This window comes from Lolium perenne, chromosome 4, assembly GCF_019359855.2.
Source record: "Lolium perenne isolate Kyuss_39 chromosome 4, Kyuss_2.0, whole genome shotgun sequence".
Lineage (NCBI taxonomy): Eukaryota > Viridiplantae > Streptophyta > Magnoliopsida > Poales > Poaceae > Lolium > Lolium perenne.
This window is the reverse complement of record NC_067247.2, coordinates 33,251,997-33,324,085: the sequence shown is the minus strand read 5'-3', so window position 1 is coordinate 33,324,085 and position 72,089 is coordinate 33,251,997. Positions and strand designations below refer to the sequence as shown.

General features: G+C 45.0%; 3 protein-coding genes across 4 annotated transcripts; 1 reads left to right on the top strand and 2 right to left on the bottom strand.

The window, feature by feature from the left end:
- Positions 1 to 20,660: 20,660 nt before the first annotated feature.
- LOC127292142 (uncharacterized) lies at positions 20,661 to 24,095 on the bottom strand. The gene is made up of 5 exons (XM_051321493.2): positions 23,789 to 24,095; positions 22,854 to 22,933; positions 22,164 to 22,715; positions 21,797 to 21,944; positions 20,661 to 21,723 (listed from the first exon to the last, which is right to left on the bottom strand). Exons 1-5 carry the CDS (start codon positions 23,934 to 23,936, stop codon positions 21,065 to 21,067), a joined length of 1,587 nt encoding a protein of 528 aa, XP_051177453.1. The 5' UTR covers positions 23,937 to 24,095; the 3' UTR covers positions 20,661 to 21,064.
- Positions 24,096 to 48,046: 23,951 nt separating this feature from the next.
- LOC127292141 (ras-related protein RABE1c) lies at positions 48,047 to 51,274 on the top strand. 2 transcript variants are annotated; one of them, XM_051321492.2, is made up of 9 exons: positions 48,047 to 48,219; positions 48,311 to 48,399; positions 49,575 to 49,647; positions 49,745 to 49,845; positions 49,940 to 50,005; positions 50,083 to 50,180; positions 50,503 to 50,565; positions 50,721 to 50,813; positions 50,893 to 51,274. In XM_051321492.2, the coding sequence occupies exons 2-9, from the start codon at positions 48,327 to 48,329 to the stop codon at positions 50,968 to 50,970; spliced, it is 645 nt and encodes a 214-aa protein (XP_051177452.1). In that variant the 5' UTR covers positions 48,047 to 48,219; positions 48,311 to 48,326; the 3' UTR covers positions 50,971 to 51,274. The 2 variants fall into 2 exon arrangements, with proteins under 2 accessions (XP_051177452.1, XP_051177451.1); XM_051321491.2 differs by having other exon boundaries at positions 48,048 to 48,219; positions 48,300 to 48,399.
- Positions 51,275 to 52,211: 937 nt separating this feature from the next.
- Positions 52,212 to 52,856, bottom strand: LOC127348302 (uncharacterized). The gene has a single exon (XM_051374372.2). It carries the CDS (start codon positions 52,822 to 52,824, stop codon positions 52,330 to 52,332), a length of 495 nt encoding a protein of 164 aa, XP_051230332.1. The 5' UTR covers positions 52,825 to 52,856; the 3' UTR covers positions 52,212 to 52,329.
- Between the last annotated feature and the right edge of the window lie 19,233 nt (positions 52,857 to 72,089).

Below are 72,089 nucleotides of genomic sequence, written 5' to 3'. Positions count from 1 at the left end.
TTACCCTAAGGAAACTATAGGGTACACTTTCTATCACAGATCCGAAGGCAAAATCTTTGTTGCTAAGAACGGAACCTTTCTTGAGAAAGAATTTCTCACTAAAGAAGTGACTGGAAGAAAAGTAGAACTCGATGAGATTGATGAATCTATACTCGTTGATCGCAGTAGCGCGATCTGGAAGTTGTACTGTACCGCCTACATCGGCAACAGAGGAAGCTAATGATAATGATCATGAAACTTCGAACGAGGAAACTATCGAACCTCGCAGATCGACAAGGGAACGTGCCACTCCTGATTGGTATGATCCTTGTCTAAATGTCATGATTGTGGATAACAATGATGAGGACCCTGCGACGTATGAAGAAGCAATGATGAGCCCAGATTCCAACAAATGGCAAGAAGCCATGAAATCCGAAATGGGATCCATGTATGATAACAAAGTATGGACTTTGGTAGACTTACCTGATAGCCGAAAGGCTGTCGAGAATAAATGGATCTTCAAGAGAAAAACAGATCTTGATGGTAATATTATCGTCTATAAAGCTCGACTTGTCGCAAAGGGTTTCCGACAAATTCAAGGAGTTGACTACGATGAGACTTTCTCACCGTAGCGAAGCTAAAATCTGTGAGGATTTTGTTAGCAATAGCTGCATTTTTCGATTATGAGATTTGGCGTATGGATGTCAAAACAGCGTTCCTTAATGGAGACATTGAGGAAGAGTTGTATATGGTACAACCCAAAGGTTTTGTCGATCCTAAAAATGCTGACAAAGTATGCAAACTTCAGCGTTCAATCTATGGACCGAAGCAAGCATCAAGAAGTTGGAACCGACGCTTTGATAAGGTGATCAAAGACTTCGGGTTTATACAAGGTCATGGAGAGGCCTGTATTTACAAGAAAGTGAGTGGGAGCTCTGTAGCATTCCTGATATTATATGTAGATGACATATTATTGATCGGGAATGATATAGAACTATTAAGCAGTGTTAAGGGTTATTTGAATAATAGTTTTTCAATGAAAGACCTTGGTGAAGCATCATATATATTAGGCATCAAGATTTATAGAGATAGATCAAGACGCCTAATAGGGCTATCACAGAGTACATATCTGGACAAGATTCTAAAAAAGTTTAGAATGGACGAAAGTAAGAAAGGGTTCTTACCTATGTTACCAGGCAAGGTATTGAGTAAAACTCAAGGACCGGCTACGGCAGAAGAAAGAGAAAGGATGAGTAACATCCCCTATGCTTCGGCAGTAGGCTCTATTATGTATGCCATGCTATGTACAAGACCGGATATAGCACATGCTGTTAGTTTGACTAGCAGATATCAAAGTGATCCAGGAATGGAACACTGGACAGCGGTCAAGAATATCCTGAAGTACTTGAAAAGAACTAAGGATATGTTTCTTTGTTATGGAGGTGACCAAGAGCTCGTTGTAACAAGTTACACCGATGCAAGTTGGAACACTGATCCTGATGACTCTAAGTCACAATCTGGGTACGTGTTTATATTGAATGGTGCTGCAGTAAGCTGGGCAAGCTCGAAGCAGTGCACGGTGGCGAAGTCTTCAACAGAATCAGAGTACATAGCGGCTTCAGAGGCTTCATCAGAAGCGGTATGGATGAAGAGGTTCATTGTAGAGCTCGGTGTGGTTCCTAGTGCATTGGACCCATTAATCATTTACTGTGATAACATGGGTGCCATCACCAATGCACAAGAGCCAAGGTCACACAAGAGGCTGAAGCATATCAAGCTGTGTTACCACTCGATTCGCGAGTACATCGAAGATGGAGAAGTAAAGATTTGCAAAGTACACACTGATCTCCCTCTCCACCCTAAGGGGAAGCCCAACTGATTCGACCGTAAGGGGGAAGGAGGCAAACAAAAAAGATGGCTCTCTCCCTCTCCACCCTAGCGACCACGGCGAGTCCCTGCTCCGGTGAAGATGGCCGGCGCGCCGCCCTCTAAACCCTCCAAAGGTCCCTCTGCCTCCAATGGACGCCATCCTCCATTGGGATTTCACGCCAGGTCTCAACTTGGCTGCCCTGGTACGTCGTCGCTTTCGCAGCCATGTCCACTTTTGTCCCTCCTCCCCCAGCGACAAGGCTTTCTTCCTGGTCGCCGTCTTCCCGTTTGCCTCCTTCCCCCTTACGGTCGAATCAGTTGGGCTTGCCCTTCAATGTTGCCTTGGCGGTGTCGCCGCGGGCTTTGGTGTCGTCCAGCTTAGTGATCGTAAGTTCCGTTTCTCGGTCGCCTCCAACTCCGTCGGTCACTTCATCCATCGCCTAGAATCTAGGCTCTGGCCTGAATTCCACTGTTTCTTTCGTCTGTTTCGTGGGGATGGCTACTCCAAAGTCTTTCTTGATCCAGTTTACCCCCCGTCACCCTCCATTCAGGAGGACCCTAGCTGGTCACGTCCCTCTAGTAGAGCTAAGCGTGCATGTCCTCGAGACCATTTCTCGGAAACAAGGATCAAACCTCCGTCCACTGATAGCTCGCGGTACTGTTTCAAACCAAACATGGAGGTTCTCCGGCGATCATCGGAGTTGGAGAAGGAGCGGTGCAAAATTCAAATTCCCAGCTCCTTCCTTAACGGTTTGGCCGCTGATCAGATCCCAGTTACCCAGGAAAGCCCGGTTTGTCAGCAGCTTAAACTTGGAAGTTTTGAGAGTATTACCGTTTGCCCGTCTAAATCCTTTCGGACTTCCTTTGGAAAGATTTCCACCGGCATCACGGACCTGCCTACTATAGACACTTCCAAAAAAGATTTCATGGATGAATCTGCCCCCACGCTAGAGATGCTCCGTGATCTTAGGCTTGCTGGTTACGATGACGAGGGAATTATCTGGGCCACTAAATTATCAAAGCTGCCTGACATTGGTCCTAATCAGACTGCATGCCCGCTTTGCTTGGGCCCTGGCAAGATTTGTCATCATGGGTTGGGTCGCTGCTGTATCGGCCTCAGGTGTAAACTCTGTTTCAAGGTAGGCCATAAGAGGGTTGAATGCCCAAAAAGCGAGATTCTAGCCCAAGAATTGGCCCAGGAATTAGCAAAATTCAGCCGTACAGGAAATCTTCATACACATGGCGGCCCTCCAGAGAAAGGTGTCAGTTCTCCAGAACACTTGTGCACCAAGAATTCCCCTGAATCCTCTTCCAAAGGAAAGTATCAAAGATCCCAACAACAGAGGCAGGAGATACACGCAAATAAGCAAGGCATTTGTTGCCCTAGATGTCTTTTGGAAGGACACAGTCGTCGTGATTGCAGGAATCAGATTTGCTGCCGCAAATGCAAGGTCTTTGGTCATGTTATGGCAAGATGCCCTGGCCGTCTTGTTTGGAGAAGGAAACCAGATCAGCCGGATGGCAGTTTGATAGTTTTTGATCAACTTCCCGCCTCAGAGCCAGTAGCCCTACAAAACCCTGCGGAAACCCCTGACTGCGCTCATCCTATCACGACCCTCGCCACCTTGACTCCAATGGCAAACTTCGTGGTGAACCCCTTCCGCTTCCTCCCTGATGGCATGATCGTCGACGAAGGCCCCGTCAACAGGATCGTGCGCAGCCACCTTGCGCTGCCCGCGGATGCACCTGGCTACCATGGAGAGTACGCCATCGCTATAGCTGATCGCATGGTGGCTGACCTGGAGCGTCCCATGATCCTGACTAGCCTGATAAACCTGATGAGGTATGACCACAACATTGATGTTCGCAGTGCTCGTAGCTCCCCCTTTGGGATTGGCCTGTTCAGATTTAGGTCGGTCATCATCCGTGATGCCATCGTGGAAGGGCATGGATTCCAGCTAGATGAAGATACTTTGATCAACTTTGTCAGGCATGACGAGGCCCTTAACCGTCGAGCTGCTGTTTTGGGCCAGGAGCGCTGGATCCTCCTCCTTGGCTTCCCACTTGACTACCAGACCGATTTCTACATTGCTCAAGCGTGTGCCAGTTTTGGTCGCCTCCTGATGTGGCATGACCCCAGTGGCAACCCAGGCAGGGTGCTTGTTAGAGTGCTGCTAATGGATGATGCTTTGGTTCCGCGTAGCCTGGTTCTGAGACAGTTGGGAGGCAACAATTTCTCTTGGACAGTACCTGTCTATCTCCTGCGTGGTTTCGGGGCCCATGCTGTGGCCGCTATGGTTCCACCTATCCAGGTTAACCAGGAAGACCCAATCCCGCCAAATGGAGATCCTCACCCTATCGTGGAAGCCAACGCTAACGCTGAGGAGCAAGGAAACGTCAACATACAGCAATGGTGGCAGTACAATGGGGCAGAACAGATGGAGGATCAGATCCCACAACCTCCTGTTGACAGCCTAGTTCAGTTACATGGTATCCCAGCCGAACAAGGTGTCAATGCCCAAGATGGAAGTGTGTCAGCCAACAATGTGTATGATGATCTGGAGGACGCAGGCTTTGACCAAGTGGGATACAATTCCTCAGACTCCGAGGGTACAGAGGTGAAACAGTTCGTGCTCATGAATGTCAGCTTCGCTCGTAACCTCTCTGAAGATCTGGTGGCGGCAATGGAGAACATTCAGTTAGGCCCTCTCTCTGGTCACGAGCACATCCAGAACCCCTTGTACACTGAGACCACCCAGCCGAGCGACTCATCGTCGGATGGCTGGGCCATCATCCCATTCCTGCCGCAGGACCACATCTCAAGTGAAGTACCAAGTGCTGAACCTCAACCTGCAGATGGCGAGCTTGAGGATGTGCAGTCTGAGCCTGAAAACTCCAATGCCCCTCGCAAACGCCGCAGACCGACTCCAGCCAGTGTCTCAGGACTCCGACGCAGCTCTCGCAACACTCGCTTCCAGGGTTTTAGGCAGAACATCACATCGGATCGCCCTGCACGCAAGAGCCACGTCAGGCCCCGTCAGACTCCTATGGTGGAAGAAGTGATACAAGCTGCATCTGCAAATGTGCCAGTGAATGACAGGATGATAGCTGATCTGCAGCCAGTTGAGGACCCAGAAGATCAGATCCCCCCGACGCCAGTGGAAGTGCTCCAGAATATTGCAGTCAATCTCTGTGGAGTACCAGCAGAAGAAGTTTCAGAGGCCCGCCTGCTCGCCCCAGAAGAGGAGGCTGAAGAGGACGTTGCACCTTAGCTCTACCCTGTTCTCTCCTCGCGATGGGTTCTAGTGTGTCTTTGTGTCGTGTGTCATGGCCGTTCAAGCGCCTGTGCTTGGACGCGCCAATGTTATCTTTTCCCCTGTGTTTTTATCGAGTCTGTCCGCGAGTCTGTCCTCGCGTTGATCGTTACGTAGCCTCCCCCTCCACCCCATGAATTTGCTTTCGTTTTGGTCTATCCTGTGTTGGAACATCAGAGGTGTAAACTCTGAAGATAAATGTCTAGCCCTTCGCAATAAAATCGAGGAGTGTGGTTGTGCTATCATTTGTCTGCAAGAAACCAAAAAAGAACACTTTGATAACTCGTTCATTAGAAAATGCTGCCCTAGACGCTTTGATAAGTTTGAATTCATCCCTTCTGTTGGAGCGTCTGGTGGTATCATTATAATTTGGTGCAGCTCGATGTTCACGGGTACGGTTTTACACAGAGAAAGATTTGCTCTCACAATCAGACTTTCCTCAACTCAATCCAACCACACTTGGAACTTAACAAACATTTATGGTCCTTGCTCGGGTGAGCCCAGGGATGAGTTTGTTGAATGGTTAGACAATCTGCTGATATGCCCTGATGAATTATGGTTGTTACTGGGTGACTTCAACTTCATCAGGTCCACAGAAAATAGAAACCGCCCTGGTGGCAATGTGGATGACATGAACAAGTTTAATAACTTCATCAGCAGCCACGCGTTAGTTGAATTACCTCTGAAAGGGATGAGGTTTACGTGGAGTAACATGCAAGAACAGCCACTGCTTGAGCAACTAGACTGGTTCTTCACAACCGTGGAATGGACATCGGTTTTCCCCAATACCCTTGTGAAACCACTCGCCAAACCTGTCTCGGATCACACGCCATGTGTAGTATCAATTGAAACTGCCATTCCCAAGTGTCGTCTCTTCCGTTTTGAAAATTATTGGCCACTGCACCCTGGATTCACTGAAACTGTCAAGAACAGCTGGAATCTCCCAGTCAGAGCAAAAAACAGCGCTCTTATCATGTCAGCAAAACTGAAGAGGCTTCGTCATGACTTAAAATCCTGGAGTAAATCCATTTCCAAGCTTAGCACAGCAATAGAAAATTGCAACAGGGCACTGTCTGAAGTAGACCTACTGGAAAACAAGCGTACTTTGGCGAGACAAGAATGGAACTTCAGAGTCATTTTAAAGAAACACCTCTTGCGCCTGCTTGATTACAAAAATAAATACTGGAAAAAACGCTGCACTTACCGTTGGGCTAAGCTTGGTGACGAGAACACAAAATTCTTCCATGCAAGAGCTACAGAGAGATACAGAAGAAATAATGTGGCTTCCCTCACGAGCCATGATGGCAGAGTGCTAGAAACTCATGTGGAAAAAGCAGCTGCATTCCATGAAGCGTTCAAGCTCAGAATGGGTGTCTCAAGCAGGCCTGACATTTGCCTCAACCTGCAAGACCTTGTGCACCCAGTTCAAGGGCTTGAGGCCCTCTCGGTTCCCTTTACGCATGAGGAGATTGACAACATCATTAAGCGAATTCCCCCGGATAAGGCGCCTGGCCCAGACGGCTTCAATGGATTATTTCTCAAAAGCTGCTGGGATATCATCAAAAATGACTTTTACCAGCTCTGCGAGGATTTCTGGGAAGGCAAGGTCTCTTTGCAATGTCTCAACAGTTCGCTAATTACCCTTATTCCGAAAATCTTGGTACCTGAAACAGTGAACGATTATCGGCCAATCTCCCTTCTTAACTGTGTACTTAAGGTGATCACAAAGCTGCTAGCTGACAGGCTCCAAACTTGGATCTTACGCCTTGTCCATCGTAACCAGTATGGTTTCATCAAGACTCGCACCATCCAAGACTGCCTCGCATGGGCCTTTGAGTTTCTTCATCAGTGTCATGCCTCGGGTGCAGAATGTGTCGTCCTCAAGATCGATTTCGAAAAAGCTTTCGACACAGTGGAGCATCACTCGATCTTGGAAATACTCAAATGCATGGGGTTTGATGATCGTTGGATGGACATGGTCAGGAAAATCTTGGATTCGGGCAGCTCGGCAGTTCTCCTCAATGGCGTGCCAGGTACAGAATTCAAATGCAAACGAGGGGTGCGTCAGGGCGACCCTCTGTCCCCACTGTTATTTGTTGCAATGGGAGATGTGCTTCAGTCGGTCGTCAACGCTGCATGTGATGAAGGAATTCTCCGTCTGCCTATCCCACAACCTGCATCCGAGGACTACCCGATAATTCAGTACGCAGACGACACCATTGTAGTGCTCCCAGCCTGCCCCGATCAACTCCACATTATGCAGAATATCCTCCAAGCTTTTGCACAGAGTACGGGTCTTCATATCAATTTCAACAAGACGCAGCTTTATCCGATCAATATCTCTACCGAGAAAGCATTAGAGCTTGCTGACACCATTGGCTGCCGGGTTGGTTCAATGCCCTTCACATACCTTGGGCTACCAATGGGTACCACTCGCCCAACTGTGGAGGATCTGATGCCCCTTGTGTGTGGAGTCGAAAGGAGACTTTCTAGCTCGGCACATTGGCTCACGTATGGTGGGAGACTCACATATGTTAACTCGGCAATCACACCCCTTATCACATACGCCATGTGCACGCTAAAAGTTCCGCTGAAAATATTTGAATTCTGTGACAGAGCACGTCGTCACTGTATCTGGAGGAAATTTGTGGATGGAGAGGAAAAATGCCAATCCTTGGCATCTTGGGATAGGGTTTGCCAGCCGAAAGACAAGGGCGGCCTGGGTGTGATCAATCTCAAAATGCAGAACCAGGCGCTGCTCCTAAAATTTCTTGACAAATTCTACAACAAACAAGACCTGCCTTGGGTTCAGCTGGTCTGGTCTGCTCACTATGAAATTGGGGTGCCCCATGCCATTCCCAAATGCGGATCGTTCTGGTGGAAAGATGTGACAAGCCTTATGCCAATTTTCAGAGGCGTGACTAGATGCACCATTGGAACAGGAGACACCATTCTTTTATGGAAAGATGCATGGTGCAGTCCGCAGCTATGTGACACTGCCCCCAGGTTGTACTCCTTCTCTCTCAATGAGGATATCTCGGTTGCCGACTTTGTGGAGGAACAAGACCTGGGTGTATATTTCCAACTGCCGCTTTCGATTGAGGCACACACAGAACTGCTCCAACTTCAGCACATTATCAATGATGACACATTAGACAGACGTACCTCGGATAAATGGGAATTTGCTTGGGGGAAATCCATATATAAATCTAAGGACTACTACAACTTCTGCTTCAAGGATGCGGTTGTGCCTGATTACTTGCAATGGATATGGAAATCCAAGTGCATAATGAAGCATAAAGTCTTTGCATGGCTGATGTTAGTGGATCGTATCAACACCAGGGACATGTTGCGGAGGAGGAATATGGACATTGGATCGGTGTTCTCATGCATGCTGTGTGACACAGGGCTAGATGAAACCAGAAACCATCTTTTCTTCTGCTGCCCGTTTAGTTCTAGCTGCTGGTCAGAGATTGGAATGAACTTGTGCACTGATATGCATCTCGGGCCTATGTTAGCTGATGGAAAACAGAGATGGGCGCGACCCCTCTTCACAGAGATCCTAATCCTTGGGTCTTGGAACATTTGGAAAATTCGTAACCGGGTGTACTTCGACCAAGCCATTCCTGAGGTGGAGATTTGGAAGAGACAGCTCTCCCAAGATTTAGAAATCCTACAGTGCAGGGTGAAGGAACAGCTACGGGCAGAGATACAAACTCTTATCACCCTTCTTTCTTAAAAAAAAAAAAAAAAAAAAAAGGGAGCTTTGTAAGTTAGTTGCTAGTTTTAGTAGTTTTAGTGTCTTTTCTCCTTTGGGCTCCTATTTGGGAGAGTGTTTCTTCTTTTTTTTTTTTTTCTTCCTTTTTCCTTCCTTAGAACATGTAATTTCCCTTTCTCTTCTGGAGTCTTGTAAGTACTACTTGGCACTCCTGGTGCCCTTTTTGGTTATTTATATATATATCAAGCAGTAGGAGATTCTCCTGCTGTAATTCCTCAAAAAAAAAAAAAAGTACACACTGATCTGAATGTAGCAGATCCGTTGACTAAAGCTCTCCCTAGGGCAAAGCATGACCAACACCAAAATGCCATGGGTGTTAGGTATATTACAATGTAATCTAGATTATTGACTCTAGTGCAAGTGGGAGACTGAAGGAGATATGCCCTAGAGGCAGTAATAAAGTGGTTATTATTTATATCTTTATGTTTATGATAAATGTTTATATATCATGCTAGAATTGTATTAACCGAAACATTAGTACATGTGTGATATGTAGACAAACAAGAAGTCCCTAGTATGCCTCTTAAACTAGCTTGTTGATTAATGGATGATTAGTTTCATAATCATGAACATTGGATGTTATTAATAACAAGGTTATGTCATTGTGTGAATGATGTAATGGACACACCCAAATTAAGCGTAGCATAAGATCTCGTCATTAAGTTATTTGCTATAAGCTTTCGATACATAGTTACCTAGTCCTTATGACCATGAGATCATGTAAATCACTTATACCGGAAAGGTACTTTGATTACACCAAACACCACTGCGTAAATGGGTGGCTATAAAGGTGGGATTAAGTATCCGGAAAGTATGAGTTGAGGCATATGGATCAACAGTGGGATTTGTCCATCCCGATGACGGATAGATATACTCTGGGCCCTCTCGGTGGAATGTCGTCTAATGTCTTGCAAGCATATGAATGAGTTCATAAGAGACCACATACCACGGTACGAGTAAAGAGTACTTGTCAGGAGACGAGGTTGAACAAGGTATAGAGTGATACCGAAGATCAAACCTCGGACAAGTAAAATATCGCGAGACAAAGGGAATTGGTAATGTATGTGAATGGTTCATTCGATCACTAAAGTCATCGTTGAATATGTGGGAGCCATTATGGATCTCCGTATCCCGCTATTGGTTATTGGTCGAGTGAGTACTCAACCATGTCCGCATAGTTCTCGAACCGTAGGGTGACACACTTAAAGTTGGATGTTGAAATGGTAGCACTTGAATTATGGAATGGCGTTCGAATATTTGTTCGGAGTCCCGGATGAGATCCCGGACATCACGAGGAGTTCCGGAATGGTCCGGAGAATAAGATTCATATATAGGATGTCATTTTATGTAAAATAAAATGTCGCGGAAGGTTCTATGGAAGGTTCTAGAAGGTTCTAGAAAAGTCCGGAAGAAACCACCAAGGAAGGTGGAGTCCACAAGGGACTCCACCTCCATGGCCGGCCAGCCCTAGTGGGGGTGGAGTCCCAAGTGGACTCCACCATAGGGGGCCGGCCACCCCCCACATGGGAGGTGGGAATCCCACCTTTGGGTGGGAGTCCTAGTTGGGCTAGGTTTCCCCCCTCCTATGGAAGGTTTTGGTTTCGGGTCTTATTCGAAGACTTGGACACCAACACTTGGGATCCACCTATATAATGAGGGGCCAAGGGAGGGGGCCGGCCACCCCAAGACCATAGCTTGGCCGCCCCCCTTGAGTGGCCGGCCACCCCCTCCCAAACCCTAGCTTTGCTCCTCCACTTCATATTGCCCGCGTAGCTTAGCGAAGCTCTGCCGGACTTCTACACCGCCACCGACACCACGCCGTCGTGCTGTCGGATTCAAGAGGAGCTACTACTTCCGCTGCCCGCTGGAACGGGGAGGTGGACGTCGTCTTCATCAACAACTGAACGTGTGACCGAGTACGGAGGTGCTGCCCGTTCGTGGCGCCGGAACCGATCGTGATCAAGATCTTCTACGCGCTTTTGCAAGCGGCAAGTGATCGTCTACCGCAGCAACAAGAGCCTCATCTTGTAGGCTTTGGAATCTCTTCAAGGGTGAGACTCGATACTCCCTCGTTGCTACCGTCTTCTAGATTGCATCTTGGCTTGGATTGCGTGTTTGCCGTAGGAACATTTTTGTTTTCTATGCAACGTTATCCTACAGAAAACAGCAATGCTTTGTCTAAGGATAATTGTATTGTTTACTTTACACACTTTGCTTAATGCGATAATCTGTTGCTTGCAATTTAATACTAAAATGGGTGCGGACGCTAACCGGAAGGTGGATTATTAGTCATAGACGCAGTTGGATTGCGGTCTATGTATTATGTTGTAATGCCCAAATAAATCTCATAGTAAGCATCGTGTCATGTATGGTATTTATTCTGTCAATTGCCCAGTTGTAATTTGTTCACCCAACATGTTATTTATCTTTATGGAGAGACACCTCTAGTGAACTGTGGACCCCGGTCCTTTCTTTTTAAGTGATAAAATCATCTACTGCGAACACTTGTTCTGTTTACTTACTGCAAACACTGTTCTCTTTAATTCCACTTCAAACAAATATCTCTTTCCACACTATACGATTAATCCTTTGTTTTGAGCATAACCGGTGAGATTGACAAGCTCACTGTAAGTTAGGGCAAAGTATTTTGGTTGTGTTGTGTGCAGGTTCCACGTTGTTGCTAACGCCGGTAGTGCGCCCTGATGGCGTGTAACTCACACGTTCGTTGGGAACCCCAAGAGGAAGGTATGATGCGCACAGCAGCAAGTTTTCCCTCAGAAAGAAACCAAGGTTTATCGAACCAGGAGGAGCCAAGAAGCACGTTGAAGGTTGATGGCGGCGGGATGTAGTGCGGCGCAACACCAGGGATTCCGGCGCCAACGTGGAACCTGCACAACACAACCAAAGTACTTTGCCCCAACGAAACAGTGAGGTTGTCAATCTCACCGGCTTGCTGTAACAAAGGATTAAATGTATAGTGTGGAAGATGATTGTTTGCAGTAAAAAAACAGAGAACAAAGATTGCAAGAGATTGTATTTCAAAGATAGAGAATTGGACCGGGGTCCACAGTTCATTAGAGCTGTCTCTCCCATAAGATAAACAACATGTTGGGTGAACAAATTACAGTTGGGCAATTGACAAATAAAGAGGGCATGACCATGCACATACATATTATGATGAGTATAGTGAGATTTAATTGGGCATTACGACAAAGTACATAGACCGCCATCCAAAGATGCATCTATGCCTAAAAAGTCCACCTTCAAAGTTATCATCCGAACCCCCTCCAAACATTAAGTTGCTAACAATGCACAATTGCATTAAGTATTGCGCGTAATGTAACCAGTGACTATATCCTCGAACATAGCACTAATGTTTTATCCCTAGTGGCAACAGCACATCCACAACCTTAGAACTTTCTGTCACTGTCCCAGATATCAATGGAGGCATGAACCCACTATCGAGCATAAATACTCCCTCTTGGAGTTACAAGCATCTACTTGGCCAGAGCATCTACTAGTAACGGAGAGCATGCAAGATCATAAACAACACATAGACATAACTTTGATAATCAACATAACAAGTATTCTCTATTCATCGGATCCCAACAAACGCAACATATAGAATTACAGATAGATGATCTTGATCATGTTAGGCAGCTCACAAGATCCGACAATTAAGCACAATGGGGAGAAGACAACCATCTAGCTACTGCTATGGACCCATAGTCCAGGGGTAGACTACTCACTCATCACTCCGGAGGCGACCATGGCGGCGTAGAGTCCTCCGGGAGATGATTCCCCTCTCCGGCAGGGTGCCGGAGGCGATCTCCTGGATCCCCCGAGATGGGATCGGCGGCGGCGGCGTCTCTGGAAGGTTTTCCGTATCGTGGCTCTCGAGATCGGGGGGTTCGCAACGGAGGCTTTAAGTAGGCGGAAGGGCAGGTCAGAGGCGGCACGAGGCCCACACCACAGACCGCGCGGCCAAGGGGGGCCGCGCCGCCCTAGGGTGTGGCCACCTCGTGGCCCCACTTCGTCTCCTCTTCGGTCTTCTGGAAGCTTCGTGGCAAAATAGGACCCTGGGCGTTGATTTCATCCAATTCCGAGAATATTTCCTTACTAGGATTTCTGAAACCAAAAACAGCAGAAAACAAGAATCGGCACTTCGGCATCTTGTTAATAGGTTAGTTCCGTAAAATGCACGAATATGACATAAAGTGTGCATAAAACATGTAGATAACATCAATAATGTGGCATGGAACATAAGAAATTATCGATACGTCGGAGACGTATCAGCATCCCCAAGCTTAGTTCTGCTCGTCCCGAGCAGGTAAAACGATAACAAAGATAATTTCTGGAGTGACATGCCATCATAACCTTGATCATACTATTTGTAAAGCATATGTAGTGAATGCAGCGATCAAAACAATGTATATGACATGAGTAAACAAGTGAATCATATAGCAAAGACTTTTCATGAATAGTACTTCAAGACAAGCATCAATAAGTCTTGCATAAGAGTTAACTCATAAAGCAATAATTCAAAGTAAAGGCATTGAAGCAACACAAAGGAAGATTAAGTTTCAGCGGTTGCTTTCAACTTGTAACATGTATATCTCATGGATATTGTCATCATAGAGTAATATAATAAGTGCAATATGCAAGTATGTAGGAATCAATGCACAGTTCACACAAGTGTTTGCTTCTTGAGGTGGAGAGAAATAGGTGAACTGACTCAACAATGAAAGTAAAAGAATGGTCCTCCATAGAGGAAAAGCATCGATTGCTATATTTGTGCTAGAGCTTTGATTTTGAAAACATGAAACAATTTTGTTAACGGTAGTAATAAAGCATATGTATCATGTAAATTATATCTTACAAGTTGCAAGCCTCATGCATAGTATACTAATAGTGCCCGCACATTGTCCTAATTAGCTTGGACTACCGGATCATCACAATGCACATGTTTTAACCAAGTGTCACAAAGGGGTACCTCTATGCCGCCTGTACAAAGGTCTAAGGAGAAAGCTCGCATTGGATTTCTCGCTATTGATTATTCTCAACTTAGACATCCATACCGGGACAACATAGACAACAGATAATGGACTCCTCTTTTATGCATAAGCATGTAACAATAATTAATAATTTTCTCATATGAGATTGAGGATATATGTCCAAAACTGAAACTTCCACCATGGATCATGGCTTTAGTTAGTGGCCCAATGTTCTTCTCTAACAATATGCATGCTTAACCATAAGGTGGTAGATCGCTCTTACTTCAGACAAGACGAACATGCATAGCAACTCACATGAAATTCAACAAAGAGTAGTTGATGGCGTCCCCAGTGAACATGGTTATCGCACAACAATCAACTTAATAAGAGATAAAGTGCATAAGTACATATTCAATACCACAATAGTTTTTAAGCTATTTGTCCCATGAGCTATATATTGCAAAGGTGAATGATGGAATTTTAAAGGTAGCACTCAAGCAATTTACTTTGGAATGGCGGAAAATACCATGTAGTAGGTAGGTATGGTGGACACAAATGGCATAGTGGTTGGCTCAAGTATTTTGGATGCATGAGAGGTAATCCCTCTCGATACAAGGTTTAGGCTAGCAAGGCTTATTTGAAACAAACACAAGGATGAACCGGTGCAGCAAAACTCACATAAAAGACATATTATAAACATTATAAGACTCTACACCATCTTCCTTGTTGTTCAAACTCAATACTAGAAATTATCTAGACCTTAGAGAGACCAAATATGCAAACCAAATTTAGCATGCTCTATGTATTTCTTCATTAATGGGTGCAAAGCATATGATGCAAGAGCTTAAACATGAGCACAACAATTGCCAAGTATCACATTACCCAAGACATTTTAGCAAGTTACTACATGTATCATTTTCCAATTCCAACCATATAACAATTTAACGAAGAAGAAACTTCGCCATGAATACTATGAGTAGAAACTAAGGACATACTTGTCCATATGCTACAGCGGAGCGTGTCTCTCTCCCATAAAGTGAATGCTAGGATCCATTTTATTCAAACAAAACAAAAAACAAAAACAAACCGACGCTCCAAGAAAAGCACATAAGATGTGATGGAATAAAAATATAGTTTCAGGGGAGGAACCTGATAATGTTGTCGATGAAGAAGGGGATGCCTTGGGCATCCCCAAGCTTAGACGCTTGAGTCTTCTTAGAATATGCAGGGGTGAACCACCGGGGCATCCCCAAGCTTAGAGCTTTCACTCTCCTTGATCATGTTGCATCATACTCCTCTCTTGATCCTTGAAAACTTCCTCCACACCAAACTTAGAACAACTCATTAGAGGGTTAGCGACAATAAAAATTAACATGTTCAGAGGTGACACAATCATTCTAACACTTCTGGACATTGCATAAAGCTACTGGACATTAATGGATCAAAGAAATTCATCCAACATAGCAAAAGAGGCAATGCGAAATAAAAGACAGAATCTGTCAAAACAGAACAGTTCGTATTGACGAATTTTATCGAGGCACCAGACTTGCTCAAATGAAAATGCTCAAATTGAATGAAAGTTGCGTACATATCTGAGGATCACTCACGTAAATTGGCATAATTTTCTGAGTTACCTACAGAGAAAACAGCCCAGATTCGTGACAGCAAAGAAATCTGTTTCTGCGCAGTAATCCAAATCTAGTATGAACTTTACTATCAACGACTTTACTTGGCACAACAAAACACTAAACTAAGATAAGGAGAGGTTGCTACAGTAGTAAACAACTTCCAAGACACAAAATAAAAACAAAGTACTGTAGGTAAAAACCATGGGTTGTCTCCCATAAGCGCTTTTCTTTAACGCCTTTCAGCTAGGCGCAGAAAGTGTGTATCAAGTATTATCGAAGGGTGGTACATCGTTATTATGAGCTCCCCCATCCGTAGTGGCACTAAGGGCTTTGTCAATTTTAGGCCTATAATAATACTTCTTTGGTTTAGGCACTTTAGAGACATACATAAACTTTTGCTCATTACCCACATAAGCTTTCTCCTTATATTTAAGAGAAGAAAATGTTGAACCCAAGGTTCCCATAGCTTTTTCAAGTTCGTCAATCCTATTGCTTTGATCGTCATGGACAACACAAGTTCCTAGGACACTAATTCTTTCATCAATTCCTCCTAAGGATTTATCAAGTTCATCAGTTTTATCAAGTAACATTTCCAATTTAGCTTCAATACTTGGAAATTTTTTCTCTATGGTTTCCAATTTTTTCATAACATCTTCAAGAGAGATTTCAGTTTTAACTTCGTCAACAGGAGGTATTCCAAATAGACTCTCAATAATGCAACTAGCTTCTAATGCAGGAGTACTTAGGAAGTTACCTTTTGCGAGACTATCAAGAACATATCTATTCCAGCTAGAGATACCAACATAAAAATTCCTGAGTAAAATAGTGGTGGAGTGTTTCTTAGTGCACCTATTATGGGCATCACTAATTCTATACCAAGCATCTCTTAAACATTCTCCCCCTCATTGCTTAAACGTACGAACTTCAACTCCAGGATTACTCATTTTAGCAGTAGTAAATAAAGCAAACTAGATAAAGTAAATGCAAGTAACTAATTTTTTTTGTGTTTTTGATATAGCAAACAAGATAGCAAATAAAGTAAAACTAGCAACTATTTTTTTTTTGTATTTTGATTTAGTGCAGCAAACAAAGTAGTAAATAAAACTAAGCAAGACAAAAACAAAGTAAAGAGATTGGGAAGTGGAGACTCCCCTTGCAGCGTGTCTTGATTTCCCCGGCAACGGCGCCAGAAAAAGAGCTTGATGGCGTGTAACTCACACGTTCGTTGGGAACCCCAAGAGGAAGGTATGATGCGCACAGCAGCAAGTTTTCCTCGTAAAGAAACCAAGGTTTATCGAACCAGGAGGAGCCAAGAAGCACGTTGAAGGTTGATGGCGGCGGGATGTAGTGCGGCGCAACACCAGGGATTCCGGCGCCAACGTGGAACCTGCACAACACAACCAAAGTACTTTGCCCCAACGAAACAGTGAGGTTGTCAATCTCACCGGCTTGCTGTAACAAAGGATTAAATGTATAGTGTGGAAGATGATTGTTTGCAGAAAACAGTAGAACAGTATTGCAGTAGATTGTATTTCAGTATAGAGAATTGGACCGGGGTCCACAGTTCACTAGAGGTGTCTCTCCCATAAGATAAACAACATGTTGGGTGAACAAATTACAGTTGGGCAATTGACAAATAAAGAGGGCATGACCATGCACATACATATTATGATGAGTATAGTGAGATTTAATTGGGCATTACGACAAAGTACATAGACCGCCATCCAGCATGCATCTATGCCTAAAAAGTCCACCTTCAGGTTATCATCCGAACCCCCTCCAGTATTAAGTTGCTAACAACAGACAATTGCATTAAGTATTGCGCGTAATGTAACCAGTGACTATATCCTCGAACATAGCACTAATGTTTTATCCCTAGTGGCAACAGCACATCCACAACCTTAGAACTTTCTGTCACTGTCCCAGATATCAATGGAGGCATGAACCCACTATCGAGCATAAATACTCCCTCTTGGAGTTACAAGCATCTACTTGGCCAGAGCATCTACTAGTAACGGAGAGCATGCAAGATCATAAACAACACATAGACATAACTTTGATAATCAACATAACAAGTATTCTCTATTCATCGGATCCCAACAAACGCAACATATAGAATTACAGATAGATGATCTTGATCATGTTAGGCAGCTCACAAGATCCGACAATTAAGCACAATGGGGAGAAGACAACCATCTAGCTACTGCTATGGACCCATAGTCCAGGGGTAGACTACTCACTCATCACTCCGGAGGCGACCATGGCGGCGTAGAGTCCTCCGGGAGATGATTCCCCTCTCCGGCAGGGTGCCGGAGGCGATCTCCTGGATCCCCCGAGATGGGATCGGCGGCGGCGTCTCTGGAAGGTTTTCCGTATCGTGGCTCTCGGTACTGGGGGTTTCGCAACGGAGGCTTTAAGTAGGCGGAAGGGCAGGTCAGGAGGCGGCACGAGGGGCCCACACCATAGGGCCGCGCAGCCAAGGGGGGGCCGCGCCGCCCTAGGGTGTGGCCACCTCGTGGCCCCACTTCGTCTCCTCTTCGGTCTTCTGGAAGCTTCGTGGCAAAATAGGACCCTGGGCGTTGATTTCGTCCAATTCCGAGAATATTTCCTTACTAGGATTTCTGAAACCAAAAACAGCAGAAAACAGCAACTGGCACTTCGGCATCTTGTTAATAGGTTAGTTCCAGAAAATGCACGAATATGACATAAAGTGTGCATAAAACATGTAGATAACATCAATAATGTGCCATGGAACATAAGAAATTATCGATACGTCGGAGACGTATCACGCCCTGCCAAAAGTCAGCTAGCAACACCTTCAGAAGTGATTTCTTCCTCCTACTGGTCGATTAAACCTTGGTTTCTTACTGAGGGAAAACTTGCTATTGTGCTCATCATTCCTTCCTCTTGGGGTTCCCCAACAGTGTGCTTTGATCTCATCAACCGCCGCTCCCTCCCACCCTTGCTAAACTCGATTGCTTCCTGTTCAACGACACCTGAGACCTTACCTTCCCCGACTCCTCTCTTGCGTCTCGCCCCCGAGTCACTTCTGACCACTTCCCCCTCTTCGCCACAGCCTCGACCACCATCCCCGACTCCCATTCTTCAAAAACTCCGGGCTCCTCCACCCTGACTTCCTTCGAACCACCCTCCCTGCCTGGACCTCCTGCGACGCTTGTGATGATGCTGCTGGTAACATCGCTGCTCGCGTTAAACGCTTCACGTTCGCTGCCAAGTGCTGGAAAAAACCCATAAATTCGTCCATGCGAGAGACAACAATTGCAAGTTTATTATTGACTTCTTTGACTTCCTGGAAGGTTCCCCCAAACCTACCTTGGGCTCCCTCTCACCTCCGAGAAGCACACCCTTGCCATGTTTGCGCCCCTCATTGCCAAGGCCGACCGCTACCTCTCCCGGTGGCGAGCCTTTCTCCTGTCCCCTGCTGGCCGGCTCGCCCTCGTCAACGCGGTGCTAGACTCCCTTCCCAGTCCCCACGCATGCCATGGCGGCCATGCGCCTCCCCCTCGCCGTCGTCAAGGCCCTAGACGCCCTGCGTCGTGCCTTCCTTTGGGACGCCAGTGAACGTGCCAACGGGGCCAAGTGCCTCGTCGCCTAGGATAGAGTCTGTCGCTCCAAGGACGAGGGCGGCCTTGGGGTGCGCGCACTCGCCGTCCAGAACTCCTGCCTCCTCGTCAAGCTCCTCCACCGCCTCCACGTTGACTGCAAGTCGCCCTGGGCCACCTAGAAATGGCCCATGCTCGGGGGCGCCTCCATCGCCGACCGCTCCCGTGCCGCTCCTGATGGTGAACACTAGGCTGCCCTCCGTGCTCTGGTCCCCTTGTACCATGCCTCCACGAGGGTGACGGTCGGAGATGGGCAGCTCTCCTCCTTCTCGCACGACCACTGGCTGCCGGGGGGCCATGTCCTCGTCTCTTAGCATCCTCTTCTCGCACGGGACGAACTCGGAAGCCACTGTCGCGCGCACCCTCGCCCTGGGCGTTGACAGCATCCTTGCGCCCGTGGTTCTGTCCTCGGCCGTCGACGATCGCCGACTCACCCTTTGCGCCACTCCCAAGGGCAAGCTTGCGACTGGCGCCTTGTACAAGCCGTGCAGGTTTGGCGGCGTGGAGGCGCCCCATGCCACGTTCGTCTGGCGCAGCTACGCCCTGTCCCTTGTGTGTTTCTTTGGGTGGCTCCTCATCCAATCTCACGTCCACACGCGCGATCTTCTTCTCCGCAAGACCATCGTCTCTGCGGATGAGGCCGGATGTCCCATGTGCAGCTCCTCGCTCGAGACTGCGAGCCACATGGCCTTTCACTGTCCCGCTGTTGCCCCCTTCTGACGGGCGATCGGTGGTGTCATCCCTCCTGACACCCACATCGACTCCCTTCACCTGCTCGCAGCTTCGCTGGCGGTTGCTCCCGACACAGCGCCCGCCTTCCTGCTGCTATGCAGTTGGCATCTCTGGAAGCAGCGAAACGGGATGGTGTTCCGTGGCGAGCAGCTGTCGCTGCCTCTCCTCAAGCTCTGCCGGGACGACGATGTCCTCTGGCTGCCCCGTTTTCCGGCTGATCGTCGTGCCTCGATCGACGCTTGGCTCCACTACTTCAGCCACCGCTAGCGATGCGGCGTCGCTCCCTCTATGATCTCTCTCTTTCTGTCTCTATCTCTCTGATGTAACCTAAAAACCTTAGGGTCTGCCCCTTTTGTCAAATATAATTTGAAAAAAGAACTAGCCAACATTTTTTCGGAGTGAAAATAGAGATCTTCATTTAACTGAAGTTGGAAGTTCTTGCAAGTTGGTAACCCCCGACTTATGTTCATCTAGCCAATCTTCATAGGCTGGCAGGTATGCATAACTACTCTGTTTTCTGCTCACGTAGACAATTCTCGCACCTTCACCGAGAATCTTTCCTGCAGTTTCATGGATCCATATCAAAACAAAACAACTAGCAAATCATTAGATCCATATCCATTGTGTCAACTGCAGTCTGACCGAACTCGTTTACTCCACAATGAAGACTAACCTGACAAGAAAAGCAGACCCACTTGGATACCAAAACAAAAAGGAGTTATCAACAACACAAAACGCAGAAGTTACCGACAACCTTCATTATTTTCTGTTCTCCCAATAACAGTATGAATGTTGACATGACTACAGCTGGCCTGATTTATAGGCTTCAAATGCCTCACGACTGACAAAATTCAAGAAAAAGGAAACGATTCTGATTCTTACATATTTTGCTTTCATTTTCATGCTATGAAAGAATTTTAACTAAATTACCTCACCTAACCTAACAGAATGTACCACTTTCTCAGATACTCTATTCCACTGCACGACGACGACAAAATATTGTCTACCACTGCTTTAAGAAAAAGAACTTTGACCTTAAGAACCAAAGAAACAATACAACCAATTATGAACCTAAACCTAACAGAAAGCAAGGACCTACTGCAATTTTGGAACCAACTTGACAACAGCTCCAGAAGTAGCTTTGCACCTAGCTGGACATCAAATCCAGAACCAGCTCTTCCAAAAGATCATCTTTAATCATCTTCTCAACCTCCCTTCCTGCCCTGTCGATGTAGTCTGCTAACTCCGGCCATGTCTGATTAAATGCTTGCTTCTCAGGCTTGGGCAAACTAAGCGCGAGTGCTTCACGTCTCTGAGTCAACAGCAGCAATAATTTCTCCAACAGACCCTCTGAGCCCCACACTGGTGCCATATTCCTAGTGCTATTTACCCAAGGGTGCATGTCCAAACACGGGGCAAGAATTTCCGACAGTATGGTGTTTACCATATCAAATGTAAGCTTCCTGTCTGACCTTGACCATTGAGGAACCTTGATGTATTTCTTTTCGAGCTTGTCAAACACATCATAACCTGCAGGACAGTCAAGAGACTGGCACACCTTGTACAGCTCGTCCTCCCTGACGCCGTGAATACCAGATGAAATAAGTAGGTCCAACAGGTAAGAAAAGTCTCTTTCCTCTTCATCTCCAAATTCTACAAGGATATCTTCAACCAGCTCTGTGGTTTCGTCATTTTCACTATCCTCCATCTCAGAGCATAAGTAATTGTTAATTTCACCAAGGCCTAGTACGTCAGTAACAGTTCCAACCCATGGAAGATTTACTAGCTCAGGTCTTGGCTGGGGATCTGCATTGAAAAGCAACAGAAGATTAGCTACAAGAAAAGGTTGAATGATACAAAGAATGGCGAGATTGCTTACCATGATGATCTCTACATTGCTTGATGGTTTCAGCATCGGAGAAATCTTCAGATAGAGGTTGAAGAACAGATACTGGGCTTGGATGCTCAATCTCTTTACAGGGAACTACGGACATAGCATTTATACGTGCAGCAAGTGGACAGTGCACCTGAATTACAACAAAGAAGGAGCTCAACTTAGCTATCAGATTCGAGGCAAAGCAAAACTAGAATACAAAGAAAGTAAATTATACACCTAGCTACTTTCAAAATCGATAGATGGTAATAAGCTTATTTATAATGGGGGATAACAGAGTGACGAGTTTCTGATTTTACAAGCACGTGGTACGGTATAACTGAAAGGAAGAATAGCAGGTTCTATAAAGTACCTTCTTGAAACTCATCCTCCATTGATCGTTCGCTACTCTGCCCAGAGAAGAAAACTTGGAACTGTCGCTTGTATCACTAGTGTCACTTGGAAAACATACATGGAAATCATCCATGCTGCCACTGGAAGATAAACATACAGCCTTATCAGATTCACTGTTTGTACAGCTCCATGGTTGTTCAGATGATTCTTCATTTGCTGTCTGTGACATTCTTCGGAGTAATGCATTATCCAACAAAGTTTGCCAATGTCTTCCTTCTGATGAAGAATCAGACTGTTTATGAATATCCTCTTTTCTCAAGGTGTTGACTGCTCCTCCAGATCGTGTAACCTTATACCTTTGATTTGCCGCACCAATGTAGTTTTGATTTTTATTGCTGTGGCCATGCCGCAGTGGACGTAACTGTGACATTTTCCCTGAAAGGGACCGCTTTGCACTTAACGGACCCATCTTCGTACATTCAGGCCTTCCAGCACTTGTAGCCAATTGATGACTGAAACTATCCGTGCCATTGGATCTCTTATGCTTAAACTCACATAAGCCCCGGTAAAGCTGTATTAGGAATAAAGTTCAGAAATGAGAACAGCAGAGAATGCAGTAGTTCCAGAAAAATAAAGTATCCTCAGTCGCGAAACAATGAATTTGTGTAAATATGTTGATATAACAACAATGAGCAATTGACCAACTTACATTATCTTCTTTTAGCTTGGATCCGCTGGTGCTACCGGAGTCTGCACCGACACGCTGCTGCTTGTCCACATGAGCAAACCCTGAGAAGAGGAACAGGTCAACTCCAAAGCAAGCAGTCCTTTTCCATCACAAAAAAAGAAGAAGCAAGTAGTATATTTGTTTTTTTGGTTCAAGAAGAAGAGTTCAAGATTTGATACGTAGCAGATTCTGTGTAATCCATAGGAACAACCATTCAAAGTTGCTACAGCACTTGAGAAGTCAGCAATTCACAGAGCTGCATATGAGATCTCAAATGGCTTCATACATACCCATGTGATTAAAATACGATTACATAAGCATCATAAGGGAGTTCCAAATAAAATTCCTTGGACTTGCTTTCTGGTTTAGTGAGTTTGTGGATGTGAATTGCCATAAAAAAAATATATATATGGGGATTGCTACGCGATAGAAGTTTCACCATGTGACTAATCCCCTCACTGGTCAATTATTGTTCTCTGAATAATTTTGGACGGCCCTGCCCTTTGAAGTCTTCCATGATCCATTCCCCGTTGTTCGTTTCCGTCGGACAAACACTGGATGGAGTAGTATTGGTTTGTAATTTTCCTGTTACTACTACAAACAATTCCCAGCGTTTCTCCCTGAATTCTAGTATCCTGGGAGAAAAAGGCAACTGGGCGATGCAAACAACGGGGCAGGCACACACACACACACTTGGGCCGCCTGTCATAACAAGCTTTCCATTCCCGGAAGGAAGCAAACAAACCAACCTCCGTGGGAAACGATCCAACGAAATCGACCAAGAACAGCAAAATCATGCAACCTCCGACGCTCGAATCGTTGGTTGACCGACGGTAAAAGCAGCAACAAACATAGGCGCAAATCCGAGCATCAATGAAAGCATTAAATCCCGGGGAGCACGCGCGGCGGACGCTAACCTGCGGTGCGCCGCGTAGGGGCGGTCGAGGCGGCCTCCTCCGGCGCGGGCGTGGGCGCGGACACCGTCCGCCTCACGGCCGCGTCACCTGCGGCTCTCGACCGCTGCGTCCACCTGCACCGCCGGCCGCTGGCGCTCGGCCCGCCCATGATCCAGGCCCCGGCAACGGACAGGACAGACCAAGCAAGCAATCACCTCCGCTGACCGCTCCGGGGCACGGTGGCGCGTATTTGAGGGAGGGAACCGCCGCGAGGAGGAGACGGGAAGGGCTTGATTTGGGGCGGTCGCGTCGCCTCGGCTGGGGAGGGGAATCCGGGAGGAGGCGCGAGGCGTTGGATGGCGCGTTGGGTGGCGGCGCTGGCTCGCTCGCGCCCGCGCGGCAGCAGCAGTGGTTGCGTCCGATTCGGCACCTGCCCTTTTCAACCTCGCCTCGCCTCCGTGGAATTGCGGTCACGGCTTCCACGCTTGTTTTTTATTACTCCTCGCCCCCACTGCGCGTGGGCCCGAGGTGACAACAGGTTTTGTTGTCTCTTGCTAGCTGTTTCGCGTACTGAACCGCTGTGGTCAGGTCAGTCAGGCTGACCGGCTTCACGTCTCCGGCGTTTCTTTGTCGTGGCGATGCGTGGTTTGGCGGCTGTAATTAAATTAGCGCGTGCGCGCGCGTCGTGTAAAAACTGTAGTAATGGAGTACGCGGATTACTACTAGTGTTTACGCACGGCAGCTGGTTCGCAACACGCGGATGCTGGATTAGGGAGGCAATAATGGAGTGGCGTGATTAGTTTTGAGCTTGCTGATCCATGGAGATCGCGCGCGCGGGTGTGCACATCACCGCATGTGCGCGCGATCGATGGAAGCATTTGATGATTCGAATACGAAATGTTCTACGCGCGCGCGGAAGAAGGAGGTACTGTAGGAAAGCGTCCCACTCGAAATCAAGTCAGCGCCCTGTTCCCGCAGGAAATTAAGCCTACTACTCCGTACTATACAACGAGATGTGAGCGTAGCAGTAGTAGTCACTAGTCAGTACTATACTGCTAAGCTACGCCTACTTTTTCCAAGTTTCATGATTCGTATCGCAAATTGGCATGTATCTATATATAAAATATGTCGTCTAGAGACATTTCAATCAAGATAAAAATTAGGAATATCAGAGGAAGGATATATACTTAACGTCTCTTATGTGTGTGTACAATAATTCAATAATGGGGTAAACTTTAGCCTTTTTCTGAAAGTGGCCACGTTTAGAATTTTGCTAAGTTACATAAAAAGTAATTTTACTAAGTTAAAGGATAGATTATGAATCCCGAACCAATAAGAGGCGGAGGAAAAACGAGGCGGCTGCTAGGGTTCACGTCACGTTACCTCCGCTGGCATGGGCGGATCCAGCCTATTGACAAAGGGAGCAGCTGCCCCCCCCCCCCCCCCCCCACTCAAATCTCTAATCTCCTTGTAAAATCTAGCTTAAATGGTGATTTGCCTCCGCTTAGCGAGTAATTTTCTTCAATAACCATATTCTTGCCCCCTCTCATTTCTGATTCTAGCTCCGCCCCTGCTCCCTGCTCCACGTCCCCAGCTGCTCCACCCTCAAACCCCGCCCCGTTGGCGCCAAATAAGAGGCAGAGGAAAAACGAGGTGACTGCTAGGGTTCACGTCACGTTACCTCCGCTGGCATGGGCGGATCCAGCCTGCCCCCCCCCCCCCCCCACTCAAATCTCTAATCTACTTGTAAAATCTAGCGTAAATAGTGATTTGCCTCCGCTTAGCAAGTAATTTTTCTTCAATAACCATATCATTGCCTCCTCTCATTTCTGATTCTAGCTCCGCTCCTGCTCCCTGCTCCACCCTCAAGCCCCGCCAATCCCGCGCATCGAGCTCGCACAATCCGCACAGGGACAAGCTGAGAGCTCGAGCGAGTATCTGCATCCAGCGAACACACTTGGTGATCCGCCGGCGCCAAATGCGCGCCTTGGGTAGGTTACCGAGCCTCATGCAGTAGCTCTGATGAGGTCTAAGACCCCGTGTGTGGCCCGATCTAGCGGATTGACTTCGAGACCAAGGGGAGAGATGGGGGAACGCGAGGAACACGAAGAACACGACGAACACGAGGAACTCCGAGACTCACGCACGCACACCAACCCTATACACCCGATGCTTACCTCCGTGGCTCGATGGACCACGCCAATAGAATCTCCGAGGAAGAGGCACGTGGCAGAATTCCCGGAGAGAGATTGGGGTTGGAGAGGAAGAGCTTGGTGAGGGAGAGAGAGTAACTTGTACTAGAATCTCACTCAACAAGATCAAAGTCAACAACCAAGGTGCCTTGATTACAGAGGGATGATACCCAAGGGAGACTAAGCTCGAAGGTAGGTTTGAGTTCAAAACAAGTCTAAAGAGTAAAGGAGGGGTCCCAGCTACTTATATAGGCACACATGGCCAGCAAGGGCGAACAGGTACGCGAATGGATAAGTTAAGGCAGTTTGGTGGGGCATTCCCGTCAGATCCGGTTTGGGTCCGGTCTGACCGGGCCTGTGACCGGGCTGTCCGGTCATGGGTCCGGTCTGACCGGGCCTGTGACCGGGCTGTCCGGTCATGGGTCCGGTCGACCGGGCGCAAACCGGGAAACTGCGAAGTTTGCGGTCCTGGGTCCGGTCGTCGTCCGGTACGAGGGAGCTGGCCCGGTTTGCGCCCGGTTGACCGGGCCTGTGACCGGGGCGTCCGGTTGAGGGTCCGGTCTGACCGGGTCCTGGACCGGCCAGCGTCCGTCTCTTCCTTGGAGTGCTTCGAGCGACGTCGGCTTCGGCTTCATGATCATCTCCATGTCCCGCTGCTTCTCTCCCTCCCTTGACCTTGGCGTCTCCTCCTCTCCGGGGTCTTGATGCGCCTTGTACCTAATGACACATAGCACGTCGGCATGAGGTAGCAATCCATCCAAAGGGGTACCAAGATCAAGGGTGGTGAGGAGCGAGTTCACCTCATCATGTAGAGCTTTGACTCGGGCTCGTGTCATCGGTCCACTTGGGGGACTTGTTGGTCTTGGTGTAGCGACGTCGGTGAGCGGGGCTACATCATCTCCCCCCCCCCCCCCCCTTGGGAAAGAGTCGTCCTCGACTCTTGCACCTCTTCATCTCCATGATAGGGCGACAAGTCCGAGACGTTGAACGTGTTGCTCACCAAGTACTTTGATGTCGGTATGTCGATGACGTAAGCATTGTTGTTGATGCGTTTGAGGACCTTGAAGGGGCCATCTCCTCTTGGCTTGAGCTTGGAGTTGCGCTCATGAGGGAACCTTTCCTTCCGGAGGTGGATCCAAACGAGGTCTCCTTCTTGAAATATCCTTTCCTTCTTCTTGGCGTTGATGCGGTTTGCTTGATGAAGCACATGTTCTTGTATGGTCGCTCTTGTTTCTTCATGTAGTTTCTTGACGGTGGCGGTGCGCTTGTCGAAGTTCATGTTGATGCGCTCGTGGAGGGGTAGCGGAAGTATGTCGAGTGCCGTGTAAGGTTCGAAGCCATAGACGACCATGAAGGGGCTCCTTGACGTAGTCTTGTGCTTGGTGCGGTTGTAGGCGAACTCCGCGTGGGGAAGGCACTCCTCCCATGACTTCAAGTTCTTCTTCACGAGGATGCGTAGGAGGGTGGAGAGGCTTCGATTGACCACTTCCGTTTGGCTGTCCGTTTGCGGGTGCGAGGATGATGAGAATAGGAGCTTCACTCCAAACTTTGCCATGAGCGACTTCCAAAGATAACTCATGAACTTGACGTCTCGATCCGACACAATGCTTTGCGGTACTCCATGTAGGCGAACAATTTCCCTGAAAAACAATGAAGCAATGTGTGAAGCATCGTCGCTCTTATGGCAAGGTATGAAATGAGCCATCTTAGAGAATCTATCCACTACCACGAATATAGAATCATGACCATGCTTAGTGCGAGGCAAGCCTAGAACGAAATCCATGCTAATATCGGTCCATGGTGCATATGGAATAGGCAATGGGGTGTAAAGACCATAAGGGTTGGAGGTAGACTTAGCTTGTAAGCAAGTGGTGCACCGGCGGCAAAGGCGTTCCACATCTCGCTTCATCTTTGGCCAAAAGTAGTGGGTTGAGAGCATGGCATATGTCTTGTCACGTCCAAAGTGACCCATAAGACCACCTCCATGTGACTCTTGCAAAAGCAATTTTCGAAGTGAAGACTTGGGAATGCAAATCTTGTTAGCTTTAAACAAGTAGCCATCATGCAAATAGAAATCATCCACTCCTCGTTCAACGGAGCACTTCTCAAATATGGGAGCAAAGAAAGAATCGGAAGGATAGAGTTCTTTGATCTCTTCAAGTCCCAAGACATGAACATCCAAACGAGTAAGCAAAAGGGTGTTTTTGCGGGAAAGAGCATCCGCCACAACATTGTCCTTGCCCTTCTTGTATTTGATCACATATGGGAAGGACTCAATGAACTCGACCCATTTTGCATGTCGTTTGTTCAAGTTGTGTTGGCTTTTCAAATATTTCAAGGACTCATGGTCGGAATGAATGATAAACTCTTTTGGCCAAAGATAGTGTTGCCAAACTTCAAGAACACGAACCAAAGCGTAGAGCTCCTTGTCATATATAGGATAGTTGAGGCGTGCGCCATCTAACTTCTCACTATAGTATGCCACGGGTTTGCCCTCTTGCATAAGAACACCACCAATACCAAGCCCACTTGCATCACACTCAATCTCAAAAGTTTTGGAAAAATTTGGAAGAACAAGAAGGGGAGCTTCGGTAAGGCGTTTCTTCAACTCATCAAAAGCATTTTGTTGGGCCTTGCCCCAAACAAACGGAACATTCTTCTTGGTAAGCTCATTCAAAGGGCAAGCAATGGTGCTAAAATCTTTCACAAAGCGGCGGTAAAACCCGGCAAGTCCATGGAAGCTTCGGACTTGACCAACATTTGTAGGAGTAGGCCAATTGTGGATGGCCTCCACCTTGGAAGAATCAACTTCAATCCCATTAGCGGAAACCACAAAGCCAAGGAAAACCAATTTGTTTTGAGCAAAGGTGCACTTGGGGAGGTTATGATGACCCACAAGTATAGGGGGTGTATCGTAGTATTTTCGATAAGTAAGAATGTCGATCCCAACGAGGAGCAGAAGGTGTTGACAAGCAGTTTCGATGAAGGATTCACTGTAAATGCTCACAGACAAGTATTCAGGGGGTTTCGATGTAACAGTTGAATAAAGTACGAGTAAGTAAAGTGCGAGAGTAACAATTGCAGCGAGTGGCCCAATCCTTTTTAGCACAAAGGACAAGCCGGTTTGTTTACTTATAATGACCAAACGTTCTCGAGGACACACGGGATTTTAGTCTAGTGCTTTCGCTACATATGGCTAAATAATCTTCATTGTTATGATAAGTGTTGAGTGGGTGAACCTATGCTAATGTACCGCCCTTCCTAGGACTAATACATACTTGTGATTATACCCCTTGCAAGCATCCGCAACTACAAGAAAGTAATTAAGAATAAATCTAACCACAGCCTTAAATTCTGAGATCCTGCTATCCCTCCTGCATCGATATACCAACGGGGGTTTAGGTTTCTGTCACTCCGGCAACCCCGCAATTGGCAAACGAGTACAAGATGCATTCCCCTAGGCCCATAAATGGTGAAGTGTCATGTAGTCGACGTTCACATGACACCACTAGAAGAATAACACCACAACTTAAATATCATACCATTGAATATTACTCAACCATAGTTCACTACTAACATTTAGACTTCACCCATGTCCTCAAGAACTAAACAAACTACTCACAAGACATCATATGGAACATGATCAGAGGCGATATGATGATGAATAACAATCTGAACATAAACTTGGTTCAATGGTTTCACTCAATAGCATCAACAACAAGTAGAAATCGATACCGGGAGAGTTTCCCCTATCAAACAATCAAGATCAAACCCAAATTGCTACGGCGGTGGCGGTGTCCAGCGGTGGAGACGGCGGTGATGATGGTGGAGATGATGATGATGGTGATGGAGATGATGTCCAGCTCGATGACGGTGACGATGGCGTCGATTTCCCCCTCCGGGAGGGAATTTCCCCGGCGGATTCCTGCCCGCCGGAGAGCTCTTTTCTCTCTGGTGTTCTCCGCCCCGCAGAGGCGGCTGTAACTCTTCGTGAGGTACCCTCTGTGGCTTAGGTCTTCGGGACGAAGGGTTTCGCGAAGAAAAGGAGGCGAAAGGGGATGTGGGGCCCCCACACCACAAGGTGGCGCGGCCAGGCCATGGGCCGCGCCGGCCTGTGGTGCAGCCCCACCTTGGGCCTTCTCAGCTCCTCCTTCTCGGCTTCCTTCGTCATCTTGAAAAATAGGATTTTTGGTATAATTTCCTTCCACAGTTGATCTTTCGAAATATTGCGTTACGACGGTGCTTTTTCCAAAGAGAATCACGGCTCCGGTGCTCGATCCTCCAATAATGATGAAACATGCAAAATAGATGAAATAACATAAGTATTGTGTCCCAATATGAAATATATCAATGAATAACAGCAAATTATGATATAAAATAGTGATGCAAATTGGACGTATCAACTCCCCCCAAGCTTAGACTTCGCTTGTCCCCAAGCGAAACTGAACTCGGTAAACAGGACCACATGTTTATGGAGTGAAGAGTCGATAAATAAAATACGGACAAGAAGCATCATATTCATTCACACAAGACATTATAGTAAACAACTTCCTCATATAACTCAACTTGAAACAAGTATAAGGTAATCACAAATAAAGGTGCATAAGAAATCATAGTTGGTGATGGCAAACTTCGTTCTTGGTCGGAGAGAACAATTAATGATTATATTTATCTCATTGAGCAGCGCTCTCATGTTAAAGTTTATATGGCACAACTTGCATACTCAATCATAATGGTCTCCTCATAATCATTGATAACTTGCAAAGCTATATTCATTCAGATAAAACTTGAACTAAACAAGGAAAAGTAAAAGACATGATGAAGCAAATCACAATATAATGGTTTGATCACAACTACTCAAATGCTTGCTTGAGATGGAGGGAAACAGGTTTATTGACTCAACATAAAGTAAAAGACAGGCCCTTCGCAGAGGGAAGCAGGGATTAAATCATGTGCTAGAGCTTTTTCAGTTTTGAAATCATATAGAGATAATAAAAGTAACATTTTGAGAGGTGTTTGTTGTTGTCAACGACTGGTAGCGGGTACTCTAACCCCCTTGCCAGACAACCTTCAAAGAGCGGCTCCCATATTATTTTCATTTTATGTGGCACTCCTTCCAACCTTTCTTTCACAAACCATGGCTAACCGAATCCTCGGGTGCCTGCCAACAATCTCATACCATGAAGGAGTGCCTTTTTATTTTAGTTTTATTATGATGATGACACTCCCCCCAACCTTTGCTTACACAAGCCATGGCTAACCGAATCCTTCGGGTGCCGTCCATCAATCACATACCATGGAGGAGTGTCTATTTAGTTTAATTAATTTGGGACTGGGAATCCCATTGCCAGCTCTTTTTGCAAAATTATTGGATAAGCGGATGAAGCCACTAGTCCATTGGTGAAAGTTGCCCAACAAGATTGAAAGATAAAACACCACATACTTCCTCATGAGCTATGAAACATTGACACAAATAAGAGATAACAAGTTTTGAATTGTTTTAAAGATAGCACATGAAGTATTTACTTGGAATGGCAGAAAATACCATGTAGTAGGTAGGTATGGTGGACACAAATGACATAGGTTTGGGTTAAGATTTGGATGCACGAGAAGTATTCCCTCTCAGTACAGGTTTTTTTTTTGGCTAGCAAGGTTAATTAGCAAGCATAAGAGTTGAGGGAAACAAACAAATATACATGTGATAGAAACAATCATGCATCTTCCTTGTAAGCACAAACAATTTTAACTTCAGAATAATAAGCTATGAGCTAACAAGAAAGAAAGACAATGAAACAACTACATGTATTTCTCTTTTCTACTCAAACCTCAAAGTGTTGTTGCTATTGACCAATGCTAAGTTTGCCAAAACCAAATAGATTTATTCAATGCTCCCAAAGTGATACCAATACTAATGACAAGATAAATCATATAATAGAGATTGCAAACTAAAATAAGATGTGCAATATGTAAATGATAAGACTTCTCATTAATATTCCATAACGATAACTCACACCAAGGGATACATAGATAACCAACTAAAGGAGAGATACTTCCAAACTGCAACCCATCTTATATGATAACTTCCCTACTCATGATATGACACTACTTGACAATAAAAGTAAAAGGTAGTGATAATGTGATACCGTGGCACTCCCCCAAGCTTGGAACAAACCAAGGGGATGCCAATACCGATGATGAATTACTCCTTCGGCGATAATGGTGATGAACTCCTCCCGCGCTTCTTACAGATCTCCTTCAGCTTCAGTTTCTCAGCTTGGCAATTCTGCACTAATACTCGAAGAGATTCATTGTTATCTGAAGTTGGCGATGATGACCTTGTGATGTGAATCGAGTGGTATTCCAGCATTCTTCGGAGACGGCAATTCTCCTCCTGGAGTATCTCCACTTCTCTTCTTAGAGCCCGATATTGATCACAAAACTCATCGGTAGTTCGTAGAGCTTCTTCCAACACAGGGAAGGAGTCGAGGCTAAGAGCGGGTGGTAAAGGTCCCTGCAAGTTATGAGAAAAAGAACGTCGAGTGTCAACAGATCCCACCAAGATTTGCTTGCTCCCAACGGCTTGCTGCTCTTGTCTTGATGGCACCCTCTTCACTTCTTCCTCCGAAAGCCCCTTGCCCTTGTTGTTGGAGGCCATGGTGCTTCTAGACCGAAAACAGATCCTGGCAGAAACAGCTCGAAACAAACCACGTCGAGAAAACGATATACGGACCTCCAGGGGTCCGGGGGAATATATAGCAAAAAATTTCACGACAAAAGGAAAGTACCAGATCGAACCAGAGTCGGAAAGGGGCGACGAGGCGGCCAGACCATAGGGCGGCGCGGGCCCAGGCCAGGCCGCGCCGGCCTATGGTGGCACGCCCTCGTGCGTCCTTTCCACTCCGTTTCGAACTCGTAATTTTTCATATTTTCCAAAAACAGCAAAAATATTGTTCGGAAAGTAAATTGCGTACTTTTCATTACCGATCTTGTTACCTATTCAAAGTCGAGTTACGCGGACTGTCAATTTGCCCTTTGATGAAAGCCTCCGGTGTTTCCACTTGAATAATATCAACATCAACATTATAAGAATCACCTGAGATATAATGCTTGAGTCTTTGTCCATTCACCACTTGCGTAGCATTGCCTTGGAGAGAGCTAATTTTGATTGCTCCTGAACGATACACCTCCTCGACAACATATGGTCCTTCCCATTTCAAGAGTAATTTCCCTGCAAAGAATCTGAGACGAGACCAATACAATAGGACTTTATCCCCAATATTAAATTCTCTTTTGATAATCCTTCTATCATGCCATTTTTTAACTTTCTCTTTAAAGAGTTTAGCATTTTCATAAGCTTCACTTCTCCATTCATCTAGAGAACTCAATTGCAACAACCTCTTATTACCGGCAAGTTTAGGATCTTATTTAATTCTCTAACAGCCCAATAAGCTTTGTGCTCTAGTTCTAAAGGTAAATGACAAGCTTTCCCATAAACCATTTTATAAGGTGACATTCCCATGGGATTTTTATAAGCAGTTCTATAAGCCCATAGTGCATCCTTCAATTTACTAGCCCAATTCTTTCTAGTTTTATTAACAGTCTTTTGCAAGATAGATTTAATCTCTCTATTTGATAATTCTACTTGCCCACTAGTTTGAGGATGATAAGCGGAAGCAATTCTATGATTAATACCATACCTAGCAAGAGTTTTTCTAAAACCTCCATGAATAAAATGAGAACCTCCATCAGTCATAATATATCTAGGCACTCCAAATCTAGGAAAAATAATATCTAATAGCATTCTTAAAGAGGTCTCACCATCAGCACTTTTTGTAGGTATTGCTTCCACCCATTTAGTAACATAATCAACAGCAACAAGTATATGAGTGTTACCTTCTGAAGAGGGAAAAGGTCCCATGAAGTCAAATCCCCAACAATCAAACGGTTCAATAACAAGAGTATAATTCATAGGCATTTCATTACGTCTGGAGATATTACCAACCCTTTGGCATTCATCACAAGATAAAATAAACTTTCTCGCATCTTTGAAGAGAGTTGGCCAATAAAAACCTGATTGTAGAACCTTTTGCGCGGTTCTTTCTCCGGCGTGATGTCCTCCATAAGCACTACCATGACATTTACTCAATATCTCCTGTTGTTCATATTCGGGAACACATCTTTGCATAATACCATCCACTCCTTCTTTATATAAGTGTGGGTCATCCCAGAAATAATGCCTCAAGTCATAAAAGAATTTCCTCCTTTGCTGAGCTGAAAAGGTTGGAGGCAAGTACTTGGAAACAATAAAGTTAGCATAATCAGCATACCAAGGACTGTCTCGCGAGCTCACCTTTATTACAGCCAATTGTTCATTTGGAAAACTATCATTAACAGGAACAGGATCATAAGCAATATTTTCCAATCTAGACAAATTATCAGCAACAGGATTATCAGCACATTTCCTATCTACAATATGTAAATCAAATTCTTGCAACAGAAGCACCCATCTAATAAGCCTCGGCTTAGCATCTTTCTTTGTCATAAGGTATCTAATTGCAGCATGATCAGTATGAATAGTAACTTTTGAATCAACAATATAAGATCTAAATTTATCGCAAGCAAAGACTACAGCTAATAATTCTTTTTCTGTTGTAGCATAATTTCTTTGAGCAGCATCAAGAGTTTTACTAGCATAATGAATAACATTCAGTTTTTTATCTACTCGCTGTCCAAGAACAGCGCCTACAGCAAAATCACTAGCATCACACATAATTTCAAAAGGTAAGTTCCAATCAGGAGGTTCAACTATAGGAGCAGTTGTTAAGGCTTTCTTTAGAGTTTCAAAAGCTTCCTTACAATCATCATCAAAAACAAAAGGTACATCTTTTTGAAGAAGATTAGTAAGAGGCTATGAAATCTTGGAGAAATCTTTAATAAATCTCCTATAAAACCCAGCATGACCAAGAACACTACGAATACCTTTAACATCCCTAGGATAGGGCATCTTCTCAATGGCTTCAACTTTAGCTCTATCAACTTCAATACCTCTCTCAGAAATTTTATGTCCCAATACAATTCCTTCATTAACCATAAAGTGGCATTTCTCCCAATTAAGAACAAGGTTAGTTTCTTCACATCTCTGCAAAACTTTATCAAGGTTTCGCAAGCAACTATCAAAAGAATTCCCATAGACGGAAAAATCATCCATGAATACCTCTACAATACTCTCGCAAAAACCATGAAAAATAGCAGACATGCATCTTTGAAAAGTAGCAGGAGCATTACATAAACCAAAAGGCATGCGTCTATAAGCATAAGTTCCATAGGGACAAGTAAAAGTGGTTTTCTCTTGATCTTTAGTTTTAACAGCAATTTGTGAAAACCCAGAATAACCATCAAGAAAGCAAAAATGAGTATTTTTAGACAATCTTTCTAGCATTTGATCAATAAATGGTAAAGGGTAATGATCTTTCTTAGTAACTTTATTAACTTTTCGAAAATCAATGCACATTCTATACCCTACAACTACTCTTTGAGGGATGAGCTCATCATTATCATTAGGCACAACAGTCATTCCTCCTTTCTTGGGAACGCAATGCACAGGACTAACCCATCTACTATCAGCAATAGGATATATAATACCAGCTTCAAGAAGTCTTAATACCTCATTCCTTACCACTTCCTTCATCTTCGGAATTAGACGACGCTGATGTTCAACAACAGGCTTTGCATCATCTTCCATATTAATAGCATGTTGGCAAATAGAAGGAGAAATCCCTTTCAAATCATCAAGAGTGTAGCCAATAGCTCCTCGGTGTTTCTTCAATATTTCCAATAACCTTTCTTCCTCAATCTCTGAAAGCTTAGAACTAATAATAACATGATATATTTTCTTATCATCAATATGAGCATATTTAAGATTATCAGGCAAAGGCTTTAATTCAAAAACAGGATCTTCCTTTGGTGGCGGTGTTGTACCCAAATCTTCTACCGGTAAATCATGCTTGAGAATAGGTTGGTGGAGAAAAATTTCCTCAAGCTCATCTCTTTCTTTCCTAAAAACTTCACTCTCGCTATCCTCCAAATGTTGCTGCAAAGGATTATTAGGAACAAGAACAATAGATGCACACTGTTCCATTTTAAAATCATTATTAGGCAAATCAGCTTTATAAGGAGTTTTGGTAAATTTAGAGAAGTTAAACTCATAAGATTCACCAGCAAATTTAGTCAAAATTTTCTCTTTCTTGCAGTCTATAATAGCTCCACAAGTATTTAGAAAAGGTCTACCAAAAATGATAGGACAATAATCACTAGCAGCTGAACCAAGTACCAAAAAGTCAGCTGGATATTTAATCTTACCGCATAAAACTTCCACATCTCGAACAATACCAATTGGAGAAATAGTTTCTCTATTAGCCAGCTGAATAACCACATCAATATCTTCAAGTTCACAAGAATCAATTTCGTGCATAATCTCCGTGTAAAGCTCATAAGGAATAGCACTAACACTTGCACCAATATCACATAATCCATAATAGCAATGATCACCAATTCTAACAGATAGCATAGGAACACTAACTTGTTTGGGTTTATTAGGATGTGAAACAATATTAGAAGCATCTTCACAGAAAATAATATGACCATCCTCCACATTTTCAGTCACAAGATCTTTAACTATTGCAACATGAGGTTCAACTTTTATTTGTTCTTCGTGTTCTACAGTTTCTTTTCACTTTTATGAACCGCACTATTTATAACAGAGTACTCCTTCATTTTAGTAGGGAAAGGAGTTTTTTCAATATAAGCTTCAGGAATAACATGATCAGCAGTTTCAACTACAACGCATTTATTAATAGATGAATCAATTTTATCTTTATACGGTTCATGATACTTATCAAAATTCTTCTTAGGCAATTCATAATGAGAGGCAAAAGCTTTATAAATATTTGCAGCAACTTGAGAATCAAGACCATAAGTAGCACTCATATTACGAAATTTATCAGTATCCATAAAAGCTTCAATGCATTTATAATCATAAATTATACCGGATTCTCTATCCTTGTCGTTCTCCCAACCTTCAGTATTTTCTTGGATCCGATCAAGAAGGTCCCTTTTAAACTCTTCTTTGTTGCGCGTAAATGATCCAGAACAAGAAGTATCCAGCAAGGTCTTGTCTTGAAAAGAAAGTCTTGCATAGAAATTATCAATAATAACATTACTAGGAAGCTCATGAATGGGGCATTTGAGCATTAAAGACTTCAATCTCCCCCAAGCTTGGGCAATACTCTCTCCATCATGAGGCCAAAAATTATATATGCGATTCCGATCCTTGTGAATTTCACTTGGAGGATAGAACTTAGAATAAAACCGGGGCACAATATCATTCCATTCAAGAGAATCCCCATTATCCAGTAATTTATACCAATGCGCCGCCTTACCAGACAGCGATATAGAGAATAGTTTCTTCCTCACTTCATCCATAGCAATACCTGCACACTTGAATAAACCGCATAATTCATGTAAGAACAATAAATGATCTCCAGGGTGGACAGTTCCATCCCCTTCATAGCGGTTATCCATAACACGTTCAATAATTTTCATAGGTATTTTATATGGTATCACTTCCTCACCTGGCGCCTCATCCACTACCGTTGCAGTAGTAGTAGATTTCCCAAATAAAAATTGAAGAGAAGATCTCTCCATAATGACTTATAGCAGCAGGCAGAAATAAAATCAGCACAAACAGTAAAGGTTTTCCTTACCAATTCCACTTACCAATAGCGCTTCACTCCCCAGCAACGGCGCCAGAAAATAGTCTTGATGACCCACAAGTATAGGGGGTGTATCGTAGTATTTTCGATAAGTAAGAATGTCGATCCCAACGAGGAGCAGAAGGTGTTGACAAGCAGTTTCGATGAAGGATTCACTGTAAATGCTCACAGACAAGTATTTAGGGGGTTTCGATGTAACAGTTGAATAAAGTACGAGTAAGTAAAGTGCGAGAGTAACAATTGCAGCGAGTGGCCCAATCCTTTTTAGCACAAAGGACAAGCCGGTTTGTTTACTTATAATGACCAAACGTTCTCGAGGACACACGGGATTTTAGTCTAGTGCTTTCGCTACATACGGCTAAATAATCTTCATTGTTATGATAAGTGTTGAGTGGGTGAACCTATGCTAATGTACCGCCCTTCCTAGGACTAATACATACTTGTGATTATACCCCTTGCAAGCATCCGCAACTACAAGAAAGTAATTAAGAATAAATCTAACCACAGCCTTAAATTCTGAGATCCTGCTATCCCTCCTGCATCGATATACCAACGGGGGTTTAGGTTTCTGTCACTCCGGCAACCCCGCAATTGGCAAACGAGTACAAGATGCATTCCCCTAGGCCCATAAATGGTGAAGTGTCATGTAGTCGACGTTCACATGACACCACTAGAAGAATAACACCACAACTTAAATATTATACCATTGAATATTACTCAACCATAGTTCACTACTAACATTTAGACTTCACCCATGTCCTCAAGAACTAAACGAACTACTCACAAGACATCATATGGAACATGATCAGAGGCGATATGATGATGAATAACAATCTGAACATAAACTTGGTTCAATGGTTTCACTCAATAGCATCAACAACAAGTAGAAATCGATACCGGGAGAGTTTCCCCTATCAAACAATCAAGATCAAACCCAAATTGCTACGGCGGTGGCGGTGTCCAGTGGTGGAGACGGCGGTGATGATGGTGGAGATGATGATGATGGTGATGGAGATGATGTCCAGCTCGATGACGGTGACGATGGCGTCGATTTCCCCCTCCGGGAGGGAATTTCCCCGGCGGATTCCTGCCCGCCGGAGAGCTCTTTTCTCTCTGGTGTTCTCCGCCCCGCAGAGGCGGCTGTAACTCTTCGTGAGGTACCCTCTGTGGCTTAGGTCTTCGGGACGAAGGGTTTCGCGAAGAAAAGGAGGCGAAAGGGGCTGTGGGGCCCCCACACCACAAGGTGGCGCGGCCAGGCCATGGGCCGCGCCGGCCTGTGGTCTGGCCCCACCTTGGGCCTTCTCAGCTCCTCCTTCTGGCTTCCTTCGTCATCTTGAAAAATAGGATTTTTGGTATAATTTCCTTCCACAGTTGATCTTCCGAAATATTGCGTTCTGACGGTGCTTTTTCCAGCAGAATCCTGGCTCCGGTGCTCGATCCTCCAATAATGATGAAACATGCAAAATAGATGAAATAACATAAGTATTGTGTCCCAATATGATATATATCAATGAATAACAGCAAATTATGATATAAAATAGTGATGCAATTTGGACGTATCAGGTTAGCATAAAGCTTTTCATGACGCAAGATGCACAAGACCTCTCTCACATGTTGCACATGGTCCTCGAGACTTTTGCTATAGATGAGAATATCATCGAAATAGACAACCACACTCTTGCCAATGAGAGGACGCAAGATGTGATTCATGAGGCGCATGAAAGTAGATGGAGCATTGGAAAGACCGAAAGGCATAACGAGCCATTCATAGAGACCGAGTTTGGTCTTGAATGCCGTTTTCCATTCATCACCAATAGCCATGCGGATTTGATGGTAACCACTACGCAAATCTACTTTAGAGAAAATCGTGGCACCACTAAGTTCATCAAGCATGTCATCTAAACGCGGAATGGGATGGCGGTAACGGACGGTAATGGCATTGATGGGGCGACAATCCATACACATCCGTTGCGTCTCATCCGGTTTAGGCACAAGAATCATGGGAACCGCACAAGGGCTAAGGCTTTCGCGGACGTACCCTTTGGCGAGGAGATCTTGTATTTGGCGTTGTATCCCCTTTGTTTCTTCGGGGTTGGTGCGGTAGGCGGCCCGTTTTTGGAGCGGAGCGCCGGGTATGAGGTCGATGCGGTGTTCGATGCCTCGAAGTGGTGGTAGTCCATGAGGGATCTCGTCGGGGAAGACGTCTTGAAACTCCTTCAAAAGAGACAACAAAGATGAAGGAATGTTGGTTAAGTCGTTAGTCGCCGATGATGGTCCCTTGCATATGAGCACATAGTGCAATATGGTGGATGGGTTCTCTTGAAGCTCTCTCCACTCACTCTTGGTGGCTAGAAGGACACTCTTGGACTCACTCATATATGGCTTGTGGCGCTCACTCTCTTTGTGGTGGGTCGCTCCTTCTCCTCTCATCTCACTATGGTGGGTGCGGAGTTGTGCCCTCGCTAAAGCCTTCGCATTATCCGTGATGATTTGGCTAGGAGTCATCGGGCGCAACTCGAACTTCTTGTCGTTGACCTTGAAGGTGTATGTGTTGGAGAGTCCATCATGTATAGCCTTCTTGTCATATTGCCAAGGGCGGCCAAGCAACATGTGGCACACCGTCATGGGTACCACGTCACACTCGATAGTGTCCTCATAAGGTCCAATCTTGAAAGTGACGGTGACGGTATGTTGTATCTTGACGTTGCCCTTGTCACTCAACCATTGGATATGGTAAGGGTGAGGATGCTTGCGGAGAGTGAGGTTGAGCTTCTCACACAACTCGGTGCTTGCAAGGTTATGGCAACTTCCACCGTCTATGATGACCTTGATCGACTTGCCACCAATTCCGGCACGGGTTTGGAAGATGTTGCACCGTTGTTCTTCCATAGCATGAGGTTGCGTTGTGAGCACCCTTGTGACCACAAGTGAGGGACTTGGGTCATGCTCACATAAGAGAGGATCTTCTCCACTTTCTTGCTCATAAGCTTCTTCACTTTCCACGGCGGCTTGCACAAGGGCTTCATATTCATCCTCATCAAGCGTCTCGATGTCACCATTCTCCATAGTGATCATAACCTTGGTGTTCTTGCACTCAAATGATTTGTGACCTTGGGTGCCACACTTGAAGCAAGTGACACTAGAGGGTCCCGTGGATGCCTTAGAGGAGGCGGTGGAGGAGACCGTTTGCTTCATGCGACTTTGGATAGTCGGTTTCTTGGATGTTGTAGAGGACACGTCGGCCTTGGCACTTGTAGCATGAGGAGTTGATGTAGTAGGAGGAGTCGATGTAGCGAGCTTGGAGGAGAAATAGGTCTTGGCCTTGGAGTACTTGATGTCCTCAATCACTTGGCGCTCGGCCTTCGATGCTTGGTGGACCAACTCAACCATGTTGGAGTATGGTTGGAACTCGACGATCCTCTTGATGGGGTAAGTGAGGCCATTGAAGAAGCGAGCAATGGTTTGTTCCTCGGACTCTTGGATGTTGGCTCGCATCATAGTGAGCTCCATCTCCTTGTAGAACTCCTCAACGGTCTTGGTGCCTTGCTTCAACTTTTGGAGCTTATTGAAGAGGTCGGTCATGTAGTGCGTGGGGACAAAGCGAGCATGCATCTCTTTCTTCATCTCTTCCCAAGTGTCAATAGGCGGTTCACCCTTTTCTTCCCGAAGAGTGAGGACTTGCTCCCACCAAGTGTTGGCGTAATCCTCAAACTCAAGCGATGCCATAGCCACTTTCTTGGCACCGGAGTAGTTGTGGATGCGGAATATCTTGTCAACCTTGAGTGCCCATGAGAGATATGCCTCGGCATCTTCTTCTCCCTTGAACTTCGGCATGGTGAACTTGAGTCTTCCAAACATGTTTTCTTCATCCTCCAAGTTTCTTCTACGAGGAGGGGTGCCTTCATCTCTTGCGGCTAGAGGAGGAATAGGAGGTCTTCTACGGCCAACCATAGCATTGGGTTGGCGTTGGAGATGAACGCTTGCTTCACTTGGTTCACGGTGAGGGTGTGGTTGAAGATCTTATCACAGTTGAGGACGATGCTCAAGGTTGGGTCTCTCATCTTGATCATGGTGTGGCTCTCCTCGGCCACGTTGGTCATGGCGAGGGTGGCGACGGAGATCTCGCCGAGGTTGATCTTGAGGACCTTGGTCTTGGGGTTGGTCGTCACGCCCATGGTGGGCATGGCGATCCGCTTGGTGACGATCTTGTTGTAGGACTTGGTCTTGTGGATGCCGCTCATGTGGACGAGCATGGCGATGTATTTCTCCACGCCTAGAGTTGGAGCGAGAGTCTTCATGACGAGCATGTGGGCGATGAGGTCGATGATGGTCTTCATGCCTTGAGGAAGAGCTTGAGGACGAAAGGCCACCATGAGAGTAATAATCTTGTGGCGAGCTTGATGAAGAGGAAGTAGAGCGGTGTCGGCGATGGCGACCCAAGTTGGTGATGGCGCGCTCGAGGCTATCCATGCGCCGCTCCATGTTTGCATCATTAGCCGACATTTGGCCATTCAAGTTGTCTGTAGCTTCACGAATAAGAGCCAAGTCTTGGTTCACGGCGGAGAAGTTGTGAGCCACCTCATTGTATTGCTCATCGATGCGCGTCTCGAAGAGGGCTAGTTGCTCCTTGAACTCTTGTCGATGCGTCCATAGGTTGTGTTGAGTCACCAACCTCTCGGTGTTGCGGAGGACTTCATCATCCCTAGTGGTATCTCCGTTCCTATCCATGATGGAAAGACAAGAACTATGTTGTGTATGTTAGTGGAAGGAGACTTCCTCGCACTCTTACCAAGGTAAGATAGTATTGAGGCAATCCACCAAGCCGAAAGCAAGATCAAGTGTATCGGGACACACGCAAAACCACACGCAAAAGCTAGCAAATATGGTGTTAGGCGAGTGTTGTGGAAAGCCAAATGACAAATCCAAGATCGAGTATGTTGTTAAAAGTGGGTAAGGTCCAAAAATCCAAATGTCAATGTGAAGATCACTATAAACACGGAAAAAGTTGTGGAACACACACACGAGATAAGCGGGGTTAGTGCAACCAAAAGTGAGCGGAAAAGTGTATGTATAAGTGCTCGGTGTCACACTAACACAAGGAGAGCCAAAGCTTCGGTTGCAAAGGAAGAGACAACAAGATTCACACGCGGCCTCTCTTCTCGTATCTCTCTTTGCTTAAAAGCTTTTTCTCTTTTGTATATGGTGGCACTTGCACTCGTTTGTATCTTTGGTGGCACGTGGACACTTTTGTATGTATGGGCATATGGATGTATGGATGTATGGTGCTACTCGCACTCTTTTTGTGTTTTTGGGGCTTTTTTCACGCACTATGTTAGCGTTAGCCTCGCTTTTGCTATCTTGCCACACGAGTGTTTGCTTGGATGCCTTACTCAACGCGACACACACACCTCACAATGCGGGGCCACGTGCAATGTCTCGCAACACTAGACAAGTAATGCTCGATGGGATAGATCGCAAAAGGAAGAGGGGTTACAAGGTGAAAGCTGCAAGTTATACCTGCGATGGTGGTGGTGGTGGTGGTGGTGGAGATCGCCGGAAGTCGAGCTCGAAGGAGGGCGCGAAGATGCGCCCGGTCTGGGGCCCGGTTGGACCGGATCCTGGACCGGCCTGTCCGGTTGCCGCCCGGTCGACCGGGTTCTGGGCTGGCTCGGCCGGTCGTGGGTCCGGTTGACCGGGTGCGCGACCGGGTTTCACGATTTGGAGCTTTCTCTCTCCTGTTCTTCCCCAAACCAAAACCAAAAGAGCAAATCGACGGGAAAACGATGGAATTGGAGGCTGAAAGTTGGGGAAATAGTAGATCAAGCACAACAACACCAGATCCACGGACCAAAACCACTCAAAACGCAACCAAATCACAGATCGGTCAAGAGGCAATTTGGGGCTATTTTTGGGGATTTTTTGGAAAATTTTCTAGGAACGAAATCGGGTGGGTGGAGGGTCAAATCCACGGTAACCAAGAGCTGCTGATACCATATGATGAGGTCTAAGACCCCGTGTGTGGTCCGATCTCGCGGATTGACTTCGAGACCAAGGGGAGAGATGGGGGAACGCGAGGAACACGAAGAACACGACGAACACGAGGAACTCCGAGACTCACGCACGCACACCAACCCGATACACCCGATGCTTACCTCCGTGGCTCGATGGACCACGCCAATAGAATCTCCGAGGAAGAGGCACGTGGCAGAATTCCCGGAGAGAGATTGGGGTTGGAGAGGAAGAGCTTGGTGAGGGAGAGAGAGTAACTTGTACTAGAATCTCACTCAACAAGATCAAAGTCAACAACCAAGGTGCCTTGATTACAGAGGGATGATACCCAAGGGAGACTAAGCTCAAAGGTAGGTTTGAGTTCAAAACAAGTCTAAAGAGTAAAGGAGGGGTCCCAGCTACTTATATAGGCACACATGGCCAGCAAGGGCGAACAGGTACGCGAATGGATAAGTTAAGGCAGTTTGGTGGGGCATTCCGTCGAGATCCGGTTTGGGTCCGGTCTGGCCGGGCTGTGACCGGGCTGTCCGGTCATGGGTCCGGTCTGACCGGGCTGTGACCGGGCTGTCCGGTCATGGAGTCCGATCGGCCGACGGCGCACACCGGAAGCTGCGAAGTTTCCGGTCACAGGTCCCGATCGTCGTCCGCACGAGGGAGCTCGGTTGCGCCCGGTTGACCGGGCCTGTGACCGGGGCGTCCGGTTGTGGGTCCGGTCTGACCGGGTCCTGGACCGGCCAGCGTCCGTCTCTTCCTTGGAGTGCTTCGAGCGACGTCGGCTTCGGCTTCATGATCATCTCCATGTCCCGCTGCTTCTCTCCCTCCCTTGACCTTGGCGTCTCCTCCTCTCCGGGATCTTGATGCGCCTTGTACCTAATGACACATAGCACGTCGGCATGAGGTAGCAATCCATCCAAAGGGGTACCAAGATCAAGGGTGGTGAGGAGCGAGTTCACCTCATCATGTAGAGCTTTGACTCGGGCTCATGTCATCGGTCCACTTGGGGGACTTGTTGGTCTTGGTGTAGCGACGTCGGTGAGCGGGGCTACATCAAGCTCTCCTTGAGCCTGCGAAAGCCGAAAGCCGCCAAGCAGAAGAGAACGCTGAGGAAAAGCAGTGCGCCCATCGGGCCGCCGATTTCTGTCGTCATCTTCGCCGCCTTCAAGAGGTGATGCACGACGCCGTTGTGTTCAACCATCTCTGGGAGCTGCGGCGAGCTGCGAGCAGAGCTGATGCACTGGAAGTGTAGAACAATTGTGATGTTCTGAATGATGCGTGCAACAAAAGGCAAATGCAATCCTCATTTTATCTCCAGCCTATTTCCTCAAATGGAACAATGATTAAACGTAGAATTAACAGCATTAGAGGGCTTCTTACAAACAAATGGCAAACAATTCCACTCTCACCATGGGTGGATCCAGCCTATTGACGATGCCGATTTGCTCCCACTTAGCAAGTAATTTTTCTTCAATACCCATATTCTTGCCCCCTCTCATTTCTGATTCTAGCTCTGTCCACTGGCGACGCCTCTGTTCAACCACGTCTCTGATGGCCTCTTAGGCCATGGAGGTATGTTAGGTCTTGGTTTTCCATTGGCGGGAGGGTGTCCAGTTGCTTGTTTTAGCAAGCTTTTTCGTTGCCAGGAGGGTGGCACATGGAGCTTTGTGTCCACGGATCTTCTAGGATCTCATCGATTTTCGTCTTCGTCGGTGTGGTTGTAGGTCATACTCTTCAAATCTACGGTTCTCATCTTTTGGTGATGGTTGCTTGTCTAGTGCGCTGCTCCTTCGGAGCTTAGCACGATAACTTTTCTTTTGTTTACTACAACAAGTTCTGCTACGACAAGTTTTGCCCTGCTCTATCAAGGAGGGGTGAGGACGGCAGCGTGCCCGGTGGTCTGACTGATCTATTTGTAGTTTTTATTTCTTTTAACGTTCTTTGTACCGCTAATAATGATTATTAATTGGATTTGTTAGGTCTCGGTCAACTGAGAATTCCTTAAATCTTAGTCATCCACAAAAATGCACTTGAGTTGCACTTTTCTGCCAGAAAAGTGCAACTGACCCGATTTGCACATTTTTTTAAACTGCAGTTGCACTTTTCTGAGTTGACTGAGATTTAAGAAAATCTCAGTCGACTGAGACATAGACACACCCATTATTAATAGATTAGTGAATCTTCTTCACATAAAAAGAGAGATAATGAAAATAAAAGATGATCGCATACCTTTAGCTAAGAGATGATCTTCTAGAAAGTAAAAAATGGCAGCTTTCTCCATATATGTCTTTCCTTGATAATATAATTATATATTATGAATTTTGGTTTATAATTGCTAGCCAGAGATGACAATAAAAAATAAATCATACTACTAATATCTATTGCCTTTCTCCTTCTCTTTCATTGTACAGTCCCTTATCATCTGCTGCTCCCACGCGATACCGACCGGGAAAATGATCTGCTCGGCCTCCCTAATGTGGCCGGCAACACCTTATTACGCCTGTCCGGCCCGGCAATGGACCGGTGACAGTGAGACGAAGGAGGGATAAACAAAGATGGAGCCGGTGGCTCTGTTTCGTCTCGTTTGGTCAGAATAGTCATGGCGAGTGAGCTCTGGACGTCCTCGTTTCAAGGCGGTGTTGCGCGTCAGCTACCAGAGTACTCCAGTTCCGAATTCCGATCATGTCCGGTCGTTGTACTTGTATGATTTAGCATGCGAATTGCAGCCAAGTTAGTATGAAAATACGGGACTGACCTGGCATGGCGAATTATTGGTCTCCTTCTGCGTGTACACACATTAATCGTTTATAATACATAGCACGCGCCATCCGAAATTTCGAATTTCATCAGACCGTGCAGGTATATGGAAGCTAGCTAGTTTCAATTTTTTGTTGGGTATGCTTCTTAGAAGAGATCAACTGATCAAGACATGTGTTAGTAGTACTCTACTAATTTACTTGAGATAAGACGCTGCTTACGTAAGAACGTAGGACCGACGTAGGGGATTGTAATAAGCAGAGTCGGCCGTCGATCGACCACGACCCAGCACCTACTCGTGCGCGCCTCGCGAGTTCGAACTGCTCGGAAAATCTCTGGCTCAAACGAGTGGCCTTCATAAATCATAATCCGTATTTTCAGTGGTGCTACTAGACTGTATGTGCTTAGGTAACGACATAACGTGCTTTTGTAATCAGTCGAAGTCCTGCTAATATTTAAGCAAGACTCCGCACCTAGTCGCGAGCCTTGCGAGTATGAACTGTTCCCGCGTCAACAAGTGGACTTCCACCCCTTGTTCGCTCAACTGTATTCAATCGTAGCGTTTTGACATGTAATCACTCAACACATCCAGTTGATCCTACTACTACTAGTACTTACCACCTGGGGCGACTTTTCTGCAGGACGATGTGAAATCACTACACGAATGTACACTATATTTGGCGCGGAAATTTGCACGAGATTCACATTCATGAAGCAGTTAACCCGTGTTAATAAGGGTCGACGGCGAAACTTAAAAAAAAATACATAATGGCATGGATCAGATTGGATCGGAATTTTGATCGTGACATATCTTTTACATATTCTCTTCTCGGTTCGCAACGGAGCGGGTAATAACCGGTTGCGCATTCGAATGTTGATATGGCAGACTGTAATTTCGAATTAAACATGTAGAAAATCTTTTTGGGGAATTTAACTTTAAGTTCTGCATTTGCCAATCAGCTAAGGAAGCATATATATGATCTAGGACAAAACCCAAGGATTGACGAGATGGTATAAAAGTAAATTTAGTAGTTATGTCAGCAGCCTACGAGCAGGTAAAATCTAGAGCTCAACGTGCTCGCTTAATAAAGTCAGAAACTCAATGACTACTAACTATCATATTGGTATTTGACTCAAAAGGAATATCTGGTTCATAACATTTTGATAGTTCTAATTAATTTATGAATAATCTATATATCCATGTGATTTGCATCTTAAATGTTATCTAGGGCGCCACTTCAAAATAGAATATTCTTATCCATCATATTTTTAAGAATCATATGTAAATGATTTGAGATGGATCTGCTGCCGGATTCGGTGCGGAAATTATCCCATGTGTTGACAAATTACAACCCTAACTCTATTTCTGCAAAGGTCCAACCCAATTACAAATAGAAATGGTGGGCTAAAGTTCCCTTGAACAAAGCCCGATACTCCGAATGAAGAACGCCATTAGGGAAGCTCATCCGGCCCATATGGCCTCAGCCCGCGCGTATCGCAGGTGGACTGTGAAGAAAGTCGAGAGGTGGACCGGTTCCACCACGACGCACCCAGAAAACCCAACCCAGCCTGCTCCCTCTCCTCTCCTCTCCGGCCTCGCCCACGCACCGCCTTCGCTCGCCGCTCGCTGCTCGCGAGAGATCGATCGCGCGATCGCCGCCTCCGCCGCCGCCGCATCGGAGCTCGCACGCACGCACGAGAGCGAGCGACGCCTTGCCCACTCCGCTCGGTCCGTTCGTCCCGCCATTCACCCCCCGCGCGCCCCGTTCGGATTCCGTCCACATTGATCTAATCTCGTTGCGGTTTTAGGCTTCCATCAGGAGGTAGGAGGCCGCGATGGCGGCGCCGCCGGCTAGGGCTCGGGCCGACTACGACTACCTCATCAAGCTCCTCCTCATCGGCGACAGCGGTGAGTCCCTGCGCCCCTCGATCCGCGCGAGATCTGGTGTGCCGCTTGATTTGTCGCTACGGTTGGGATCTGGCGCCCTAGATCAGTCAGTTTGCGGAGATGGCTGTGTGAAATTTGAACCCGTTGATAGAATCTAACCTCTTGTCTTGTTTTGTGGTCTGTACGAAGAGAAGTTCGTTCATGCTTGCAATGCACAAGCGGTAGTATTCATCTAATTGCTAAACTGACGCATAAATCGAAGTGGGGATACAGTTAGTTACGTTGATCGTCACATGGAGTCAGGAACAAGCTCCTGTTCCTGTCTGCCTGCCTCACAGTTACCAAAATCGCAATGCAGAGTTTGGCACGTGTTTCGAGTTGATGTGCCGGCTGGGATCTGGCGCCTTAGACCAGTTTGCATCTAACCTCTTTTGTTTTATTGGATTATTATTGTGTGTTCTGCAAGAGAAGCTTGTTCCTGCTTGCAATACGTAGGCTATATTATGTAACTGCAGAACTGATGCAGAAATTGAAGTGAGGATATAGTTGGTTACATTGATCGTCACATGGAGTCAGGAACGAGCTCTTGTTCATGTGCCTGTCTGCCCTGCTGTTAACAAAATCCCAATGCCGAGTTTGGTGTGTGTTTGTTGTGTTGATGTGCCGGTTGGAACTGACACCCTAGACCAGTTTGCGGATATGTCTGTGAAATTTCAACGTGCTGTGTAATATAGCCTGTTGTGTTTTATTGGATTAGTGTGCGCTCTGCAAGAGGAGTAGCTTGTTCCTGCTGGTAAATACACAAGCAGTAGTAGTTATCTAATTGCTTAACTGATGCAGAAATTGATGTGACGATGTAGACACAAAGTCAGGAACAAGCCCTTGTTCTTGAAACTTCCTCTTCTGGTGTTAACAAAATCCCAGGGTTGGTTTAAATTATATAAGTAGGAAAACAAATTTCAATTTCCTCCCCCCTAAATACAGCTATTGAACAACTGGGTCAGAGTTACTAAACCCTAGCTTTGTCCCTGTTTCTTAGCCTTACTGTATTTTATGTTGTGGTGATCTATGCTCTTTTTTAATTTTCTTTTGTTACAGAACTGGTAACTGATACTTAGATTTAAATATTGTCATATCTACTGCTTTGCATGTTGTTCCATAAGCACTCATTTATGAACTTATCAACTTACATGCAGGTGTTGGGAAAAGTTGTCTGCTCTTACGGTTCTCAGATGGCTCCTTCACCACTAGCTTCATCACCACTATTGGGTATGTACTGTAGAAACCAAAGAATATATGTTTCTGAAATTATTATTCTGCATGGGAATGCTTATACAAAACCATGCTCGTTGGATTCTTGAAATAGTATCGACTTCAAGATAAGGACTGTGGAGTTGGATGGCAAGCGGATTAAGTTGCAGATCTGGGATACTGCTGGCCAAGAACGTTTCCGAACTATAACTACCGGTATGATTGCATACTATGAGCAAAGCAAGAGTGTTTCTAGACTAATCTTGATCGTATGGATGAAGTTTCTCAAATGTGCAATTCTTCTTTGCAGCCTACTACAGAGGAGCAATGGGCATTTTACTTGTATATGATGTCACCGACGAGTCGTCATTCAATAGTATGGACCTCTGTGCTTCAGTTGATCTTTTCAATATCATGCTTGTTCTGATTATTTCCATTGTCACTGTCTTGCAGACATAAGAAATTGGATCAAGAACATTGAACAACATGCCTCAGATAATGTAAACAAAATTTTGATAGGGAACAAAGCAGATATGGATGAAAGCAAAAGGGTATATGCTCTTCCATTCTGACTTATTTCTATGCAAGGTTGTTCTGTAGCTGTTTCGACTTGACTTGATGTTGCATTGAGTCTATTTTCATGTCCAATGCAGTAAACATATCTTCACTGAATAATAGTCAGGCTGTGGAGATGACACTCTTATGCATTTAGACTTTAGAGTATCATTTAACAATTCATATATCATGCCAGAATGCAAACAAAAGAGAAAACATGTTCAGCATTATAGACTTAGAATTCACAATGTTATCCCAATCTATATTTTGGATGAACTTGTATCTCTCTTAACTGCTCAATTACCTTCCTTCATGCAGGCTGTTCCTACTTCAAAGGGTCAAGCCCTTGCTGATGAATATGGGATCCAGTTTTTTGAAACGGTTAGTGAGAATTCACAACTTCTGCTATTGCATTTCTTCTTTGTATCATAATTGTGAATTTTTCTCTGATGACTTCGATGACATCTTTCTACGCATACGTTAGCATCTGTTTTAGTGCATAGTTGATATTTATTTTTGTATATTTGTTCCTGCAGAGTGCGAAGACAAACCTGAATGTTGAACAGGTTTTCTTTTCTATAGCGAGGGATATCAAACAGAGACTCTCAGAGGCTGATTCAAAGCCTGAGGTATGTCAACCCTTTTCGTAGGTTTCTCATCTTTGTACATTATATTGCACGGCGCCTTACAGTTTTCTCTTGGTTTCAGGGGGGAGGGACTATCAAGATCAACGAGGGTGGAGCTGATGCAGAGGCGGCACAGAAGTCGGCGTGCTGCGGATCTTGAACTGTTGTCGCCACGAGGATAAGATAGTGGTGACCGGGTGCCTGTAATTTTTATGGCATTTAATTCTTTTTCGGCCTCTTTCTTCATGCATTATTATCTTAAGTTATTATTGCTGCTGTTAGGATTCGGACAAGTGTGTGTTTAAGTCAGAACAATTCCTTGCTGTATCGGTGGAGACTAACTCTGATGTTGATAAGTGATCACGATTAGCGCGTATACTGTGTGGGTAGCTGGGTTGGTGTTGTGGACTTTGGAGGTTACCACTTGGACATATAAAGTTGAATTGGCTGCCTATTTCACTTTATCTCGTATGCTCTTTATACTAGCCGGGCTGCTGGTTGCTTAGCAGGTAGATGGAACGAACTGATGTTCTACGGCATAATATCTACTCAGTGATGATATTTATTGACATATGCTATGACTTTCAACACAAGAATGATTCCTGTGCATTATATAAGGTAGGCAGAAGTCAGCTGAACATGCTCTCAATAATGGCAAATAACCCTCTGGACCGACAGGCTGCTCTAACTGAAGAAAGTATACTACATTAGGTGGGGGCAACAGCGAGCTTAAGCACACGCGTCTGCATTGGTACTATACAGCAATGTTTGATGTGTGCTTGTTTTTTTCGTGACAGTTTTTTTAACCATTGCTGAGGCAAAAGCCCCACAGTTAGATTTTATCCATAGCTTACCCAAGTACATACACCATACATACAGAATGAACCTCTAAGCTTACCTACTTACCTATACAAATGATTAGTGTAGGCTAGCCATGCATCTATACTTGCTTTAATCCTATGACCAAGAAGAGCAATGACATGAATAAAATTACATTTCGACTTCGCAAAAGTGGGACATTCACGCTGAAATATTTTCCAATTCCCTTTCTTCCATTTATTCCAACAGGATAAAATCATCACTTCCATAAAGAAGGGTTTGCCGAAGTCTCTCCGAGCTGCTGCCATAGCTGACTGAATATCAGTGCCTAGAGACCAATCAATTTGTAAATAATTCCACACTCAATGGCTGAAGTTACAGGAAAAGAAGAGATGCAATCTGTCTTCATATGTTCTGGTTGGGCAAAGAACGCGCCTCGGACACTTTCCAATTTTCCTGACCAACAAATCTCAGTATTTAGTCGATCATTGAGCAAAAAAGCCAAGCTGGTCTAGAAACTAAACTCAGTCACTCACTCACTCAGGAAGTAGATCTTGTTGTATATTTCCAAATAAAAAAAAACCCACATCAATCAATCAGCAGTACTCCAGCGGTATTTTACAACAGAACAAAGAAGAAATCCCCGATCCCTAGGTTAAAGAGTATAAGGACGCTATACTTCAGGAAGAAACAAGCATGTTCATGCCCACAGGTCCAGAGCTTGCGACGTTCCATCGGAGGGTGTAGCGTTCAGGTCAAAGCCCAGCAGCATCAGCCCCCTCGTCTCGCCGGTCTCCCGCTCGGCGATCACCGGCACACGAGCGGTGTCATCCTCCTCGTCGGCGCCCGCGGTTCGGTGGCGCCTCATGTGCCCGCCCAGCGCCTGCCCGAGCGCGAACTCGACGCCGCACACCGCGCACCCGTGCCTCCTCGGTGGCGGCGGGGGCCGCGCGGGCGTGCTCTGGTCGCCGCCCCGCGGCCGCTTGTGGCTGGCGCGGTGGCCGCCGAGCGCCTGGAACGACGAGAACTGGCGGTTGCACGTCTTGCACTCGAACGCGCGCGGCCGCTGGTGATGGTGCATGGGCTCGCCACCCGCCGCGGCGTTCTGGGCGGCGAGCAACAGCATCACCTCCTGGGCGATAACGGCGCCATCCACCTCCGGCTCGTCGCCAAAGCTCAGCTGCAGTCTCTTCATGGCCGATCGTCTCCGTGCGCCAAGAGAGAAAATGCGCAGCTAACCCGAGGCGAGCTCCTTCTTCTTCGTGTTGTGCTACTGTGCTATCAGGCAAGAGGAGACGACGACGAGGTATTTATAGGATCCATCCATCTATGGTAGTGCAATTAAGTAAGCTAGTTGGAGAATGATGCTAGTGATCATAGTGTACTGCGAGTAGCATTTCTATATGCTGAGAATAAGTCTCTTTGCGCAAGTCTCGCAATCATTCTACTCGTTCCTTTGGACTTTGGTGGTTTGTGATGGGTAGATTAATTGGGTGATGCGACTTTGTATGTAGCAGTTGACATGCTACTACCTCTCGTTGAGATAGATAGATAGAGCAGCTGTGAGGAGTTGACTTCGACAACTTTGGGGGTGGATGGATGAGTTTGGAGTTCACCCGGAGTGAAATCTGCTGACCGCAACACTCATGCGCGAACTGAGAGCGACTAGTGTTTAGTACGTATAATCTACTAAGTAGGAGTAACTAGCCGCAAATATTCTTATTGGAATTGGCTGAACTAATCATATCCATAGCAGTCAAGGATCAAGAGGAGCACGTTCCTTAGATTAGACTTTAAATTTGATCGACCCTGTCCTTCGCAAGTTGATGTGTCTGACTCTGACACAAATTACGTACCTCCTAAGTTATTTGATGGACGTTATTTCCTCCTTGAAATTTTCCATTCACTCTGGTTAACCATTTCCGTAGATTGCTCTAGCCACTAGCTAGTCAACATGTTCTAATCAAGCAATTAAAACAAGAGCAATTCAGTGTTATCTGTCATGTCTGCCGTCCTTTATATTGTTTTGTGGTCTGAACTTATTCTTGCCCGACCCTTGACTTGTAAATTTCCAAATTAGAAATCTCTTCTGACTTTGGATGGATAGAATAGTTAATTGACAGGTACGGCCGGAAATCCAGAGATCAACTGAGGCAACTGCAACCACTAGCTCTCACCGTACTTGCTCGAATAGAGAACATATGCAGAAGAATATATATGCTTCAGTGGAGAATGAGCACTCTAATTATTAATCCGGTCCGGCGTAATCGGTGACCTGCACAAACTCTAGTCTTACTTGGAGTGCAGTGCAGCAACTTTGGGCAGATCAACTTTAATAAGCAACTGGGGAAGTGCGGCCGGTGTTCTGTCTACACCCTACATACAATGCATCTGATGATCTCAACTAACTTCGTCGTTGCAAATTTTCTTCATCATTTTGGTCAGAACAGGGAGATCAGGTTGACTTATTAGGTTCGTGTTAAGTTTTTTTTTTTTTTTTTTTTTTTTTTGAGGGGAAGGTTCGTCTTAAGTTGAGCCACCGGTGTAGGACGAGTTGTCCCAGACCTTGGCGGCTTGGCGCCACGACCTGGCCCAGTGCTCCAAAAGCTTCGTCGGCCTCTTTCGCTCTCACACTCGGGCAGTTCAACTCGCTCGCGTTTCGGACTCCGCTGAGACGGGATTGAATACCACTCGGGCAAGGAGCCAAGGACGGGCCAAGGCAGATTTAAGCCTGATCATGGGTTCGGTTTGACAAGCCAAAGCGATCGATCGAAATCCCTCACCATTAACCAACAACGGCAACGTAAACCTGGTTCAGTTCACCGGCGTCGTCGTCCGCTCGGCTTCCTCCGGGTCTACAATCTAGACCGCCTACATCAGAACTACGGAGTAGGTGAGAGTGTCAGACCATGCTACTATGACTATGCGTCTTGATTCGATCAGATATTCAGATGTCGTCCTTTGGGGGTTTTTGTGCCCTTGCTTGTCTCACATATTGTTATAAAGGAATTTAGGTGTAGAAGTGACTTAGCAGATTTATCTTAATTTCCTTTTGTGCATTCTGCTGTTGTTGAATCGGAATTCACGTCTCTAGTCTTTGTTTGCTAGGTTCATAGCAACCCATGTGCCTTTCTCAAACGTGGGAGCCTGATGTTTTTTTTTACCGAACAATTCTTCAGGTGTTTCAAGTACAACCGGATTTAGGATGCCTCGAGTTGGAGACCCAGAAGCATCTTCCTTCTTGAGAATGTTCGCAGAGTTCGGATACCTCTCACTCATCACAGCTGGATGCTTGTTTGACAATAACCTATATCGATATGGAATGGGCTATATGCCCACCTTCTTATATTGGAGCAAAATTCTCAGTACTTTCGGAGAGTCTTTCGCGGCATATAACCTTTTATGGTTGGTTCTTGACAAAATAGACTCACCCATGGCGCGGCCTTTTACTAGGTGGTGGAGAACATGAGGTGATGTAAATGTAATCATTCTCAAAACCGCATCCACATTGTATAGGAGTAGAGAATACACACTCTTACGCATGCACTTCATATAACTACTCTTTTCAGCAATGTAAATGTTTTGGCTGCTATTAGTACTCTTGCAAGAATACAATTTGGTATGTAATGCTAGCATGGTTATAGGAAGTGCATGCTTTAAGTTGTCAGTTTGTCTTATGTCAATAAAGTGCGGTTCTCTAAAATGGTTTAAAAAAATGGTACATTCATTTTGATTACTTCTCTGGAAGGAAATGAAGCATTACTATTTTCTTAGGGTTTAGAGGCATTGGTCACGCATGAGATGGTTTCTTGACCTACATCGTGTCTTTGCACTTTTCGCCGCGATCTTGATATATGATCGTCCTTTGTGCATTTAGCGACAGCGGAGATGAATACAAACGAAGGGGTGGAATGAGGGGTGGGGGGATGAGAGGCAAATAGAGAAAGCGCCCAAAGGACTCACCGAACAACTAGCAAAACTATGCCTTATGGCCAGAGAACGGTGGGTGCTGGTGGTGTAAGAAAAGGTCGAAGAGGAGGAGAGTTCACATACGTTTGGCAAGATTTAGTTCAGTTTAAAAAAATCTTATCCAGGCAAGGACTGTTAAACATATCTAGGATGGGCTCCATAGATTGTGAAACCAAATTAAGTAAATTAAATTAGATATATAATTAAAACACTTTTGCAATCTAATAAATGTATCGAACTCGGTTAATAATGTTTGAATTATGACGAAACACATTCAAACACGATGATGAAAAAAGACCTCTATAAAACTTGATAAAAGATATTGTGTCTCCAAATTGTGATCACTATGGTTTTAATGCAACCATTATGTGTTTCCCCTAGGATTTGAACTTGAAACTCGATGTTGTTTATCTTATTTTTCATGAATATTATTTATGATTTGAACTATAAGGCCATAGCCAGTAACTTTCTGATGTTGTTGAGTAAACTTTAAAACACAATGAAATAAATTGTTTGAAATTCACCGGGTTTCATTTTTTTCAAAGTTTCACCAAGTTCCAAATGTAAATGGTCTTATTTTAAAGTTATCTTTGCTAAGAACCCATCTATTCAAATTGTTTACAAATTGGACTTCGGGTTCAAAAGCTACTAAAGTTTCAAACTTTATGACTACATGAACATAGGTACTCCTGATGCCTACCCTAACTTGTTTGGGGAAAAGCTTTAATATATAAAAATTCTTTAATGTTATTAATCTTGTTGTATAGGTACTCCTGATCTCACGTAAACATCAAACTGAAACAAATATTAAATAGAATTAAAAAGATATGAAACAAAATTTTGCATGTAGAGAATGTATATAAGTATATGTGTGCCAAGTTACAAACTTAAAGTTTGAAAGTATGTAACTTAGGCAAAAAAAAAAGACAAAAATTCTGATGAACAGTTTAAGCTGAAGGATTTTATTGTGCGATGCGCCTATTTCTCTTTTTTTTTTGTGAAGGCTGTAGACATGCATTTTTTTTTTGAAAATTGGCACGCATAAATATCAATGCTATATATATGTGCATGTTTTACCTTGAAATTTTCTACAACTTAGATATGTTAATTTTTGGTAGGATGAGACTCTCCAAGCGGATGGACGCTAGGATGATAACCCGGTTTAAAGTTTGCCCCTCCATGCGAAATTACCGCGAGATGGGGATTCCAACCTGGGTGAGCAAGCTGTGCACTCGCTTGCCTTGCCACTGAGCTGAAACTCATTTCTCGATATGTTAATTTTGGGGCCTGCCCCACACTGAGGATCAGGAGTACCCTACCCAGTATTTTCTTTTCGGGACATATCGTGCACGCCTAGAATGCTTCTATCATGTTTTACATTCCACATGTACAACAAATAAATAAAACTCAGTTACTTGCAGATTTACACATAGCACAACTCTTGTTGCACGTATATATCCATTGCAGACAACAGACCCAAATCAATTCATCAGTAATAGAGTTCATCTAAATAAAATCAGCTAAAAAAGCAAGAAATGCCAGATCCACTTCACCCTATGCATGGTTATAGAGGACTCCTCTCAGAGGTGGAGGCGATTTCAGAGAGAAACATGCAGGTTCAGGCCCAGATGTCCGGTGTCGTCCCCTCCGAGGGGGTACATGGGCCGCTCTAGCCTATTGACAAGGGGGGCAGCTGCCCCCACTAATATCTCTAATCTCCTTGTAAAAGCTGGTTTAAATGGTGATTTGCCCCCACTTAGCAAGTAATTTTTCTTCAATAACTATATTCTTGCCGGAGGTGGCAATTTGGCTCATAGGAGCAAATGCTCTTATTATATAAAATAATTAAAAAACAATTTTAAAAATGTTAAAAAATTCTGATATAAATTTGTTGGTGTACATCTTGACATTCTATGTTAGTGCACAAATTTTCGTGGAGAAACAACATTTTATATGGCGTGTACAAAAAAGACAAAAAAATATCCTGTACGTAGTCGTGTTATAGCATCAAAACTTGTCTTTTTTAAAGGAGCCACAATTATTTTTAGTTTTTTCTGAAAACTTGTGTACAAATATAAAATGTCTAGATGTACATGTAAAAATTTAGTTTAGAATTTTTTAATATTTTAAAATGTGGATTCACATAATGGGACCATATGCTGCTATGAGCCAAATTGCATTTCCCTATTCTTGCCCCCTCTCATTTCTGATTCTAGCTCCGCCCCTGCTCCCTGCTCCACGTCCCCAGCTGCTCCACCCTCAAGCCCCGCCAATTCCAGCGCTTCGAGCCCGCATGGCCTGCACACGGAAAAAGTGAGAGCTCGAGAAAGTATCTGCATCCATCGAACGCACTTGGCGCCCCGCCGGCGCCAAATGCGCGCCTTGGGTAAGTTACCGAGTCTCATGCATTTGCGCTCCTTGGGCATGTAAAAGCCGAAAGCCGCCAAGCAGAAGAGAACGCCGAGGAAAAGCAGTGCGCCGATTGGGCCGGCGGTTTATGCCGCCGTCTTCGCCGCCTTCGAGAGGCGATCCGTGACACCATTGTGTTCAACCATCTATGGGAGCTGCGGCGAGCTGCGAGCAGAGCTGATGCACTGGAAGTGTAGAACAATTGTGATGCTGTGAAGGATGCGTGCAGGCGTGCAGCAAAAGAGGGATGCAAGTCTCATTGTATCTCCAGCCTATTTCCTCAAATGGAACAACGATTAAACTTATCATCATTAGAGGGCTTGTTACAAACAAACGGCAAACAATTCCACTCTCACCATGAGGGGCTCCAGCCTATTGACAAGGGGGGCAGCTACCCCCACTCAAATCTCTTATCTCCTTGTAAAAGCTAGCTTAAATGGTGATTTGCCTACACTTAGTAAGTAATATTTCTTCAATAGCCATATTCTTGCCCCCTCTCATTTCTGATTCTAGCTCCGCCCTGCTCCCTGCTCCACGTCCCCATCTGCTCCACCCTCAAGCCCCGCCAATTCCGGCTCCTCGAGCCTGCATGGCCTGCATAGGGAAAAGGTGAGAGCTCGAGCAAGTATCTGCACCCCGCCGCCGCCGCCAAATGCGCGCATTTGCGCTCCTTGAACCTGCAAAAGCCGAAAGCCGCCAAGAAGAAGAGAACGCTGAGGAAAAGCAGTGCGCCGATTGGGCCGGTGGTTTCTGCCGCCGTCTTCGCCGCCTTCGAGAGCTGATGTGCGACGCCATAGTGTTCAACCATCTCTGGGAGCTGCGGCGAGCTGTGATCAGAGCTAATGCACTGGAATTGTAGAACAATTGTGAGAGCATCTCCAGTCGCGTCCCCCCAAACCGTCCCCCAAACGGCATTTGGGGGACATGTTTTGTCCGTGCCGCGTTTGGAGGACGTCGCTCCCAGTCGCGTCCCCCAAACGCCGCCCCCAAACATTAAATAAGGGTTTTTGAAAACACAACCATTTATTAAATATAGCATACAAATAAATATGTTTGCGGAGATTGTTTTCAAATTAAAATACAACAAATAATAAAACAACTAAACAAATGTAATAAATAGGGCTAGATAAAGGTGCCGCGACATTTGCGTATAATCCTTTGATCCTCCGCAAATGCCATAGATCTCTGCGTGCATGGTGAGGAAATTAGCAAAATCTGCAGGCAACTCATGATCAACCTCCGCAAGAGGGCCTGACACTCATAGGGACCAACACGTGCCCTGGCATGATTCTTGTGGTCATCCTCGATGATCATGTTGTGCATGATCACACAAGCCTGCATCACCTCCCACATTTGGTCGTGAGACCATCTTAGAGCAGCACACCAAATGCCCGATCGACATCCTTCATGCAAGCCTCCTGTCGCGCAGCAAAGTGGGAATTCTTCTGACCTGATGGATTCAGGATTGTTTTGACAAAAGTGGCATATGTTGGATATATACCATCGGCTAGATAATAGCCTTTGGTATATTGGTGCTCATCGATCTCATAGTTGCATGGTGAAGCATGCCTTTCCACTAGTCTGCTGAACACCGGAGACTGCTGCAACACGTTGATGTCATTGTGTGATCCCGCCATGCCAAAGAAAGAATGCCAAATCCACAGGTCATAATCTACCACAGCTTCAATCACCACACTACAATATCCATGACGCGCTTTGTATATACCTTGCCAAGCAAACGGTCAGTTCTTCCATGATCAGTGCATGCAATCGATGCTTCCAAGCATTCCAGGGAATCCTATGGTAGCATTTTGTTCCATGATCCTTGCAGTCTCTTCCTCATTTGGCCCTCTCAAGTAGTATTTGCAAAATTTCCCACCACAGCTCGGAAAAAGTTGTACATACACTCAATAGCAGTAGACTCACTCATGCGAAGGTAGTCGTCCTGTGTATCGGCAGGTGCTCCGTATGCAAGCATCCTCATGGCGACGGTCTACTTCTGAATCGACAAGAACCCGACAACGCCTACAGTGTCGTGCTTGAGCTTTAATTAGGGGTCGAACTCTCGAACGTCATGGAGGATATTCATAAACAGACCCTTGCTCATCCTATACCGGCGTCGAAAATTATCGGCATGTGTTGCCTCATCTGCGAAGTAGTCGTTGTGCAGCATGATATGCCCCTCCATCCTCTGCCGCAACTTCGACTTCTTTCTCCCCGGCCTTGATCCTCTGCGGTGCGGCCTTGCCTCGGCGTCAAGCACGTCCTGGAGGGACGCGATGATCAGCAAATGCTCCCGGAGGTCGTCGTCGAAGCCTTGCTCGTCCTCCAGCAGTAGGGCAAGGATCTCATCGTCGCTATCCATGTCTGAAGCAAAATCAATGGTTAAAATTGCGCTGCGGCAGACGAGGCAACGAACAACGGCCAATCGCGCGTACCTGGCAAGTCGTCGAGCTCCTTGTGTGCACGAAGGTGGGGCGGATTTGACGTCGTGTTCTAGGACGCGCTGGCGAAGCGGCGGCGACGGAACGACCGGCGAGAGTGCCAGCCGCAACGACGGTGCCGACTCTCAGAAGAGATCAGACGTCGAAACGACCGACAAATCCAGCGGCGGCGGAGGGGTGGGATGCGCGGGAGGGAAGGAGCGACGAGAAAAAAAGCGCGAACCAATGGTTTATGGAAATGGTCACCGACATGTGGGAGTTCACCTTGCTTTTTGTTGTATCCGGCGTGCCCGGAGCGTCCCCTGTGGGGCGGGAGCGGGCTCGAGACGCCGAACACCGTATCGGGACACGCCGGACAAAAAGAGGTTTTGAGGGACGCGGCTGAAAACGTCTTTTCTTCATGAATGTTGTATTGTATTACTGGGAACGTTTTTTCTTCAGCTAATTGAGAATGATGCCACTGATCAGTGCGAGTAGCATTATATTACGGAGTATATGCAATCAGAATATGTTTCTTTGTGAAAGTATCGCAATAATACTTTGCAGCAGTTGACATGCTACTCCCTCTTGTTGGGACAGAGCAGCTAGTTGTGACTTGTGAGGAGTTAACTTGGATAAACACGAACTGAAATCTGCTCACCTCAGCATACATGCGCGAACCGAGAGCGACTACATTAGTATAACTGCTTCTTTGTACTACCAACTAGTACCTCGCCTCAGATGAAGTTCTTGTATGAATGGGATGTACTACTTCATTCATACTCAATTCCGTGGCAGTAGAGAAGCAAGAGGTGTACGATCATTTAGTTAGACTTCAAATTTGATCAACCCCGTCCTTCACAAATGATGAGTACACACGGTTACTTGATGTCACTATCTCCTTGCATTTAGAATGAATGGGCAGTACTCTATGCCCACTTAGAGCTCCACCGGCGCGTTTTAGATAGGCGTCGGCAGGTGCACCGACAGTGCACTATGAGTCGCTGGCATCCGCTTTCTAATTTGGAAAGAGGTTGCACATGTTAAGACAATATGCTTGTTGTATTATCAGGGGGCCAAAGGCCACAATATATAGTACATGTACATGTGCACATATGCAGAAAGCCCCCCTAACATATGGGGAAACTACAATAGACAGATATATACATCTAACACCCCCCTCAAACTTATGGTGGATCCACAACACAGAGTTTGGAGAGTAAGAAATCATGCTGCGCTCGAGTCTGTGCCTTCGTAAAGAAATCCGCCAACTGCAAATCTGAAGGCACATAATGAACCGCAACAACATCATCTTGTACCTGTGCACGTGTGTAAAAAGCATCAACGCCGATATGCTTGGTCAGCTCATGCTTGACCGGATCACTTGCAATACTGATAGCACATGTACTGTCAGACAAAAGTGGAGTGGGTGTCGTAACAGAGACCCCAAAATCTGCAAGCAACCACCGTAACCAAGTCACCTAAGCAATCAACAAAACCATAGCCTGCAACTCAGCCTCAACACTCGAACGGGAAACTGCGACATGTTTCTTCGTCTTCCAAGCAACAAGCGAACCACCAAGAAACACACAGTAAGCAGAAAGCGAACGACGATCCGTAGGATCACTCGCCCACGTAGCATCCGAATAGCACTGGAGCTGGAGAGAGCTGGAACGGGGAAAGAAAAGGCGACGAGTGATCGTGCCACGAAGATAACGAAGAACACGTAGGAGATGACCATAGTGAACAGTGGTAGGAGCTGAGACAAACTGACTCAGAATATGAACAGGATAAGAAATATCAGGACGAGTGACAATAAGATAAACAAGACTCCCAACAAGATGGCGATAACGGGTGGGATCAGGAAGAGGATAACCATCAGTAGGACGAAACTTAACATTAAGCTCCTATGAGTATCGACTGTGCGCTCATCCCCAAGAGCAGCACGAGTAAGAAGATCCTGAATGTACTTTTCCTGAGAGATAGAAAAGCCATCAGAAGTGGATGAAACCTCAATGCCAAGAAAATAGCGAAGAGGACCAAGATCAGTCATAAGAAACTGATCACGAAGACGAGCCTTGACGAAGGCAATATACTCAGGATCATCACCAGTAATGATCATATCATCAACATAGAGAAGAAGAAGAGCACGTCCACGAGGAGAAGTGTGAACGAAAAGTGCTGGATCATGAAGACTAGGAGAGAAACCAGCAGCAGTTGATACGTCTCAAACGTATCTATAATTTCTTATGTTCCATGCTTGTTTTATGAAAATACTTACATGTTTTGTTCATACTTTATGATGTTTTGATGCGTTTTCCGGAACTAACCTATTAACGAGATGCCGAAGTGCCAGTTCCTGTTTTCTGCTGTTTTTGGTTTCAGAAATCCTACAAAGAAAATATTCTCGAAATTGGACGAAATCAACGCCCAGCATCTTAGAATTCCACGAAGCTTCCAGAACACCCGAGAGCCACCAGAGGAGGGCCACAGGGGGCCCACACGTGTGGGCGGCGCGGCCAAGGAGCCAGGCGCGCCGCCCTATTGTGTGGTGGCCCCGTCAGCCTTCCGACTCCGCCTCTTCGCCTATTTAAAGGTCCCTGACCTAAATCTTCGAGACGGAAAAGCCACGGTACGAGAAACCTTCCAGAGCCGCCGCCATCGCGAAGCCAAGATCTGGGGGACAGGAGTCTCTGTTCCGGCACGCCGCCGGGACGGGCAAGTGCCCCCGGAAGGCTTCTCCATCGACACCACCGCCATCTTCATCACCGCTGCTGTCTCCCATGAGGAGGGAGTAGTTCTCCCTCGAGGCTGAGGGCTCTACCGTAGCTATGTGGTTCATCTCTCTCTTTGTGATCTAGTTGTGTTACTCTGGTGATGTTATTAAATTAGTCTATTCCTCCTCCATGATGTAATGTTGACAGTGTGTGCATCATGAAGTACTTGGTGTAGGTTATGATTGTGATCTCTTGTAGATTATGAAGTTAACTATTACTATGATGGTATTGATGTGATCTATTCCCCCTTTCATAGCTGATGTTCACATTGTGCATGCTATGTTAGTACTCGGTGTAATTGCGTTGGTCTATCATGCACTCTAAGGTTATTTAAATATGAACATCGAATGTTGTGGAGCTTGTTAACTCTGGCATTGAGGTGCTCTTGTAGCCCTACACAACTAATTGTGTTTGTCATCCAACAAGAGAGTGTAGAGTGGTTTTATTATGTGATCAATGTTGAGAGTGTCCACTAGTGAAAGTATGATCCCTAGGCCTTGTTTCCAAACATCGAATCTCCGTTTATTTACTGTTCTGTTGCATGTTTACTCGCTGCCATATTTTATTCAGATTGCTATTACCACTCATATACATCCATACTACTTGTATTTCACTATCTCTTCGCCGAACTAGTGCACCTATACATCTGACAAGTGTATTAGGTATGTTGGAGACACAAGAGACTTCTTGTATCGTGATTGCAGGGTTGCTTGAGAGGAATATCTTTGACCTCTTCCTCCCTGAGTTCGATAAACCTTGGGTGATCCACTTAAGGGAAACTTGCTGCTGTTCTACAAACCTCTGCTCTTGGAGGCCCAACACTGTCTACAGGAATAGAAGCGTGCGTAGACATCAAGCACTTTTCTAGCGCCGTTGCCGGGGAGGTAAGGTAAAAGGTATTCACATCCTCTGACAACTAAGCTATTTCCTAGCACTGTTGCCGGTGTGTGAGTGCTCGAAGCTATTTCCTTTAGATCCTGCAATTGCATCTTTTTGTTTCTTGTTAAACACTAGTAAGGCATAATGGAAAACATCTGTGAGCCTTTTATACTATTTCCTGAGTCAAGACATGAATGGTTTAATGCGAAAATTAAAAAACCTATGGAACCTTATTTGCATGCTAGTAGTAATATTAGTATGAACGCTTTGAACACCATTGTTGATAATGATATAGAAAATTCTAAGCTTGGGGAGGTCGGTTTTGATGAAAATGATCTCTTTAGTCCTCCGGGTATTGAGGAGAAAGTTTATGTTGATTATGATATGCCTCCCATATATGATGATTATAATGATAGTGGTCTTTTGGTGCCGCCTACTATGGAGAGTAAATTTTATTATGATTATACTATGCCTCCTACACTTGATGAGAATAATAATGATAGCTACTTTGTTGAATTTGCTCCCACTACAACTAATAAAATTGATTATGCTTATGTGGAGAGTAATGATACTTTTATGCATGTGAATAAGAATGCTTTATGTGATACTTATATTGTTGAGTTTGTTCATGATGCCTCTGAAAGTTATTATGAGAGAGGAAAATATGGTTGTAGAAATTTTCATGTTACTAAAACACCTCTCTATATGCTGAAAATTTTGAAGTTACACTGGTTTTATCTTCCTATGCTTGTTACTTTGCTCTTCATGAACTTGTTTATTTACAAGATTCCTATGCATAGGAAGCATGTTAGACTTAAATATGTTTTGAATTTGCTTCTTGATGCTCTCTTTTGCTTCAACTCTTATTTCTTGCGCGAGCATCATTAAAATTGATGAGCCTATCTTAATGGCTATAAAGAAAGAACTTCTTGGGAGATAACCCATGTGTTTATTTTACTACAGTACTTTTTTTTATATTTGTGTCTTAGAAGTTGTTACTACTGTAGAAACCTCTCCTTATCTTATTTTATTGCATTGTTGTGCCAAGTAAAGCCTTTGATAGCAAGGTTCATACTAGATTTGGATTACTGCGCAGAAACAGATTTCTGTCTGTCACGAATTTGGGCAGGGTTCTCTGTAGGTAACTCAGAAAAACCTGCTAATTTACGTGCGTGATCCTCAGATATGTATGCAACTTTCATTCAATTTGAGCATTTTCATCTGAGAAAGTCCAGTGCCTCTAAAAAATTCGTCTTTACGGACTGTTCTATTTTGACAGATTCTGCCTTTTATTTCGCATTGCCTCTTTTGCTGTGTTGGATGGATTTCTTTGTTCCATTGACTTCCAGTAGCTTTGGGAAAATGTCCAGAAGTATTAAGAATGATTGTGTCACCTCTGAACATGTGAAATTTTGATTATGCACTAACCCTCTAATGAGTTGTTTCGAGTTTGGTGTGGAGGAATTTTTCAAGGGTCAAGAGAGGAGGATGATATACTATGATCAAGAAGAGTGAAAAGTCTAAGCTTGGGGATGCCCCCGTGGTTCATCCCTGCATATTTCAAGAAGACTCAAGCGTCTAAGCTTGGGGATGCCCAAGGCATCCCCTTCTTCATCAACAATTTATCAGGTTTCTTCTCTTGAAACTATATTTTTATTCGGTCACATCTTATGTACTTTACTTGGAGCGTCTGTTTGTTTTTATTTTCGTTTTGTTCTTCTCATTCTCTGAATAAATTCATGTTTGTGTGGGAGAGAGACACGCTCCGCTTTTTCATATGAACACTAGTGTTCCTCGCTTTACTCTTAATGTTCATGGCGAAGGTTGAAACTACTTCGTTTATTGTTATATGGTTGGAAACAGAAAGTGCTGCATGTGGTAATTGGTATAATGTCTTGAATAATTTGATACTTGGCAATTGTTGTGCTCATATAGATCATGTTTAAGCTCTTGCATCATGTACTTTGTACCCATTAATGAAGAATTACATAGAGCTTGTTAAAATTTGGTTTGCATGATTGATCTCTAGAGTCTAGATATTTTCTGGTTAAGGTGTTTGAACAACAAGGAGACAATGTAAAGTCTTATAATACCTACAATATGTTCATATGTGAGCTTTGCTGCACTTTTTATACTTGAGTTTGCTTCAAACAACCTTGCTAGCCTAGCCTTGTATTGAGAGGAATTCTTCTCGTGCATCCAAATCCTTGAGCCAAATACTATGCCATTTGTGTCCACCATACCTACCTACCACATGGTATTTCCCCGTCATTCCAAAGTACATTACTTGAGTGCTACCTTTAAATTTCTATTCTTTGCCTTTACAATATATAGCTCATGGGACAAATAGCCTTAAAAACTATTGTGGTAAAGAATATGTACTTATGTGTCTTATTTCTTAATAAGTTGCTTGTTGAGCGGTAACCATGTTTCTGGGGACGCCATCAACTTTTACCTTTGTTGAATATCATGTGAGTTGCTATGCATGTTCGTCTTGTCTGAAGTAAGGGCGATTTTCATGATCAAATGGTTTGAGTATGCATACTGTTAGAGAAGAACATTGGGCCGCTAACTAAAGCCATGATTCATGGTGGAAGTTTCAGTTTGGACAAAAATCCTCAATCTCTTATGAGAATATTATCTGTTGTTGAATGCTTAAGCATTAAAAGAGGAGTCCATTATCTGTTGTCTATGTTGTCCCGGTACGGATGTCTAAGTTGAGAATAATCAAAAGCGAGAAATCCAATGCGAACTTTCTCCTTAGACCTTTGTACAGGCGGCATAGAGGTACCCCTTTGTGACACTTGGTTGAAACATATGTTATGCAATGATAATCCGTGTTAATCCAAGCTAATTAGGACAAGGTGCGGGCACTATTAGTATTCTATGCATGAGGCTTGCAACTTATAGGATGTCTTATACATAACACATATGATTTATTACTACCGTTGACAAAATTGCTTCTATGTTTTCAAAATAAAAGCTCTAGCACAAAAATAGTAATCCATGCTTCCCTCTGCGAAGGGCCTTTCTTCTACTTTATGTTGAGTCAGTTTACCCACTTCCTTCTATCTTAGAAGCAAACACTTGTGTCATGTGTGCATTGATTCTTACATGTTTACCTATTGCACTTGTTATATTGCTTTATGTTGACAACTATCCATGAGATATACATGTTACAAGTTGAAAGCAATTGCTGAAACTTAATCATCCTTTGTGTTGCTTCAATACCTTTTACTTTGAATCTATTGCTTTATGAGTTAACTCTTATGCAAGACTTATTGATGCTTGTCTTGAAAGTACTATTTATGAAAAGTCTTTGCTATATGATTCAGTTGTTTAGTCATTATCTTTACTATCACTTCATTCACTTCATATGCTTTACAATAATGTTGATCAAGATCATGTTGGTAGCATGTCACTTAAGAAATTATCATTGTTATCGTTTACCTACTCGAGGGCGAGTAGGAACTAAGCTTGGGGATGCTTGATACGTCTCAAACGTATCTATAATTTCTTATGTTCCATGCTTGTTTTATGACAATACTTACATGTTTTGTTCATACTTTATGATGTTTTGATGCATTTTCCGGAACTAACCTATTAACAAGATGCCGAAGTGCCAGTTCCTGTTTTCTGCTGTTTTTGGTTTCAGAAATCCTACAAAGGAAATATTCTCGGAATTGGACGAAATCAACGCCTAGCATCTTAGAATTCCACGAAGCTTCCAGAACACCCGAGAGCCACCAGAGGAGGGCCATAGGGGGCCCACACGTGTGGGCGGCGCGACCAAGGAGCCAGGCGCGCCGCCCTATTGTGTGGTGGTCCCGTCAGCCTTCCGACTCCGCCTCTTCGCCTATTTAAAGGTCCCTAGCCTAAATCTTCGAGACAGAAAAGCCACGGTACGAGAAACCTTCCAGAGCCGCCGCCATCGCGAAGCCAAGATCTGGGGGACATGAGTCTCTGTTCCGGCACGCCGCCGGGATGGGGAAGTGCCCGCGGAAGGCTTCTCCATCGACACCACCGCCATCTTCATCACCGCTGCTGTCTCCCATGAGGAGGGAGTAGTTCTCCCTCGAGGCTGATGGCTCTACCGTAGCTATGTGGTTCATCTCTCTCTTTGTGATCTAGTTGTGTTACTCTGGTGATGTTATTATAGTAGTCTATTCCTCCTCCATGATGTAATGTTGACAGTGTGTGCATCATGAAGTACTTGGTGTAGGTTATGATTGTGATCTCTTGTAGATTATGAAGTTAACTATTACTATGATGGTATTGATGTGATCTATTCCCCCTTTCATAGCTGATGTTGACATTGTGCATGCTATGTTAGTACTCGGTGTAATTGCGTTGGTCTATCATGCACTCTAAGGTTATTTAAATATGAACATCGAATGTTGTGGAGCTTGTTAACTCCGGCATTGAGGTGCTCTTGTAGCCCTACACAACTAATGGTGTTTGTCATCCAACAAGAGAGTGTAGAGTGGTTTTATTATGTGATCAATGTTGAGAGTGTCCACTAGTGAAAGTATGATCCCTAGGCCTTGTTTCCAAACATCGAATCTCCGTTTATTTACTGTTCTGTTGCATGTTTACTCGCTGCCATATTTTATTCAGATTGCTATTACCACTCATATACATCCATACTACTTGTATTTCACTATCTCTTCGCCGAACTAGTGCACCTATACATCTGACAAGTGTATTAGGTGTGTTGGGGACACAAGAGACTTCTTGTATCGTGATTGCAGGGTTGCTTGAGAGGAATATCTTTGACCTCTTCCTCCCTGAGTTCGATAAACCTTGGGTGATCTGTAGGATAACGTTGCATAGAAAACAAAAAATTTCCTACCGCGAACACGAAATCCAAGCCAAGATGCAATCTAGAAGACGGTAGCAACGAGGGGATTATCGAGTCTCACCCTTGAAGAGATTCCAAAGCCTACAAGAGGAGGCTCTTGTTGCTGCGGTAGACGTTCACTTGCCGTTTGCAAAAGCGCGTAGAAGATCTTGATCATGATCGGTTCCGGCGCCACGAACGGGCAGCACCTCCGTACTCGATCACACGTTCGGTTGTTGATGAAGACGACGTCCACCTCCCCGTTCCAGCGGGCAGCGGAAGTAGTAGCTCCTCTTGAATCCGACAGCACGACGGCGTGGTGTCGGTGGCGGTGGAGAAGTCCGGCGGAGCTTCGCTAAGCTACGCGGGAGATATGGAGGAGAGGGGGCGGCTAGGGTTTGGGAGGGGGTGGCCGGCCACTTCAAGGGGGGCGGCCAGCTTGTGGTCTTGGGGTTGGCCGGCCCCCTCCCTTGGCCCCTCATTATATAGGTGGATTCCCAAGAGTTGGTCTCCAAGTCTTCGAATAAGACCCGAACCAAAAACTTCCCATAAGAAGGGGAAACCTAGCCAAGCTAGGACTCCCACCAAAGGTGGGATTTCCACCTCCCATATGGGGGGGTGGCCGGCCCCCTAAGGGGGAGTCCACTTGGGACTCCTCCCCCACTAGGGTTGGCCGGCCATGGAGGTGGAGTCCCATGTGGACTCCACCTTCCTTGGTGGTTTCTTCCGGACTTTTCTAGAACCTTCTAGAACCTTCCATAGAACCTTCCGCGACATTTTAATTCACATAAAATGACATCCTATATATGAATCTTATTCTCCGGACCATTCCGGAACTCCTCGTGATGTCCGGGATCTCATCCGGGACTCCGAACAAATATTCGAACTCCATTCCATATTCAATTTCTACCATTTCAACATCCAACTTTAAGTGTGTCACCCTACGGTTCGTGAACTATGCGGACATGGTTGAGTACTCACTCCGACCAATAACCAATAGCGGGATCTGGAGATCCATAATGGCTCCCACATATTCAACGATGACTTTAGTGATCGAATGAACCATTCACATATAATACCAATTCCCTTTGTCACGCGATATTTTACTTGTCCGAGGTTTGATCTTCGGTATCACTTTATACCTTGTTCAACCTCGTCTCTGACAAGTACTCTTTACTCGTACCGTGGTATGTGGTCTCTTATGAACTTATTCATATGCTTGCAAGACATTAGACGACATTCCACCGAGAGGGCCCAGAGTATATCTATCCGTCATCGGGATGGACAAATCCTTTGTTGATCCATATGCTTCAACTCATACTTTCCGGATACTTAATCCCACCTTTATAGCCACCCATTTACGCGGTGGTGTTTGGTGTAATCAAAGTACCTTTCCGGTATAAGTGATTTATATGATCTCATGGTCATAAGGACTAGGTAACTATGTATCGAAAGCTTATAGCAAATAACTTAATGACGAGATCTTATGCTACGCTTAATTGGGTGTGTCCATTACATCATTCATATAATGATATAACCTTGTTATTAATAACATCCAATGTTCATGATTATGAAACTAATCATCCATTAATCAACAAGCTAGTTTAAGAGGCATACTAGGGACTTCTTGTTTGTCTACATATCACACATGTACTAATGTTTCGGTTAATACAATTATAGCATGATATATAAACATTTATCATAAACATAAAGATATAAATAATAACTACTTTATTATTGCCTCTAGGGCATATCTCCTTCAGTCTCCCACTTGCACTAGAGTCAATAATCTAGATTACATTGTAATATACCTAACACCCATGGCATTCTGGTGTTGGTCATGCTTTGCCCTAGGGAGAGCTTTAGTCAACGGATCTGCTACATTCAGATCAGTGTGTACTTTGCAAATCTTTACTTCTCCATCTTCGATGTACTCGCGAATCGAGTGGTAACGCAGCTTGATATGCTTCAGCCTCTTGTGTGACCTTGGTTCTTGTGCATTGGCGATGGCACCCATGTTGTCACAATATATGACTAGTGGGTCCAATGCACTAGGAACCACACCGAGCTCTATAATGAACCTCTTCATCCATACCGCTTCTGATGAAGCCTCTGAAGCCGCTATGTACTCCGATTCTGTTGAGGATTTCGCCACCGTGCACTGCTTCGAGCTTGCCCGACTTCATCGCAGCACCATTCAATATAAACACGTACCTGCATTGTGACTTAGAGTCATCAGGATCAGTGTTCCAACTTGCATCGGTGTAACTTGTTACAACGAGCTCTTGTTCACCTCCATAACAAAGAAACATATCCTTAGTTCTTTTCAAGTACTTCAGGATATTCTTGACCGCTGTCCAGTGTTCCATTCCTGGATCACTTTGATATCTGCTAGTCAAACTAACATCATGTGCTATATCCGGTCTTGTACATAGCATGGCATACATGATAGAGCCTACTGCCGAGGCATAGGGGATCTGACTCATCCTTTCTCTTTCTTCTGCCGTAGCCGGACCTTGAGTCTTACTCAAGACCTTGCACAGTAACATAGGTAAGAATCCTTTCTTACTTTCGTCCATTCTAAACTTCTTTAGAATCTTGTCCAGGTATGTACTCTGTGATAGCCCTATTAGACGTCTTGATCTATCTCTATAAATCTTGATGCCTAATATATATGATGCTTCACCAAGGTCTTTCATTGAAAAACTATTATTCAAATAACCCTTTACACTGCTTAATAGTTCTATATCATTCCCAATCAATAATATGTCATCTACATATAATATCAGGAATGCTACAGAGCTCCCAATCACTTTCTTGTAAATACAGGCCTCTCCATGACACTGTATAAACCCGAAGTCTTTGATCACCTTATCAAAGCGTCGGTTCCAACTTCTCGATGCTTGCTTCAGTCCATAAATTGAACGCTGAAGTTTGCATACTTTGTTAGCATTTTTAGGATCGACAAAACCTTTGGGTTGTACCATATACAACTCTTCCTCAATGTCTCCATTAAGGAACGCCGTTTTGACATCCATCTGCCAAATCTCATAATCGAAAAATGCAGCTATTGCTAACAAAATCCTCACAGATTTTAGCTTCGCTACAGGTGAGAAAGTCTCATCGTAGTCAACTCCTTGAATTTGTCGGAAACCCTTTGCGA

Bases quoted from the DNA above. Each gene is read 5' to 3' on its own strand.
- LOC127348302 (XM_051374372.2), bottom strand. From the start codon at position 52,824: ATGAAGAGACTGCAGCTGAGCTTTGGCGACGAGCCGGAGGTGGATGGC.
- LOC127292141 (XM_051321492.2), top strand. From the start codon at position 48,327: ATGGCGGCGCCGCCGGCTAGGGCTCGGGCCGACTACGACTACCTCATC. The intron at 49,846-49,939 runs GTATGATTGCAT...TCTTCTTTGCAG, and splicing joins TTTCCGAACTATAACTACCG to CCTACTACAGAGGAGCAATG. The intron at 50,566-50,720 runs GTTAGTGAGAAT...TTGTTCCTGCAG, and splicing joins GGATCCAGTTTTTTGAAACG to AGTGCGAAGACAAACCTGAA.
- LOC127292142 (XM_051321493.2), bottom strand. From the start codon at position 23,936: ATGGGCGGGCCGAGCGCCAGCGGCCGGCGGTGCAGGTGGACGCAGCGG. The intron at 22,716-22,853 runs GTAAGTTGGTCA...TTCCTAATACAG, and splicing joins CCAAGCTAAAAGAAGATAAT to CTTTACCGGGGCTTATGTGA. The intron at 21,945-22,163 runs GTACTTTATAGA...GTTGTAATTCAG, and splicing joins GGAGGATGAGTTTCAAGAAG to GTGCACTGTCCACTTGCTGC.